General features: G+C 51.5%; 1 protein-coding gene across 2 annotated transcripts; it reads right to left on the bottom strand.

Moving 5' to 3' along the window:
• Nucleotides 1–56,654: 56,654 nt before the first annotated feature.
• On the bottom strand, nt 56,655–65,093 carry LOC140454089 (endogenous retrovirus group 3 member 1 Env polyprotein-like). Of its 2 annotated transcripts, none has more exons than XM_072549029.1 (2): nt 64,751–65,093; nt 56,655–59,675 (listed from the first exon to the last, which is right to left on the bottom strand). In XM_072549029.1, exon 2 carries the CDS (start codon nt 59,432–59,434, stop codon nt 58,040–58,042), a length of 1,395 nt encoding a protein of 464 aa, XP_072405130.1. In that variant the 5' UTR covers nt 59,435–59,675; nt 64,751–65,093; the 3' UTR covers nt 56,655–58,039. The 2 variants fall into 2 exon arrangements, with proteins under 2 accessions (XP_072405130.1, XP_072405131.1); XM_072549030.1 differs by lacking the exon at nt 64,751–65,093 and adding an exon at nt 64,661–64,689.
• Between the last annotated feature and the right edge of the window lie 5,034 nt (nt 65,094–70,127).

The following is a 70,127-nucleotide window of genomic DNA, read 5'->3' as shown; positions in this document are numbered from 1 at the left end:
TTCCCCTCTCTCCTTCTCCCATCTCTCTTTCCCCCTTCCTTCCCCTCTCTCCTTCCCCTCTCTCTCCTTCCCCCCTCTCTTCTTCCCCCCTCCTTCTCAGCTATCTCCTTCTCCCCATCTCCTTCCCGCTTCCTTCCGCTCTCCTTTTCCCTTCCTTCTCCCTGCTCTCCTTCCCCCTTCGTTCCCCTCTCTCCTCTTCCTTCTCCCTGTATCCTTCCCCACTCTCTACTTTCCCCTCTCTCCTTTCCCCATCTCTCCTTCTCCCCTTCACCTTCTCTCGTTCCCCCCTCCTTCCCCACTCTCTCCTTCCCCCCTCTATCCGTCACCCTCTCCTTCTCCCTTCTCTCCTTGTCCCCTCTCTCCTTCCCCTCTCTCCTCTCCCCTCTCTTCTTCCCCCTCTCCTTCCCGCCTCTTTCCTTCCCTCTTCCATTCCCTCTCTCCTACTCTCTTTTCTACTTCCCCCTTCCTTCCCCACTCTCCTTCTCCCCTCTCCTTCCCCCCCTCCGTCTCCCCTCTCTCCTCCCCCTTCCTTCCCCTCTCTCCTTCTCAACTCTCTCCTTTCCCTGTCCGTCACCTCTTTCCTTCACCCCCTTCCCCCTCTTCTCCCCCTCTCCTCCCCCTCTCCTTCTCCGCACACTCCTTCTCCCCCTCTCCTTTCCACTCTCCTCCCCACTATCCTTATCTATTCCTTGCTCATCCTTCCCCCGTTTCTCCTTCCCCCTCTCCCTCACCCCCTCCTTACACTACTCTCTCCTTCTCTCCTCTCTTCTTCCCCCGTCTCTCCTACACCTTCCTTCCACTCTCCCCTTCCCTCACCTCTCCTTCTCCCCTCTCTCCTTACCCCTTCATTCCCCTCTCTCCTTCTCCCCTCTCTGCTTCCCGCCCTCTCCTTCTCCCCTCCTTCCGCCCTCTCCTTCCCCCCCTCTTTCTCCACCTCTCATCCCCACTTACTTCCCCTCTCTCCTTCTCCCCTCTCTCCTTCGCCTCTCTCCTTCCCCCATTCCCCCCTCACCTTCACCACTCTCTCCTTCCCCCCCTCTCCTTCCCTCCTCTCCTTCACCACTCTCTCCTTCTCCCCCTCTCCTTCCCCCTCTCATTGCGCCCTCTCCTTTACCAGTCTCTCCTCCTCCCCCCTTCCCCCCCACCTTCACCACTCTCTCCTTCCCCCCTCTCTCCTTCCCCCTCTCCTTCCTCCCTCTCTTTCCCTCCTGTCCTTCACCACTCTCTCCTTCTCCCCCTCTCCTTCCCCTCTCCTTCCCCCTCTCATTCCACCCTCTCCTTTACCAGTCTCTCCTCCTCCCCCCTTCCCCCCCACCTTCACCACTCTCTCCTTCCCCCCTCTCTCCTTCCCCCTCTCCTTCCCCCTCTCCTTCCCCCCTCTCCTTCTCCCCTCTCTCCTTCTCCCCTCTCTGCTTCCCACATCCTTCCCCTCTCCTTCTCCTCTCTCCATCTCCCCTTTCCCCTTCCCCGTTCTTTCCTCTCTCTCCTTCCCCCTCTCTCCATCTCTCCTCTCTCCTCCCCTCTCTCCTTCCCCGCTCTTCCTTCTCCCCTCTCTCCTTCTCCCCTTCCCCACTCTCGCCTTCTCCCCTCTCTCCTTCTCGCTTCATTCTCCCCTCTATCCTTCTCCCCTCTCTCTTTTCGCCTTCCTTCCCCCTCTCTCCATCCCCCTTTCCCCCTCTTCTCCCCTCTCTCTCCTTCCCCTTTCCTTCCCCTCTCTCCCCTTCCCCCTCTCACCTTCCCTCTCTCCTTCCCCCTCTCTCTTTCTCCACTTCTCCTCCCCACTTCCTTCCCCCCTCTCCCCCATCTCTCCTTCCCCTTTCCTTCCCCTCTCTCCTTCCCCCCTTCCCCCTCTCCTTCTCTCCTCTCTCCTTGCCCCCACTCTCTTTCCCCCTCTCCTTCTTCCCTCTCCTTCACCAGTCTCTCATCCTCACCTCTCTTCTTCTCCCCCTCTCCTTCCCCCTCTCCTTCTCCCCTCTCTCTTTCCCCATTTCTTCCCCTCTCTCCTTTTCCCTCTCTCCTTCCCCCCTCAGCTTCACCACACTCTCCTTCTCCCCACTCTCTTTCCCCATTTCTTCCCCTCTCTCCTTCCCCCTGTCTCCTTCACCACTCTCTCCTTCTCCCCTCTCTCTTGCCCCATTCCTTCCCCTCTCTCCTTTTCCCTCTCTGCTTCCTCCCTCACCTTCACCACACTCTCCTTCTCCCCTCTCCTTCCCCCTCTCTCTTTCCCCATTCCTTCCCCTCTCTCCTTCCCCTCTCTCCTTCCCCCTCTCCTTCCCCCCGTCTCCTTCACCACTCTCTCCTTCTCGCCTCTCTCCTTCCCCCACTCCTCTCTCCTCTCCTTTCCCCCACTCTACTTCTCCCCCCTCTCGTCCCCTCTCTCCTTCCCCCTCTCCTTCTCCACTCCTTCCCCTTCCTTCTCCCCTCACCTTCTCCTCTCTCTCCTCGTCTCTTTCCTTCTCCCCTCTCTCCTTCCCTCTTCCATTCCCTCTCTCCTTCTCCCCTCTTTCCTTTCAATTTTTTTCCATCTCTCCTTCTCCCCTCTCTCCTTCCCCCTCACCTTCCCCCTCTCCTTCACCACTCTCTCCTTTTCTCCTCTCTCCTTCCCACTTCTCTCCTTCACCGCTCTCTCCTTCTCCCCTCTCTCTTTCCCCATTTCTTCTCCCCTCTCCTTCCCCCTCTTATTCCCCCGTCTGCTTCACCACACTCTCCTTCTCCCCTCTCTCTTTCCCCATTCCTTTTCCTCTCTCCTTCTCCCCTCTCTCCTTCCCCCTCACCTTCACCACACTCTCCTTTTCCCCTCTCTCCTACCCACTCTCCTTACCGCCGGCTCCTTCACCACTCTCTCCTTCTCCCCTTTCTCCTTCCCTACTCTCTCCTTCTCCCTCTCCTTCCCCCCTCACCTTCACCACTCTCTCCTTCTCCCCTCTCTCCTTCCCCTTCACCTACCCCCTCTCCTTCTCCCCTCTCTCCTTCACCACTCTCTCCTTCTCCTCTCTCTCCTTCCCATCTCCTTTCCCCCCTCCTTCACCACTCCCTCCTTCTCCCCTCTCTCTTTTCCCATTTCTTCCCCTCTCTCCTTCCCCGTCTCCTTCCCCCGTCTCCTTCACCACTTTCTCCTTCTCCCCTCTCTCTTGCCCCATTCCTTACGCTCTCTCCTTCTCACCTCTCTCCTTCCCCCCTATCCTTCACCACTCTCTCCTTCAGCCCTCTCTCCTTTCCTTTCCTTCTCCTTCCCCTCTCTCCTTCACCACTCTCTCCTTCTCCCCTCTCTCCATCCCCCCTCCATTCCCTATCCTTCCCCCTTCCTTCTCCCCCTCCTTCTCCACTCTCACTTTCCCCCTTCCCTTCTCTCCTTCCCCATTCCCTCCTCCCCCTTCTTCTGTCTCTCCTTCTCTCTCTCCATCCCCCCTTTTTCATTCATCCTCTCCTTCCCCCTCTCCTTCCCCATTACCTTCACCACTCTCTTCTTCTCCCCTCTCTCCTTCCCCTTCACCTTCTCCCTCTCCTTCACCACTCTCTCTTTCTCCCCTTCTCCTTCCCGCTTCTCTCCTTCCCCCTATCCTTCCCCCCTCTCCTTCACAATTCTCTTCTTCTCCCCTTTCTCCTTTCCCCCTTCTATTCCCTCTCATTCCCCCTTCCTTCTCCCCCTCCTTCCCCACTCTCACTTTCTCCCTTCCCTTCTGTCCTTCCCCCACTCCCTCCTTCCCCCTCCCCTCTCCTTCCCCCCTCCTTTCCCCCTTCCCCTCTCTCTCCTTCTCCATCTCCTTCCCCCTCTCTCATTCTCCCTCTCCTTCCACTCTCTCCTTCTCCTCTCTCTCCTCCCCCTTCCTTCCCCAATCCCCTTCTCACATCTCTCTTTCCCAATTCCTTTCCCATTCCTTCCTCTCTCTCTCCTTTCCTCTCTCCATCCCCCATCTCCTTCACCGCGCTTTCTTTCTCCCCTCTCTTTCCCGATTCCTTCCCCTCTCTCCCCTCCCCACTCTCTCCTTCCTCCTCACCATCCCCCTCACTTTCACCACTCTCCTTCTCCCCTCTCTCCTTCCCCTTCACCTTCCCCCTCTCCTTCACCACTCTCTCCTTCAGCCCTCTCTCCTTTCCTTCTCCTTCCCCTCTCTCCTTCACCACTCTCTCCTTCTCCCCTCTCTCCATCCCCCCTCCATTCCCTATCCTTCCCCCTTCCTTCTCCCCCTCCTTCTCCACTCTCACTTTCCCCCTTCCCTTCTCTCCTTCCCCATTCCCTCCTCCCCCTTCTTCTGTCTCTCCTTCTCTCTCTCCATCCCCCCTTTTTCATTCTTCCTCTCCTTCCCCCCTCTCCTTCTCCTCTCTCTCCACCCCCTTCCTTCCCCTCTCTCCTTCTACCCCCTCTCCTTCCCCTCTCTCTCTTTCTCCAACTCTTTCCCCCTTCCCTTCTCTCCTTCCCCCACTCCCTTCTTCCCCCGCCTTCTCCACCCTCTCCTTCCCCCCCTCCTTTCCCCTCTCCTTCTCCTCTCTCTCCTCCACCATCCTTCCCCTCTCTCCTTCCCCCCTCTCTCTTTCTCCACCTCTAATTCCCCCTTTCTTCCCCTCTCCTTATCCCATCTCTCTTTCCACCCTCCTTCTCCTCTCTCTCCTTCCCCCTTCCTTCACCCTATCCTTTCCTCTCTCTCCTTCTCCCCCTCTCCTCCCACTCTCCTTCTCCCCTCTCTCCTACCCCTCTCTCTGCTTCTCCCCTCTCTCCTTTCCCTCCCTTCCCCTCTCTCCTTCCCCACTTCTCTCCTTCTCTCCTCTCTCCTTCTCGCTGTATCCTTCCCCACTCTCTATTTCCCCCTCTCTCCTTCCTCCCTCTCTCCTTTCCCCATCTCTCCTTCTCCCCTCACTCCTTCCCGCCTTCCCACTCTCTCCTTCTCCCCATCTCCTTCTCCCCTCTCTCCTTCTCGCTTCATTCTCCCCTCTCTCCTTTTGCCTTCCTTCCCCCCTCTCTCAATCCCCTTCCCCCCTCTTCTCCCCTCACTCCTACCCCCTTCCTTTACCCCTCTCCTTCCCCCCTCTCCCTTCTCCGGTTCTTCCCCTTTCTCCTTTTCCCCTCCCTACTTCCCCCTCTCTCTTCCCCCTCTCCTTCTCCCCCTCTCCTCCTCTCTCTCCTTCTCCCCTCTCCCCTTCCCTCTCTCCTTCTTCCCCTCTCCTCCCCTCTCTCCTTCTCCCCCCTCTCCGTCTCCCCTCTCTCCTTCCCCCTCTATCCGTCACCCTCTCCTTCCCCCTCTCTTTCTCCCCTTTCTCCTCTCCCCTCCCTCCTTCCCCCCTCACCTTCAGAACTCGTTCCTTCACCCCCCTCTCCTTCTCCCCTCTCTCCTTCTCCCCTCTCCCCTTCCCTCTCTCCTTCTCTCTGTCTCCTCCCCTCTCTCCTTCTCCCCCTCTCCTCCCCTCTCTCCTTCTCCCCCCTCTCCGTCTCCCCTCTCTCTTTCCCCATTCCTTCCCCCCTCTCCTTACCCGCTTCCTTCCCCTCTCTCCTTCTCCACTCCCTCCTTCCCCCTTCCTCCTCCTCTCTCCTTCCCCCTCGCCTTCCCCCCGTCTCCTTCACCACTCTCTCCTTCCCCCTCTCTTCCCCCTCTCCTTCCCCCCCACTCTACTTCTCCCACCTCTCCTCCCTTCTCTGCTTCCTCCTCTCCTTCTCCCCTCTCTCTTTCCCCATTCCTTCCCCTCTCTCTTTCCCCCTCTCCTTCCCCCATCTCCTTCACCACTCTACTTCTCCCCTCTCTTCTACCCCCTCTCCTTCACCACTCTCTCCTTCAGCCCTCTCTCCTTCCCCCTCTCCTTCCCCTCTCTCCTTCTCCGATCTCTCCTTCTCCCCTCTCTCCTTCCCCCCTCTCTCCTTCCCCGTCTCCTTCCCCCGTCTCCTTCACCACTTTCTCCTTCTCCCCTCTCTCTTGCCCCATTCCTTACCCTCTCTCCTTCTCACCTCTCTCCTTCCCCCCTCTCCTTCACCACTCTCTCCTTCTCCCCTCTCTCCTTCCCCCTCTTCTTCTCTCCTCTCTCTTTACTAATTTCTTCTCCTCTCTCCTTCCCCCCCCTCCTTCCCCCTATCCTTCACCACTCTCTCCTTCTCCCCTTCTCTCCTTCCCCCGTCTCCTTCACCACTCTCCTTCTCCCTTCTCTCCTTCCCCCTCTCCTTCCCCCCTCTCCTTCACCACTCTCTCCTTCTCCCCTCTCTCCTTCCCCCTCTTCTTCTCCCCTCTGTCTTTACCCATTTCTTCCCCTCTCTCCTTCTCCCCTCTCTCCTTCCCCACTCTCTCCCTCACCACTCTCTCCTTCTCTCCTTCTCTCCTTCCCCCTCTCCTTCACCACTCTCTCCTTCTCCCCTCTCTCTTTCCCCATTTCTTCCCCTCTCTCCTTCACCCTCTCCTTCACCACTCTCTCCTTCTCCCCTCTCTCCTTCTCCCTCTCCTTCCCCCGTCACCTTCACCACTCTCTTCTTCTCCCCTCTCTCCTTCCCCCTTCTCTCCTTCCCCCTCTCCTTCACCACTCTCTCCTTCTCCCCTCTCTCTTTCCCCTCTCTCTTTCCCCATTTCTTCTCCTCTCTCCTTCCCCCTCTCCTTCCCCCCGTCTCCTTCACCACTCTCTCCTTCTCCCCTCGCACTTGCCCCATTCCTTCCCCTCTCTCCTTTTCCCTCTCTCTTTCCACCCTCACCTTCACCACACTCTCCTTCTCCCCTCTCTCCTTCCCCACTCTCTCCTTTCCCCTCTCCTTCACCCCCCCACGTTCACAAATCTCCCCTTCTCCTCTCGCCTCTTCCCCATCACCTTCCCCTCTCCTTCATCATTCTCTCCTTCTCCCCTCTCTCCTACGCCCCTCTTTCCTTCCCCCTCTTCTTCTCCTCTCTCCTTCACCACTCTTTCCTTCTCCCCTCTCTCCATCCCCCTCTCCTTCACCACTCTCTCCTTCCCCCTTCCTTCTACCCCTTCTTCTCCACTCTCTTTCCCCCTTCCCTTCTCTCCTTACCCCACTCCCTCCTTCCCCATTCTCCTTCACCACTCTTTCCTTCTCCCCTCTCTCCTCCCCCCCTTCAATTCCCTCTCCAACCCCTTCCTTCTCCCCTCCTTCTCTTTCCCCCTTCCCTTGTCTCCGTCCCCCACTCCCTCCTTTCCCCCCTCCTGCTCCTCTCTCTCCTTCTCCCTCTCCTTACCCCCTCTCTCATTCTCCCTCTCCTGCCCCCCTCCTTCTCCTCTCTCTCCTCCCCCTTCCTTCCCCTCTCCTTCTACCCTCTCTCCTTTCCCCATCCTCTCCCCTCCCTCTCTCTTTCTCCACCTCTACATCCCCCTTTCTTCCCCTCTCTCCTTACCCCATCTCTCTTCCCCCTCTCCACCTCTCTCTCCCTCCCCCTTCCTACCCCCCATCCTTTCCTCTCTCTCCTTCTCCCCCATCTCCTTCTCCCCCCTCTCATTCTCCCCTCTCTCATTCCCCATTCCTTCCCCTCTCTCCTTCCCCCCGTCTCCTTCACCACTCTCTCCTTCTCCCCTCTCTCCTTCCCCCTCTCCTCCCCCCTCTCCTTCCCCCCACTCTAATTCTCCCTCCTCTCGTCCTCCTCTCCTTTCTCCTTTCCCCCTTCTATTCGCTCTCCTTCCCCCTTCCTTCTCCCCCTCCTTCTCCACTCTCTCTTTTCCCCTTCCCTTCTGTCCTTCCCCCACTCCCTCCTTCCCCCTCCCCTCCCTCCTTCCCCCCTCCGTCCCCCCTCTACTTCACCACTCTTTCCTTCTTCCCTCTCTCCTTCCCCCCTTCCATTCCCTCTCCTTCTCTACTCTCTCTTTCCCCCTTCCCTTATCTCCTTCCCCCACTCCCTCATTTCCCCCCCTCCTTCTCCTCTCTCACCTTCTCCCTCTCCTTACCCCCTCTCTCATTCTCCCTCTCCTGCCCCCTTCCTTCCCCTCTCTCCTTCTACCCTCTCTCCTTTCCTCCTCCTGCCCCCTCCCTCTCTCTTTCTCCACCTCTACATCCCCCTTTCTTCCCCTCTCTCCTTACCCCATCTCTCTTCCCCCCTCTCCTTCTCCTCTCTCTCCCGCCCCCTTCCTACCCCCTATCCTTTCCTCTCTATCTCCTCCCCTCTCGCCTTCCTCCCCTCTCCTTCCACTATCTCTGCTTCTCCCCTCTCTTCTTCCCCACTTCTCTCCTTCTCCCCTCTCCTTCTCCCCTCTCCTTCCCACTCCCTTCCTCTCTCTCTGTTTCCCCTCTCTCCTTCTCCCCTCTCTCCACCCCCTTCATTCCCCTCTCTCCTTCTCCACACTCTCCTTCCCCCTTCCTCCTCCTCTATCTTTCTCCCCTCTCCTTCCCCCTCTCTCATTCCCCATTCCTTCCCCTCTCAACTTCCCCCTCTCCTTCCCCCTGTCTCCTTCACCACTCTCTCCTTCTCCCCTCTCCTCCCCCATCTCCTTCCCCCCACTCTACTTCTCCCGCCTCCCGTCCCTCCTCTCCTTCCCCCTCTCCTTCTCCCCTCTCTCTTTCCCCATTCCTTCCCCTCTCTCCTTCCCCCGCTCCTTCTCCCCCCTCTCCTTCACCACTCTCTCCTTCTCCCCTCTCTCTTTCCACATTCCTTCCCCCCTCTCCTTCTCCACTCTCTGCTTCTCCCCTCTCTCCTTCCCCACTCTCTCCTTCGCCCTCTCCTTCCACCCTCACCTTCACCACTCTCTCCTTCTCCCCTCTTTCTTTCCACATTCCTTCCCCCCTCTCCTTCTCCACTCTCTGCTTCTCCCCTCTCTCCTTCTCCACTCTCTGCTTCTCCCCTCTCTCCTTCCCCACTCTCTCCTTCGCCCTCTCCTTCCACCCTCACCTTCACCACTCTCTCCTTCTCCCCTCTCTCCCTCCCTTTCACCTTCCCCCATTTCTTCTCCTCTCTCCTTCCCCCTCTCCTTCCCCCTCACCTTCACCACACTCTCCTTCTCCCCTCTCTCCTACCCCCTCTCCTTACCGCCGTCTCCTTCACCACTCTCTCCTTCCCCCTCTCCTTCCCCCTCACATTCACCACACTCTCCTTCTCCCCTCTCTCCTACCCCCTCTCCTTACCGCCGTCTCCTTCACCACTCTCTCCTTCTCCCCTCTCGCCTTCCCCACTCTCTCCTTCCCGCTCTCCTTCCCCGTTACCTTCACCACTCTCTTCTTCTCCCCTCTCTCCTTCCCCTTCACCTTCTCCCTCTCCTTCACCACTCTCTTTCTCCCCTTCTCCTTCCCGCTTCACTCCTTCCCCCTATCCTTCACCACTCACTCCTTCCCCCCTCTCTCCATCCCCCTCTCCTTCCCCCTCTCCTTCACCACACTCTCCTTCTCCTTTCCCCCTTCTATTCCCTCTCATTCCCCCTTCCTTCTCCCCCTCCTTCCCCACTCTCACTTTCTCCCTTCCCTTCTGTCCTTCCCCCACTCCCTCCTTCCCCCCTCCTTTCCCCTTCCCCTCTCTCTCCTTCTCCATCTCCTTCCCCCTCTCTCATTCTCCCTCTCCTTCCACTCTCTCCTTCTCCTCTCTCTCCTCCCCCTTCCTTCCCCACTCCCCTTCTCACATCTCTCTTTCCCAATTCCTTTCCCATTCCTTCCTCTCTCTCTCCTTTCCTCTCTCCATCCCCCATCTCCTTCACCGCGCTTTCTTTCTCCCCTCTCTTTCCCGATTCCTTCCCCTCTCTCCCCTCCCCACTCTCTCCTTCCCCCTCACCTTCCCCCTCACTTTCACCACTCTCCTTCTCCACTCTCTCCTTCCCCTTCACCTTCCCCCTCTCCTTCACCACTCTCTCCTTCCCCCCTCTCTTTCACCACTCTCTCCTTCAGCCCTCACTCCTTTCCTTCTCCTTCCCCTCTCTCCTTCACCACTCTCTCCTTCTCCCCTCTCTCCTTCCCCCCTCCATTCCCTATCCTTCCCCCTTCCTTCTCCCCCTCCTTCTCCACTCTCACTTTCCCCCTTCCCTTCTCTCCTTCCCCATTCCCTCCTCCCCCTACTTCTCTCTCTCCTTCTCTCTCTCCATCCCCCCTTTTTCATTCTTCCTCTCCTTCCCCCCTCTCCTTCTCCTCTCTCTCCACCCCCTTCCTTCCTCTCTCTCCTTCTACCCTCTCTCCTTCCCCCCTCCCTCGTTCTCCAACTCTTTCCCCCTTCCCTTCTCTCCTTCCCCCACTCCCTGCTTCCCCCGCCTTCTCCACCCTCTCCTTACCCCCCTCCTTTCCCCTCTCCTTCTCCTCTATCTCCTCCACCTTCCTTCCCCCTCTCCTTCCCCCCCTCTCCATTTCTCCACCTCTAATTCCCCCTTTCTTCCCCTCTCTCCTGACCCCATCTCTCTTTCCCCCCCCTTCTCCTCTCTCTCCTTCCCCCTTCCTTCACCCTATCCTTTCCTCTCCTTCTCCCCCTCTCCTCCCACTCTCCTTCTCCCCTCTCTCCTACCCCTCTCTCTGCTTCTCCCCTCTCTCCTTTCCCTGCCTTCCCCTCTCTCTCCTTCCCCACTTCTCTCTTTCTCTCCTCTCTCCTTCTCGCTATATCCTTCCCCACTCTCTATTTCCCCCTCTCTCCTTCCTCCCTCTCCCCATCTCTCCTTCTCCCCTCACTCCTTCCCGCCTTCCCCCTCTCTCCTTCTCCCCTCTCACCTTCTTGCTTCATTCTCCCCTCTCTCCTTTCGCCTTCCTTCCCCCCTCGCTCGATCCCCTTCCCCCCTCTTCTCACCTCACTCCTACCCCCTTCCTTCCCCCCTCTCCTTCCCCCCTCTCCCTTCTCCGGTTCTTCCCCTTTCTCCTTTTCCACTCCCTACTTCCCCCTCTCTCTTCCCCCTCTCCTTCTCCCCCTCTCCTCCCCTCTCTCCTTCTCCCCTCTCCTTCTCCCCCCTCTCCGTCTCCCCTCTCTGCTTCCCCCTCTATCCGTCACCCTCTCCTTCCCCCCTCGCTTTCTCCCCTCTCTCCTCTCCCCTCCCTCCTTCCGCACTCGTTCCTTCACCCCCCCTCTTTCTCCCCTCTCCCCTTCCCTCTCTCCTTCTCCCCCCTCTCCTCCTCTCTCTCCTTCTCCCCCCTCTCCGTCTCCACTCTCTGCTTCTCCCCTCTCTCCTTTCCCTCCCTTCCCCTCTCTCCTTCCCCACTTCTCTCCTTCTCTCCTCTCTCCTTCTCGCTGTATCCTTCCCCACTCTCTATTTCCCCCTCTCTCCTTCCTCCCTCTCTCCTTTCCCCATCTCTCCTTCTCCCCTCCCTCCTTCCCGCCTTCCCACTCTCTCCTTCTCCCCATCTCCTTCTCCCCTCTCTCCTTCTCGCTTCATTCTCCCCTCTCTCCTTTCGCCTTCCTTCCCCCCTCTCTCAATCCCCTTCCCCCCTCTTCTCCCCTCACTCCTACCCCCTTCCTTTACCCCTCTCCTTCCCCCCTCTCCCTTCTCCGGTTCTTCCCCTTTCTCCTTTTCTCCTCCCTACTTCCCCCTCTCTCTTCCCCCTCTCCTTCTCCCCCTCTCCTCCTCTCTCTCCTTCTCCCCTCTCCCCTTCCCTCTCTCCTTCTTCCCCTCTCCTCCCCTCTCTCCTTCTCCCCCCTCTCCGTCTCCCCTCTCTCCTTCCCCCTCTATCCGTCACCCTCTCCTTCCCCCCTCTCTTTCTCCCCTCTCTCCTCTCCCCTCCCTCCTTCCCCCCTCACCTTCAGCACTCGTTCCTTCACCCCCCTCTCCGTCTCCCCTCTCTCCTTCCCCCTCTATCCGTCACCCTCTCCTTACCCCCCTCTCTCCTTCTCCCCTCTCTCCTCTCCCCTCCCTCCTTCTCCCCTTCCCCCCTTACCTTCAGCACTCCTTCCTTCACCCCTCTCTCCTTCTCCCCTCTCTCCTTCTCACTTCGTTCCCCTCTCTCCTTCTCCCCTGTCTCCTTCCCCCTTCCTTCAACACTCTCTCCTTCTCCCGTCTCTCTTTCCCCATTCCTTCCCCCCTCTCCTTACCCGCTTCCTTCCCCTCTCTCCTTCTCCACTCCCTCCTTCCCCCTTCCTCCTCCTCTCTCCTTCCCCCTCGCCTTCCCCCCGTCTCCTTCACCACTCTCTCCTTCCCCCTCTCTTCCCCCTCTCCTTCCCCCCCACTCTACTTCTCCCACCTCTCCTCCCTTCTCTGCTTCCTCCTCTCCTTCTCCCCTCTCTCTTTCCCCATTCCTTCCCCTCTCTCTTTCCCCCTCTCCTCCCCCCATCTCCTTCACCACTCTACTTCTCCCCTCTCTTCTACCCCCTCTCCTTCACCACTCTCTCCTTCAGCCCTCTCTCCTTCCCCCCTCTCCTTCCCCTCTCTCCTTCTCCGATCTCTCCTTCTCCCCTCTCTCCTTCCCCCCTCTCTCCTCCCCCCTCTCCTTCCCCCCTCCCCTTCACCACTCTCTCCTTCTCCTCTTTCTCCTTTCCCCCTTCTATTCCCTCTCCTTCCCCCTTCCTTCTCCCCCTCCTTCTTCACTCTCTCTTTCCCCCTTCCCTTCTGTCCTTCCCCCACTCCCTCCTTCTCCCCCTCCCCTCCCCCTTTCTCATTCTCCCTCTCCTTCCCCCCTCCTTCTCTTCTCTCTCAACCCCCTTCCTTCCCCTCTCTCCTTCTACCCTCTCTCCTTCCCCCCTCCGACCCCCTCTCCTTCCCCCCTCTCTCTTTCTCCACCTTTACTTCCCCCTTTCTTCCCCTCTCTCCTTACCCCATCTCTCATTCCCCCTCTCCTTCTCCTCTCTCTCCTTCCCCCTTCCTTCCCCCTATCCTTTCCTCTCTCTTCATCTTCCCCCCTCTCCTCCCCCTCTCCTTCTCCCCTCTCTCCTTCTCCCCTCTTCCCTTCCCTCTCTCCTTCTCACCCTCTCCTCCCCTCTCTCCTTCTCCACTCCCTCCTTCCCCCTTCCTCCTTCTGTTTCTTTCTCCCCTCTCTCCTTCCCCCTCTCCTCCCCCCTCTCCCTTCTCCGGTTCTTCCCCTTTCTCCTTCTCCCCTCCCTACTTACCCCTCTCTTCTTCGCCCTCTCGGTCTCCCCCCTCTCCTCCCCTCTCTCCTTGTCCCCTCTCCCCTTCCCTCTTTCCTTCTCCCCCTCTCCTCCCCTCTCTCCTTTTCCCCCTCTCCTCCCCTCTCTCCTTCTCCCCTCTCCCCTTCCCTCTCTCCTTCTCCCTCTCTCCTTCTCCCCTCTCCCCTTCCCTCTCTCCTTCTCCCTCTCTCCTTCTCCCTCTCTCCTTCCCCCTCCTTCCCCCCTTCTCCGTCTCCCCTCTCTCCTTCCCCTTCTATCCTTCCCCACTCTCTCCTTCGCCCCTCACTCCTTCGTCCCTCTCTCCATTCCCCATCTCTCCTTCTCCCCTCACTCCTTCCCTCCTTCCCCCTCTATCCGTCACCCTCTCCTTCCCCCCTCTCCTGCCCCCCTCTCCTTCTCCCCTCTCTCCTTCTCCCCTTCTCATTTCCCCTCTTCTTCCCCCTCCCTCCTTCTACCTCTATCCTTCCCCCCTCCTTCCCCCCTCTCCTTCTCCCCTCACTCCTTCCCCCCTTCCCCACTCTCTCCTTCCCCCCTCTATTCATCCCCCTCTCCTTTCCCCTCTCTTTCTCCCCTCTCTCCTTTTCTCCTCCCTCCTTCACCCCTCTCCTTCCCCATCCCTCCTTCTCTCTCTTTCCTTCCCCCTTCCTTCCCCCCTCCTTCTCCCCTCTCTCCTTCTCCCCTCTCTTCTTCCCCTTCCTTCCACCCCTCCTTCTCCCCTCTCTCTTTCCCCCTGTCTACTTCCCCCCCTCCTTTCCCCATCTCTCCTTCTCCCCTCACTCCTTCCCCCCTTCCCACCTCTCTCCTTCTTGCTTCATTCTCCCCTCTCTCCTTCTCCCTCTCTCTCTCTCTTTTGCATTCCTTCCCCCCCTCTCCATCCCCTTTTCCCCTTCTTCTCCCCTCTCTCCTACCCCCTTCCTTCCCCCCTCTCCTTCTCCCCCTCTCTCCTTCCCTCCTCTCTGTCTCCACTCTCTCCTTCCACATTCCTTACCCCCTACTCCACTTTCTTCTTCCCCTTTCCTTCCCCTTTCTCCTTCTCCCCTCTCTTTCCCCCCACTTCCCACCCTCCATCTCCCCTCTCTCCTCCCCCTTCCTTCCCCTCTCTCCTTCTCCCCTCTCTCCTCCCCCCTTCCTTCCCCTCTCTCCTTCTCCACTCTCTTCTTCCCCCTTCCTTCTCCTGTCTCCTTCTCCCCTCTCTCCTTCCCCTGTCTGTCCCCTCTTTCCTTCCCTCCCTTCCCCCTCTTCTACCCCCTCTGCTCGCCACACTCCTTCTCCCCTCTCTCCTTCTCACCCTCTCCTTCTCCCCACTCTCCTTCCCCAGTCCTTGCTCCTCCTTCCCCTGTCCCCCGTCTCTCCTTCCCCGCTCCCTCACCCCCTCCTTCACAACTCTCTCCTTCTCCACTCTCTCCTTCCCCATCTCTCCTCCCCCTTCCTTCCCCTCTCTCCTTCCCCCTTCATTCCCCCCCTCCTTCTCCCCTCACTCCTTCCCCTTTCCTTCCCCTCTCTCCTTCCCCCCTCTCTTTCTCCACCTCTCCTCCCCAATTCCTTCCCCCCCTCTCCTTCTCCCATCTCTCCTTCCCCTTTCCTTCCTCTCTCTCCTTCCCCCCTCTCCTTCACCGGTCTCTCCTCCTCACCTCTCTTCTTCTCCCACTCTCCTTCCCCTCTCTCCTTCCCACTCTCTCCATCCCCCCTCTCTCATTCTCCCCTCTTTCCTTCCCATTTCATTTCCCTCTCTCCTTCTCCCGTCTCTCCTTCCCCCTCTCTTTCCCCCCTCTCCTTCTCCCCTCTCTCCTTCCCCATCCTTCTCGTCTCTCGTTCTCCCCTTTCTCCTTCCCCCTTCTTTCCCCTCTCTCCTTCCCCCTTCCTTCCACTCTCCCCTTCACCCCTGTCTCCTTCCACCTTCCTTTCATTCCCCACCTCCTTCTCCCCTCTCTCCTTCCCCCCCTCCCCCATCTCCTTCTCCCCGCTCTCATTCTCCCATCTCTCCTTCCCCCTCTCCTCCCCTCTCCCCTTCTCCACTCTCTCCTCCCCCTCCCTTCCCCTCTCTCCTTCTCCCCTCTCTTCCCCTCTCTCCTTCCCCCTTCTCTCCTTCCCTCCTCTCTCCTTCTCCCTTCTTTCCTACCCTCTCTCCTTCCCCCCTCTCCTTCACCACACTCTCCTTCTTCCCTTTCTCCTTCCCCCTTCCTTCCCCTCTTTCCTTCCCCCCCCACTCTCCTTCTCCCCATCCTTACTCTCTCCTTCTCCCCTCTCTCCTCCCCCCTTCTTTACCCTCTCTCCTTCTCCCCTGACTCCTTCCACCTTCCTTCCTTTCCCCACCTTCTTCTCCGCACTCTCCTTACCCCTCTCCTTCCCCACACTCTCAATCTACCCTATCTCCTTCCCCTTTCCTTCCCCTCTCTCCTTTCCCCCCTTCCCCCCTCTCCTTCTCCTCTCTCTCCTTTCCCCTCTCTTTCCCCCACTCTCCTTCACAACTCTCTCCTTCAGCCCTTTCTCCTTCACCCATCATTCCCCTCGCCTTTCCCCTTCCTCCTCCCCTCCCCTTCTCCCCTCTCTCCTTCCCCCTTCCTTGCTCCTCCTTCCCCCCATCTCCTTCCCCCCTCTCCTTCACCACTCCCTCCTTCTCCCCTTTCTGCTTCACCCTTCCTTCCCCATTATTTCTCCCCTCTCCTTCTCCCCTCTCTCTTTCCCCATTTCTTCCCCTCTCTCCTTCCTCCTCTCCTTCCCGCCGTCTCCTTCACCACTCTCTCCTTCTCCCCTCTCTCCTTCCCCACTCTCTCCTTCCCCCCTCAACTTCACCACTCTCTCCTTCTCCCCTCTCTCCTTCCCCTTCACCTTCCCCCTCTCCTTCCCCTCTCTCCTTCCCCCTCTCCTTCAACACTCTCTCCTTCTCCTGTCTCTTTCCCCATTCCTTCCCCTCTCTCCTTCTCCTCTCTCTCCTTCCCCCCTCACCTTCACCACAATCTCCTTCTCCCGTCTCTTCTTCCCCCTCTCCTTACCGCCGTCTCCTTCACCACTCTATCCTTCTCCCCCTTTTCTTCCCTACTCTCTCCTTCCTCCTCTACTTCCCCCTCACCTTCACCACTCTCCCCTTCTCCCCTCTCTCCTTCCCCCTCTCCTTCCCCTCCTCTCCTTCACCACACTCTCCTTCTCCCCTCTCTCCTTCCCCCCTTTCCTTCACCACTCTCCCCTTCTCCCCTCTCTCCTTCCCCCCTTCTATTCCCTCTCCTTCCTCCTTCCTTCTCCCTCTTCTTCTCCACTCTCACTTTCCGCTTTCCCTTCTCTCCTTCCCCCACTCCCTCCTTCCCCCCTCTACTTCACCACTCTCTTCTTCTCCCCTCTCTCCTTCCCCCTCTCTTTCCCCCACTCTCCTTCATGACTCTCTCCTTCAGCCCTTTCTCCTTCCCCATCATTCCTCTCTCCTTTCCACTTCCTCCTCCCCTCTCCTTCTCCCCACTCTCCTTTCCCCCTCTCCTTTATGACTCTCTCATTCTACCTTTTCTCCATCCCCCCTTTCTCCTTCACCACTCTCTCCTTCCCCCACCTCTCATTCTGCCTCTCATTCCACCCTCTCCTTCACCACACTCTCCTTCTCCCCTCTCTCCTTTCCCCTCTCCTTCCCCATTCTCTCCTTCTCCCCTCTCTCCTTCACCCCTGTCTCCTTCCCCTTCTCCTTCCCCCTCTCCTTCACCACACTCTCCTTCTCCCCTCTCTCCTTCCACCCTTTCCTTCACCACTCTCTCCTTCTCCTCTCTCTCCTTCCCCCCGTCCATTCCCTCTCCTTCCCCCTTCCTTCTCCCCTCTCCTTCCCACTCCCTTCCCCTCTCTCTCTGTTTCTCCTCTCTCCTCCCCCCTTCCTTCCCCCTCTCCTTCTCCACTCTTTCCTTTCCCCTTCCTTCTACTTTCTCCTTATCCCCCTCTCCTTCTCCCCTCTCTCCACCCCATTCCTTCCCCCCTCTCCTTCTCCACTCTCCCCTTCCCCCTTCCTCCTCCTCTCTCTTTCTCCCCTCATTCCTTCCCCCTCTCCTCCCCACTCTCCTTCTCCACCCTCTCGTCCCCTTTCTCCTTCCCCCTCTTCTTCTCCCCTCTCTCCTTCCCCCTCTCTTTCCCCCGTCTCCTTCACCACTCTCTCCTTTTCCCCTCTCTTTTTCCCCATTCCTTCCCCCTCTCCTTCTCCATTCTCTCCTTCTCCACTCTCTCCTTCCCCACTCTGTCCTTCCCCCTCTCCTTCACAACTCTCTCCTTCTCCCCTCTCTCCTTCCCCTTCACCTTCCCCCTCTCCTACACCACTCTCTCCTTCTCCACTCTCTCCTTCCCCCTCTCTCCTTCACCACTCTCTTCTTCTCCCCTTTCTCCTTTCCCCCTTCCATTCCCTCTCCCTTTCCCTTCCTTCTCTCCCTCCTTCTCCACTCTCTATTTCCCCCTTCCCTTCTCTACTTCCCCCACTCCCTCCTTCCCACGTCCTTTCCCCCCTTTTCCTTCTCTCCTTCTCCATCTCGTTCCCCCTCTCTCATTCTCCCTATCGCTCCCCCCTGTCCTCCTCTCTCTCCTCCCCCTTCCTTCCCCTCTCTCCTTCTCCCCTCTCTCTTTCCCCATTCCTTCCCCTCTCTCCTTCCCCACTCTCTCCTTCCCCCTGTCCTTCCCCCCTCACTTTCACCACTCTCTCCTTCTCCCCTCTCCTTCCCCTTCACCTTCCCCCTCTCCTTCACCACTCTCTCCTTCTCCCCTCTCTCCTTCCCCCCGTTCCTTCACCACTCTCTCCTTCCCCCTCTCTCATTCCCCCTCTCATTCCACCCTCTCCTACTCCCCTCTCTCCTTCCCCCCTCTCTCCTTCCCCTCTCTCCTTCATCACTCTATCCTTCTCCCCTCTCTCCTTCCCCCCCTTCCATTGCCTATCCATCCCCCTTCCTTCTCCCTCTCCTTCTCCACTCTCTCTTTCCCCCTTCCCTTCTCTCCTTCCCCCATTCCCTCCTCACCCCTTCTCCTCTCTCTCCTTCTCCCTCTCCTTCCCCCCTTTCTCATTCTCCCTCTCCTTCCCCCCTCTCCTTTTCCTCTCTCTCCTCCCCCTTCCTTCCCCTCTCTCCTTCTACACTCTCTCCTCCCCCCCACCCCCTCTCCTTCCCCACTCTCTCCTTCCCTCTCTCTCTTTCTCCACCTCTTTCCCCCTTCCCTTCTCTCCTTCCCCCACTCCCTTCTTCCCCCTCCTTCTCCCCCCTCTCCTTCCCACCTCCTTTCCCCTCTCCTTCTCCTCTCTCTCCTTCCCCTTCCTTCCCCTCTCTCCTTCCCCCTCCTCCCCCCTCTGCTTCCTCCCTCTCTCCTTCCCCCCTCTTTCTTTCTCCACCTCTACTTCCCTCTTTCTTCCCCTATCTCGTGATTCCATCTCTCATTCCCCCTCTCCTTCTCGTCTCTCTCCTTCTCCCCCTCTCCTACCCCTCTCCCCGTCCCCCTCTCCTTCCCCCCTCCTTCTCCTCTCTCCTACCCCTCTCTCTGCTTCTCCCCTCTCTCCGTTCCCTGCCTTCCCCTCTCTATCCCCACTTCTCTCCTTCTCCCCTCTCTCCTTCCCACCCCCTTCCCCTCTCTCTGTTTCCCCTCTCTCCTCCCCCCTTCCTTCCCCTCTCTCCTTCTCCACTCTTTCCTTTCCCCTTCCTTCCACTTTCTCCTTATCCCCCTTTCCTTCTTCCCTCTCTCCACACCCTTCCTTCCCCTCTCTCCTTCCCCCTTCCTCCTACTCTCTCTTTCTCCCCCCTCTCCTTCTCCCCACTCTCCTTCTACACTATCTCATCCTCTTTTCCTTCCCCCTCTCCTTCTCGCCTCTCTCCTTCCCCCTTCCTTCTTTTCTCTCCTTTCCCCCCTCTCTCCTTCCCCCCTCTCCTTCTCCCCTCTCTCCTTCCCCCTTCCTTCCCCCTCTACTTTTTCCCACTCCTTCCCCTCTTTTCTTCTCCCCTCTCTTCTTCTCCACCTCTCCTTCCCCCTTCCTTCCCCCATCTCTCCTTTCTCATTCTCTCCTTCTCCCCTCTCTCCTTCCCTCTTCCTTCCCCTCTCTCCTTCCCTTGTCCTTACCCACTTCCCTCACCGCCTCTCTCCTTCTCCACCTCTCCTTCCCCCTTCCATCCCCTCTCTCCTTCCCCATCTCTCCTTCCCGCCTCTCTCTCTCCTTCTCCCTTCTCTCCTTCCCCCCTCTCCTTCCACCTCTCCTTCCTCCCCTCTCCTTCACCCCTCTCTCCGTCCCCCTTCCTTCCCCTCTCTCCTTCCCCCACTGTCTCCTTCCCCCCTCTCTCCTTCTCCTCTCTCTCCTTTTCCCCCTCACCTTCCCCCCTCCCCTTCACCACTCTATCCTTCTCCCCTCTCTCCTTCCCCTTTTCTTCCTCTCTCTCCTTCCCGCCTTCTCCCCTCTCTCTCTATCTCCCCACTCTCCTTTCCCCTTCCTTTCCCCCCTCCTTCTCCTCTCTCTCTTCCCCCCTCTCCTTCCCCCTTCCTTCTCATCTCTCCTTTCTCCTTCATACCCCATTTCCTTCCCTCACTCTCTGCTTGCCCCCCTCTTCTTCTCCCCTCTCTCCTTCGCCCCTCTCACCTTCCCCCCTCTCCTTCTCCACTCTCACCTTCCCCCCTCTCCTTCACCACTCTATCTCTCTCCCCCTCTCTCCTTCCCCCTCTCTCCTTCCCCCCTCACTCCTTCCCCCTCTCCTTCCCCCCTCTCCTTCTCCCCTCTCACCTTCCGCCTTCCTTCTCCCCTCTCCTCCCCTCTCTCTTTCCCCATTCATTCCCCTCTCTCCTTCGCCCTTCTCTCCTTCCCCCTCTTCTACCTCACTCTCTCCTTCCCCCCTCACCTACAGCACTCTCTCCTTCTCCCCCCTCTCCTTCCCCCTGACCCCTCACCTTCCCCACTCTCTCTTTCTCCCCTCTCTCCTTCCCCCCCTTCCCCCCTCTTTCCTTCTCCCCTCTCTCCTCCCCCCTTCCTTCCCCTCTCTCCTTCCCCCTTCCTTCCCCTCTCTCCTTCAGCCCTCTCTCCTTCTCCCTTCCTCCTCCCCTCTCCTTCTCCCCTCTCTCCGTCCCCCTTCCTTGCTCTTCCTTCCCCCCTCTCTCCTTCCCCCTCTCCTTCACCACTCTCTCCTTCTCCCCTCTTTCCTTCCCCCTTCCTTCCCCTCTCCTTCCCCCTTCCTTCTCCCCTCTCCTTATCCCCTCTCTCTTTCCCCCGTCCTTCCCCTCTCTCCTTCTCCCCCTCCTTCCCCGTCTCTCTTCCCCCTCTCCTTCTCTCCTCTCTCCTTCCCCGTCTCCTTCCCCCCGTCTCCTTCACCACTCTCTCCTTCCCCACTCTTTCCTTCCCCCTCTCCTGCCCCCCTCACTTTCACCACTCTCTCCTTCTCCCCTCTGTTCTTCCCGTTCACCTTCTCCCTCTCCTTCCCCACCTCTCCTTCCCTCACTCCTTCCCCCCTCTCCTTCACCACTCTCTCATTCTCCGCTCTCTCCTTCCCCCCCCTCCTTCCCCTCTCTCCTGCACCGATCTCTCATTCTCCCCTCTCTCCTTCTCCCCTCTCTCCTTACCCCTTCCTTCCCCTCTTTCCTTCACCACTCTCTCCTTCCCCCCTCACTCTTTCTCCACCTCTCCTTCCCCTTCCTTCCCCTCTCTCCTTCTCCCTTCACTCCTTCCCCCTTCCTTCCCCTCTCCTTCTCCACTCTCTCCTTCTCCCCTCTCTGCTTCCCCTTCCTACCCCTCTTTCCTTCACCACTCTCTCCTTCCCCCCTCTCCTTCTCTCTTCCTTCCCCTCTCTCCTTCTCCACCTCTACTTCCCCCTTCTATCCCCTCTCTCCTTCCCCCATCACTCCTTCCAGCCACTCTCCTTCTCCCTTCTCTCCTTACCCCCTCTCCTTCTCCCTCTTCTTCCCCCCTCTCCCCTTCTCCACTCTCTCCTTCCCCGTTCTTTACCCTCTCTCCTTTTCCCACTCTCTCCTTCCCCCCTCTCCTTCTCCCCTCTCTCCTTCTCACCTCTCTCCTTCCCCGCTCTCCTTCACCAATCTATCCTTCTCCCCTCTCTCCTTCCGCTTTTCTTCCTCTCTCTCCTTCCACCCTTCCCCCCTCTCTCCATCTCCCCTCTCTACTTCCCCCTTCCTTTCCCCCCTCCTTCTCCTCTCTCTCCTGCCCCCTCTCCTTCCCCTTCCTTCTCGTCTCTCCTTTCTCCTTCCTACCCCATTTCCTTCCCCCACTCTCTCCTTCCCCCCTCTCCCCCTTCTCCCATCTCACGTTCCCCCCTCTCCTTCACCACTCAATCCTTCTCCCCTCTCTCCTTCCCCTTTCCTTCCCCCTCTCTCCTTCCCCACCATCCCCCCTCTCCTTCCCCCCTCTCTCCTTCCCCCCTCTCACCTTCTACCCTCTCTCCTTCCGCCTTCCTTCTCCCCTCTCCTCCCCTCTCTCTTTCCCATTCATTCCCCTCTCTCCTTCGCCCTTCTCTCCTTCCCCCTCTCCTACCTCACTCTCTCCTTCCCCCTCTCCTTCCCCCCTCACCTTCAGCACTGTCTCCTTCTCCCCCCTCTGCTTCCCCCCTCCCCCCTCCCCCTCACCTTCCCCACTCTCTCTTTCTCCCCTCTCTCCTTCCCCCCCTCCCCCCTCTTTCCTTCTCCCCTCTCTCCTTCCTCCTTCCTTCCACTCTCCCCTTCTCCCCTTTTCCTTCCCCCTTCCTTCCCGTCTCCTGTCGTTCCTTCTTGCCCCCTCTCCTTCTCCCCTCTCTCCTCTCCCCTTCCTTCCCCTCTCTCCTTCTCCCCTCTCTCCTCCCCCCTTCCTTCCCCTCTCTCCTTCCCCCTTCCTTCCCCTCTCTCCTTCAGCCCTCTCTCCTTCTCCTTTCCTCCTCCCCTCTCCTTCTCCCCTCTCTCCGTCCCCTTCTTGCTCTTCCTTCCCCCCTCTCTCCTTCCCCCTCTCCTTCGCCACTCTCTCCTTCCCCCCTCTCTCCTTCCCCCTTCCTTCCCCTCTCCTTCCCCCTTCCTTCTCCCCTCTCCTTATCCCTCTCTCATTCCCCCTTCCTTCCCCTCTCTCCTTCTCCCCCTCCTTCCCCGTCTCCTTCCACCCTCCCCTTCACCACTCTCTCCTTCTCCCCTCTGTCTTTCCACCGTCTCTCTTCCCCCTCTCCTCTCTCCTCTCTCCTTCCCCCCGTCTCCTTCACCACTCTCTCCTTCCCCACACTTTCCTTCCCCCTCTCCTGCCCCCCTCACCTTCACCACTCTCTCCTTCTCCCCTCTGTTCTTCCCCTTCACCTTCTCCCTCTCCTTCACCACTCTTTCCTTCTCCCCTCAAACCTTCCCCACCTCACCATCCCTCACACCATCCCCCCTCTCCTTCACCACTCTCTCATTCTCCGCTCTCTCCTTCCCCCCTCCTTCCCCTCTCTCCTGCACCAATCTCTCATTCTCCCCTCTCTCCTTCTCCCCTCTCTCCTTACCCCTTCCTTCCCCTCTTTCCGTCACCACTCTCTCCTTCCCCCCTCCCTCTTTCTCCACCTCTCCTTCTCCTTCCTTCCCCTCTCCTTCTCCACTCTCTCCTTCTCCCTCTCTGCTTTCCCCATCCTTCCCCTCTTTCCTCACCACTCTCTCCTTCCCCCCTCTCCTTCTCTCTTCCTTCCCCTCTCTCCTTGTCCACCTCTCCTTCCCCCTTCTATCCCCTCTCTCCTTCCCCCATCACTCCTTCCCGCCGCTCTCCTTCTCCCTTCTCTCCTTCCCCCCTCTCCTTCTCCCCTCTCTCCTTCCCCCCTCTCCTTCTCCCCTCTCTCCTTCTCCCCTCTCTCCTTCCCCGCTCTCCTTCACCACTCTATCCTTCTCCCCTCTCTCCTTCCCCTTTTCATCCTCTCTCTCCTTCCACCCTTCCCCCCTCTCTCCATCTCCCCTCTCTACTTCCCCCTTCCTTTCCCCCTTCCTTCTCCTCTCTCCCTGCCCCCCCTCCTTCCCCTTCCTTCTCGTCTCTCCTTTCTCCTTCCTACCCCGTTCCTTCCCCCACTCTCTCCTTCCCCCCCTCCCCTTCTCCCATCTCACGTTCCCCCCTCTCCTTCACCACTCTATCCTTCTCCCCTCTCTCCTTCCCCTTTCCATCCCCCTCTCTCCTTTCCCACCATCCCCCCTCTCCTTCCCCCCCCCTCCTTCCCCCTCTCTCCTTCCACCTCTCCTTGCCCCCTCTCTCCTTCCCCCCTCTCTCCTTCCCCCCTCTCTCCTTCCGCCTTCTTTCTCCCTCTCCATCTCCCCTCTCTCTTTCCCCATTCATTCCCCCTCTCACCTTCGCCCCTCTCTCCTTCCCCCACTCCTTCCGCCCTCCTTCACCACTCTCTCCTTCTCCCCTTACTTCTTCCCCCCTCACCTTCCCCACTCTCTCCTTCCCCACTCTCTCCTTCCCCCTCTCCTTCAGCACTCTCTCCTTCTCCCCTCTCTCCTTCCCCGTCTCCTTCCCCCCGTCTCCTTCACCCCTCTCTCCTTCACCACTCTCTCCTTCACCACTCTCTCCTTCCCAACACTCTCCTTCCCCCTCACCTTCACCACTCTCTCCTTCCCCTTCCCCCTCTCCATCACCACTCTCTCCTTCCCCATCTCCTTCCCCCCACTCCTTCACCACTCTCTCATTCTCCCCTCTCCCCTTCCTCCCCTCCTTCCCGCTCTGCTTCCCCCCTCTCCTGCACCACTCTCTTATTCTCCCCTCTCTTCTTCCCCCTTCTTTCCCCTCTCTCCTTCCCCACTCTCTCCTTCCCCCTCTCCTTCCCCCCTCACCTTCACCACTCTCTCCTTCTCCCCTCTCTCCTTCCCCTTCACCTTCTCCCTCTCCCCTCTCTCCTTCCACCTTTCCTTCCCCCTCTCCTTCCCCACTCTCTCCTTCTCCCCTCTCTCCTTCCACCCTTTCCTTCCCCCTCTCCTTCACCACTCTCTCATTCTCCCCTCTCTCCTTCCCCCTTCTTTACCCTCCTCTCCTTCTACCCTCTCTCCTTCCTACTTCCTTCTCCCTTCTCCTTCTACCCTCCCTCCTTCCCCTCTCCTTCTACTTCCATCTACCTCTCCATCTCCCCTCGCTCCTTCCCCTTTCCTTCCCCTCTCTCCTTCTCCCCTCGCTCCTTCCCCCTTCCTTCCCCTCTCCTTCTCCCCTCTCTGCTTCCCCCTTCCTTCCCCTCTTTCCTTCACCACTCTCTCCTTCCCCCCTGTCCATCTCCCCTCTCTCCTTCCCTCTTCCTTCCCCTCTCTCCATCTCCACCTCTCCTTCCCCTTTCCTTGCCCTCTTTCCTCCCCGCCTCTCTCCTCCTCTACCTCTCTTTCCCCCTTCCATCTCCTCTCTCCTTCCCCCATCTCTCCTTCCCGCCTCTTATGTTCTCCCTTCTCTCCTTCCCCTCTCTCCTTCCCCCTCTCCTTCCCAACTCTCTCCTTCTCCCCTCTCACCTTCCCTCTTCCTTCCCCTCTCATCTCCCCCACTCTCTCCTTCCCCCCTCTCTCCTTCTCTCCCCTCTCTCCTTCTCTCCTCTCACCTTCCCCTCTCTCCTTCGCCCCTTTCTCCTTCTCTCCTCTCACCTTCCCCTTTTCTTCCTCTCTCTCCTTCCCCCTTCCCCCCTCTCTCTTTCTCCCCTCTCTACTTTCCCCTTCTTTTCCCCCTCCTTCTCCTCTCTCTCCCTTCCCCCGACTCCTTCCCCCTTCCTTCTCATCTCTCCTTTCTCCTTCGTGCCTCATTTCCTTCCCCACCTCTCTCCTCCCATCTCTCCTTCTCATTTCCTTCCCCTCTCTCCTTCTTCACTCTCTCCTTCTCCCCCTCTCTCCTTCCCCCCCTTCCATTCCCTATCCTTCCCCCTTCCTTCTCCCCCTCCTTCTCCACTCTCTCTTTCCCCCTTCCCTTCTCTCCTTCCCCCATTCCCTCCTCCCCTCCTTCTCCTCTCTCTCCTTCTCCCTCTCCCTTACCCCCTCTCCTTCTCCTCTCTCTCCTCCCTCTTCCTTCCCCTCTCTCCTTCTACCCTCTCTCCTACCCCACTCCTACCCCCTCTCCTTCCCCACTCTCTCCTTCCCCCCTCTCTCTTTCTCCACCTCTTTCCCCCTTCCCTTCTCTCCTTCCCCCATTCCCACCTCCCCTCCTTCTCCTCTCTCTCCTTCTCCCTCTCCTTACCCCCTCTCGTTCTCCTCTCTCTCCTCCCCCTTCCTTCCCCTCTCTCCTTCTACCCTCTCTCCTTCCCCCCTCCTACCCCTCTCCTTCCCCACTCTCTCTTCTCCACCTCTTTCCCCCTTCCCTTCTCTCCTTCCCCCACTCCCTTCTTCCCCCTCCTTCTCCCCCTTCTCCTTCTCCTCTCTCTGCTCCCCCTCCCTCCCCACTCTCCTTCCCCCCTCCTCCCCCATTCCCTTCCTCTCTCTCTCTCCTCCCGCCCTCTCTCTCTTTCTCCACCTCTACTTCCTCCTTTCTTCCCCCTCTCCTTACCCCATCTCTCTCCCCCCCTCCTTCTCTCTCCTCCTTCCCCCTTCTATCCCCCTTTCCTTCCTCTCTCTCCTTCTCCCCCCTCCTCCCCCTCTCCATCTCCCCTCTCTCCTTCCCCCACTCACCTTCGCCCCTCTCTCCTTCCCCCTTCCTTCTTCTCTCTCCTACCCCTCTCTCTGCTTCTCCCCTCTCCTTTCCCTGTCTTCCCCTCTCTCCTTCCCCTCTCTCTCCTTCTCCCCTGTCTCCTTCAACCTCCTCCCTCCTCCCTCTCCTTCTCCTCTCTCTCCTCCCCCCTTCCTTCCACTCTCTTCTTCTCCCCTCGCTCCTTCCCCTTCCTTCCCCTCTCTCCTTCTCCCCTCTCTCCTTCCCCCTTCCTCCTCCCCTCTCCTTCTCCCCTCTCTCCGTCCCCTTCCTTGCTCCTCCTTCCCCCCTCTCTCCTTCCCCTCTCATTCCCCCTCTCCTTCACCACTCTGTCCTTCTCCCCTCTCTCTTCCCCCTTCCTTCCCCTCTTTCCTTCACCACACTCTCCTCCCCCCCTTTCTCCACCTCTCCTTCCCCTTCCTTCCCCTCTCCTCCCATCACCTCCTTCCCCCTTCCTTCCCCCCTCCTTCTCGCCTCTTTCCTTCCAAATTCCGTTCCCTCTCTCCTTCTCCCTTCCTTCCCCTCTTTCCTTCACCACCCTCTCCTTCCCCCTCTCTCCTTCTCTCTTCCTTCCCCTCTCACCATCTCCACCTCTCCTTCCCCTGTCCTTACCCTCTTTCCTCCCCGCCTCTCTCCTTCTCCAACTCTCCTTCCCCCTTCCAACCCCTCTCTCCTACCCCACTCTCACCTTCCCCCCACACTCCAACCCCCCTCCTCCTTCCCCCCTCTCTCCTTCTCCTTTTCTTCCTCTCTCCTTCCCCCTTCCCCTCTCTCTCCTTTCCCTTCCTTCCCCTCTATCCATCCACCCCCTCTCCTTCCCCCTCTCCTTCCCCCGTCCTTTACCACTCTCTCCTTCTCCCCTCTCTCCTTCCCCTTTCCTTCCCCCAATCTCTCCTTCCCCCTTCCTTCCCCTCTCTCCTTCTCCCCTCTCTCCAACCCCCTTCCTTGCTCCTCCTTCCCCCCTCTCTCCTTCCCCTCTCCTTCCCCTCTCCTTCCCCCTTCTTTCTCCCCTCTCCTTACCACTCTCACTTTCTCCCTTTCTTCCCCTCTCTCCTTCTCCGCCTCCTTCCCCCCTTCTCCTTCCCCCCTCTCCTTCACCACTCTCTCCTTCCCCCTTCTCCTTCCCCCTCTCCTTCACCACTCTCTCCTTCCCCCTTCTCCTTCCCCCCTCTCCTTCACCACTCTCTCCTTCCCCCCTTCTCCTTCCCCCCTCTCCTTCACCACTCTCTCCTTCTCCCCTCTCTCCTTCCCCTCTCCTTCCCTTCCTTCTCACCTCTCCTTCTTCCCTCGCTCCTTCCCCCTTCCTTACCCTTTCTCCTTCTCCCCTGTCTCCTGCCCCCTTCCTTCCACTCTCCCCTTCTCCCCGTTTCCTTCCCCCTTCCTTTCCCCCCTCCTTCTTCCCTCTCACCTTCCCATCTCCTTCCCCCCTCTCCTTCTCCCCTCTCTCCTTGTCCCTTCCTTATCCTCTTTCCTTCACCACTCTCTCCTTCCCCCCTCCCTCTTTCTCCACCTCTCCTTCCCCTTCTTTCCCCTCTCTCCTTCTCCCATCACTCCTTCCCCCTTCCTTCCCCATTCCTTCTCGCCTCTTTCCTTCTCCCCATCTCTCCTTCCAAATTCCATTCCCTCTCTCTTTCTCCCCTCTCTGCTTCTCCCTTCCTTCCCCTCTTTCCTTCACCACTCTCTCCTTCCCCCTCTCCTTCTCCCCTCTCTCCTTCCCTCTTCCTTCCCCTCTCTCCATCTCCACCTCTCCTTCCCCTGTCCTTAACCTCTTTCCTCCCCGCCTCTCTCCTTCTCCAACTCTCCTTCCCCCTTCCATCCCCTCTCTCCTTCCCCCATCACTCCTTCCCGCCTCTCTCCTTCTCCCTTCTCTCCTTCCCCCTTCCTTCCCCTCTCTCCTTACCCCACTCTCTCCTTCCCCCCCTCTCCTTCCCCCACTCTCCTTCCCCCCTCTCTCCTTCCCCCCTCTCTCCTTCTCCTTTTCTTCCTCTCTCCTTCCCCCTTCCCCTCTCTCTCCTTCCCCCTTCCTTCCCCTCTATCCTTCCACCCCCTCTCCTTCCCCCGTCTCCTTTACCACTCTCACCTTCTCCCCTCTCTCCTTCCCTCTTCCTTCTCCCCTCTCCCCTTCCCTCTTCCTTCTCCCCTCTCCTTCCCCTCTCTCTTTCCCCACCTCTCCTTCCCCCTCTCCTTCCACCCTCTCCTTCACCACTGTCTCCTTCTCCCCCCTCTCCTTCCCCCCCCTCTGCTTTTCCCTCTCCTTCCCCCCTCACCTTCATCACTTTCTCCTTCTCCTCTCTCTCCTTCTCCCACTTCTTCTCCCCCTCTCCTTCTCCCCTCTCTGCTTCTCCCCTCTCCTTTCCCCTGCCTTCTCCTCTCTCCTTCTCCTGTTCTCTCCTTCCCCCCCTCTCTTTCTCCGCTCTCTCCTCCCCCCTTCCTTCCCCCCTCACCTTCTCCACTCTTTCGTTTCCCCTTCCTTCCACTTTCTCCTTATCCCCCACTGCTTCTCCCCTCTGTCCACCCTCTTCCTTGTTGTGCCCTCTCTTTCACCCCCCTTCACTCTATCTCCTTCTGACAACCCTCCTCCCCCTCTCTTTCACTCCCTGTCCATCCCCCCTTCCCCCTCTCCTTCCACCCCACTGCTTCACCCCCTCTCCTTCCACCCTTCCCCTCTCTCCTTCCCACACTCTTTCCCTCACTCTTTCCTTCCCCCCCAACATCCCCTCCCCCCCTTCCCACTCCATTCCCCTCTCTCCTTCCCCCAACTCCTTCTGACATCTCTCCTCTCCACTCTCTGCGTCCGTCTCCTTGCCCCTCTCCTTCCCCCCCTTCTCCCTCTACTCCACCTTTTCCCCCAATCACCTTTGCCCCCTTCCCCCTCTTCTTCCCCACTCTCCTTACCCCCGCTCTCCTTCCCCCCACTCTCACCCCCCACTCTCTCCTTCCCCCCCTCCCCCTCTCCTTCCCATCTCTCCTTCCCCCTCTCCTTACCCCGTCTCTACTTTCATCCTCTCTCTGTCCCCCCTCCTTTCCCCCTCTCCTTCCCCTTTCCCTCCCTCTCCTTCCCTCCTCTGCTTCCCCTCACCTTATCCCATCTCTACTTTCATCGCCTCTCCTTCCCCCTTTCCTTCCTCCTCTCTCCTCATACCCCCTCTCCTTTCCCACCTCTCATTACACCCCTTCCCCCTGCTTTCCACCCTCCCTCCTCCCCCTCCTTCCCCCGTTTCTCTTCCCCCCCCTTCCCCCACTCTCCATCTTATCCCTCTATCCCTCCCTCCTTCCCCCACTCTCTCTCTCTCTGTGGACCTTGTGTTCTTTTACCCCTTTGTCTCAAAAATATTCACCTTGTGCTACAAAATATTTCCATCTCCCCTACTTCAAATACCCACGAGTCACATTGCTGTGTGTGGGACGGTTTTATTTGTTTAAAATATCAACAAAAGAAGCTGGAGAGGGTGTGAGAGAGGGGACAGAGAGAGAGAGAGAGAGAGAGAGAGAGAGACATACGGACAGACAGAGAGATCCCCTCCCAGATACTCAGGGAATTGAATTGAACCGGCCAACCTGTGTCTTATTTATGTGATTATCACATTTGATCACCCAGGTCTGTACACATCCCACATTACTCTGACACTAGAACAAGTCTTTGGGGAGAGTTTCTCATTTAAGGTTTTAATTCCCTTCTTGGGGAGTCTGGTCTGTCAGACATTTTCTGCGGATTCATATATTTGTATTAAATCGCAAGTCCCCAATTACTTTAATCCCAGGCTTCAAGTCTGTTTGAAAAATTACAGGGCCGCAATCTGACAGGAACCAGTTACCCAGAGGCCCCTAAAACCCAGGGTCCTCCAGAGGAGATTAAACCTCGGGGTAAATAAACACACAACTCACTCTGGGTCCCCACGGGGTGCAGCCTGTCGACCAGGCCTCAGGCCTCAGACCCATGTTCCCCCTCTGGAGGTTGTTCTTTCCTGGCCTTGAACATTTTGGATCTTCATGTTGCAGATTTCCAAACAAAGGTTCCTCGGGATAAAAGATCACGTGAAAGGGGGAGCGAGAGCATTTTGAAGGCAAGCTTAAAATCCCAGGTTTAAAATCACCCCTGCCCATCCCCAATGTATCAAAATATCTAACACAGTCAACAGTGGAACATGGTGTGGGAGCAGATCTTCCCAGGGATTGGAGGAGGATAGTGAGGGAAAGGCATCAGATTCTTACACTCTGCAGTGACCTGGGATCAATTGCCTTTTACTGAAAACAGTTTCCAACTTGTATGTGCCTGTAGATCCCTCCAGTCTGAAACCCCCATTACCCTCTATCCTGTCTCCTCTCTCTCAGCCAATGGTGTATTCATTCTGTTACTGACCCTTCAGTCCCTTCAGACACAGCAAGATCCCACAAGTAGCAGTGGGACCACAGACAGGTTGTGTATTTCACTGATGCTGGTTAAGGGTTCAATTCTGGCTTCAGGATGACAAAGATCCTGCTGTTTGACAAATTCAAACCAGTTCCCACATTGTTTCTTCTCTACGCACTCGCTTGCGCTTGCTCTCTCTCTCTCTCCACCCTCCCCTTCTCCATCTCTAACCTTTTTCCCTTTCTCTGATTTAATCTTGTACATGGTAATCTTTATCTTACCTTTTAAAAGTTTGCAACATTTATATTTGACAATATTCCCTTTGATAAACAGTTTCCCAGCAGTCTCTGTGCCAGCAATGCTGTGGGCCATTGACGCACAGGGAGATCCCACAGGGTACTCCCTTCCTGCTCCAGAATGTGCTCCAATCCCACTTTCTGTCCAACAAGAGACTGTGGATATCTTTGAGACTCCTGTTTTGTTTTTTTTAAAATCAGCCCCTCCATCCCAGGATTTAATTTTGTGGATGGTACTTTCTAGAAGGAAGTGATTGGAGCTGGGCGGTGATGGGATATTGGAGAGCCCCGTTCTCTCCCCCCTCTCCCAGATCCTGTCTCCCCTTCCCAGCCCAGCTACAAAGACACATCTTATCCCTCTATCACTCCCTCCTTCCCACAAACACTCTCTCTGTGCATCTTGTGTTCTTTTACCCCTTTTTCTCAAAACATTCACGTTGTGCTGCAAAATACCCACGAGTCACATTGCTGTGTGTGGGATGGTTTTATTTGTTTAAAATATTAACAAAAGAAGCTGGAGAGGGTGTGAGAGAGGGGACAGAGAGAGAGAGAGAGAGAGAGATCCCCTCCCAGATACTCAGGGATTGGGCCAACCTGGGTCTTATTTATGTGATTATCACATTTGGTCACCCTTCTTGCAATGTAGGCGACTCTGCAGGTGGTTTGAGACACAGCAAGATCCCACAAGTAGTATTACTCTGATGTTACAACAAGTCTTTGGATAGAGTTTCTCATTCAAAATTTTACTTTCCTCTTTGGGGGAGTCCTGTCTGTCAGACACTCACTGGGGATTGATGTGTTGGTGTCAAATCCCAGGGTTTAAAAATGTGTTGCTGGAAAAGCGCAGCAGGTCAGGCAGTATCAAAGGAGAAGGAGAATCGGCGTTTCGGGCATAAGCCCTTCTTCAGGAATGATAAGGGTGTTCCAAGTGGGCTAAGATAAAACGTAGGAAGGAGGGACTTGGGGGAGGGGCGTTGGGAATGCGATAGGTGGAAGGAGGTTACGGTGAGGGTGATAGGCCGGAGAAGGGGTGGGAGTGGAGAGGTCAGGAAGAAGATTGTAGGTTAGGAAGGTGATGCTGAGTTCGAGGGTTGGGACTGAGACAAGGTGGGGGGGGAGGTAAATGAAGAAGCTGGAGAAATCTGTATTCATCCCTTGTGGTTGGAGGGTTCCTAGGCGGAAGATGAGGCGCTCTTCCTCCAGGCGTCGTGTTACCATGGTCTGGCGATGGAGGAGGCCCCGTTACTTTAACCCCAGACTCAGTCTCCAGGATATGAATGGAACAAGACAGGTTTGATCAAAGATCAACGATTCCCACTGGGTGGAGATTCCAGAAAGAGGGAGAACATGTCACATCCAACAGCTGGAATAGATAGAGAGGAAAGCTGCTTGCTGCTTCTGGGGCGAGGATTAGGATCATCTTCGAAAACCCGAACAATACTCTGAAACACTTTCAGGACTAAAATGAAGGAACACAGCCTTCCATTTCACACCAGGATGTTGTACAGACTTTTCTTACTCACTCACTGAACCTGTCCAACCCCCTTTCCCAGCCTCTCTCTGTCCTCTTGGTATTTTCCTATCCCACATCACTTGGTGTTATCAGCAAATGGAACCGAGGGTCCCATCATCTCAGTCATTCATACAGATTATGGCCAGTGTTCAGTGGGGAACAGAGAATGATCCACTCCCATCTGCTGCTGTACAGCTCATGTCTGTCTTCGAGTCAGCTCTGAAACATCTCCAGGACACTCCCATCCTGTCTCTGGGGGGTCTCTGGATTCCTTGGGACCAGCTGAGTTAGTTTTCGAGTTAACATCATCAGACTAGTCACCTATACAAAGCATTGGTCAGATCACATTTGGAATATTGTGTTCAGTTCTGGGCAACTCAGTGAAGGAAGGGTGTTAAAGCCCTGGACAGAGTTCAAAAGGACATTTACAAGACTGACATTAGGAATGAAGGATTTTAGATACAAGGAAAGATTAAAGAGATTGGGTTTGTTCTCCTTGGAGCAGAGAGATTAAGAGGTGACCTTATGGAGGAGTTCAAAATGTGAAACAATTTTGAAAGGGGAAAGAATGATATTCTATTTCCACTAACTAGTATGTAAGACACGGGGGATCCAACAAAGGGACCCTGGAGTTGCAGGTTCATAGTTCCTTCAAAGGTACGCAGGATAGTCTTTGTCTTAAAATGACACAGTTACTCTGTTTCCTGGTTTGCAACTGATTTCACAACTTCCTATATTCGACTTTCAATGCTCCCTCTGTCCCCTCACCTTATATTGGCTGGTATCCCTTTTAGACTGTCCTTCAGCCCCTCAGTGCCATCCCAGCCTCTGGAACCAGGGAGGCAGTGTACTACCTGGTGTCACATCCCCACCCTCACATCTGCCTAGTTCCCTTACAATGCAATACCCCAATCAATGTCAATCTCCCTCTTCAGTCATTTTCTGCATGAATTAAAGTGGGTTAGATGAGCGGAAGGTTCCTTTAGACTGAGGAAATAACTAATCTAACTCCTTTATTTAAAAAGGGAGGGAGGCAGAAAGCAGGAAATGACAGGACCAGTTCAATTAACTTCTGACCAAGTAATGATGTGAAACGTTTTCATCTTTCTGTGGTTCCTAACAGTTACACATGTCCTGTATTATAATATTGCAGTAATTCATGTTGGTATTTCAGGGGGAGGGTGTGCTGCCTTGTTACTGGATGGTGAAAGAAGAATAAAGGACCCAGTCGGACATTTCTCTATAAAACAAATCAGTTTCGTTCATTCAGACAGTGGCTGCCATTCCTCCTCCTGGCCGCTAGAGGGAGCCACTCCAGTCTTCAGGGATCTCACCCATGGCGACTGATGATGGAAATCTATCAGACAGGGCCCCCTCCAATTTCTCCTCTAGCCTCTTGCAGGAAGGTGTCCCAAACATTTGAGGAACAGCTCAATCCAGCCATCTCCCCCCCCCCCCCCCCCATCACTATCCAGTAAATCAATGAGTGTCTTTCTCCACTAAGTAGAATGCTGCCTACCTACTGCTGGCTACGCCCGATGGGGGTGAAGAAGGTGTTAGTTGAACATTAATCTTCCAAGGATCTCAGTTTGGGGTGGGCAGGAAGAGTGTCCACAGACCTCCCACAATGCAATGCATCTTGTGGAGGTGGGAACATGTCAGAGACTTTACCTGCTACTCTCCTGCCTGATCATTCCTCAGTGTCCCCCAGCCTCTGTCCCCCCACCCCCCCCCATCCCCAAATCCAAACCAATTCCACACTGAGTTTTCAGAGAGGTTTCAGAATTTGCCTTCATTGGCGTTGAGGTGACTGTATTAGGTGCAGTTGATGGCAATCCGGAGAGTGGCTGGAGATTGATCCATATCCGATGTGATATATCATTCTTCCCTTTGTACATTGTTCATGTTCCTGTTGGAAACTGGTCACTGATACCACAGATTGGTTGCTGGAATGCAGATGCCCCTTGGCCTGCTTTGTTCGCTCCCCTACCATTTGGCATTCTTTAAGAAACACAGAAAGATGATGATAAAAAGAAAATGTGATGTTGAACAAATTTCTGGCTGCCTAAAAACCATAATGTTCTCAGTTATATTACTGCAGCATTATGGGAACTTAAAAGTACAGAGGAGGACCCTTAGCCTTTTGTGCTTTGAAAGAGCAGACATGTTGGGTCCCCCATCTCCAATTGAAACCCGCAAGTTCCTTATCCTGAACAAGTTCTCCAACTCTCTTCCATTTATTCCTGGAACCAGGTCCCACTACCTTTTTCTGTCAAATATTCCTAGATGCTGGGAACTCAAAATAAGTAAACAGTTCTCCTCATCTGCCCTTTTCATGATATCGCAATGATATTGAATCTCTGGTTATACACTACTGAGATTCCTTCACGTTGGGAATAACCTCCATTGTGTAGAGTGGCACGATCACTGTGTTAAATAGACTCCGAACAGACCCAGGAACACAAGAGTAGGCTGTGGGCGATCAACAGCAGCAGAGTTGTAGTTCAACACAATCTGTCACCTCATGGTCTGGCATATCCCCCACTCAAGCATTTCATTCATGAAGTTGCCAACAAGATAAGTCTTGTGGGACTGTAGGAACCTGAACATGTCTGCTGTCTATTGTCGAGAATGAGCAGTCCCTGTCTATATTTGAGAGAACAGCAGTCCCTGTGTATAATACAGGGAACAGCAGTCCCTGTCTAATATACAGGGAACAGCGGTCCCTGTCTATAATACAGGGAACAGCGGTCCCTGTCTATAATACAGGGAACAGCAGTCCCTGTCTATAATACAGAGAACAGCAGTCCCTGTCGATAATACAGGGAACAGCAGTCCCTGTCTATGATACAGGGAACAGCAGTCCCTGTCTATAATACAGGGAACAGCATACCCTGTCGATAATACAGGGAACAGCATTCCCTGTCTATGATACAGGGAACAGCATTCCCTGTCTATAATACAGGGAACAGCAGTCCCTGTCTATAATACAGGGAACAGCAGTCCCTGTCTATAATACAGGGAACAGCAGTCCCTGTCTATAATACAGGGAACAGCAGTCCCTGTCTATAATACAGGGAACAGCAGTCCCTGTCGATAATACAGGGAACAGCAGTCCCTGTCTATAATACAGGGAACAGCAGTCCCTGTCTATAATACAGGGAACAGCAGTCCCTGTCTATGATACAGGGAACAGCAGTCCCTGTCTGTAATACAGGGAACAGCAGTCCCTGTCTATGATACAGGGAACAGCAGTCCCTGTCTGTGATACAGGGAACAGCAGTCGCTGTCTATAATACAGGGAACAGCAGTCCCTGTCTATAATAGAGGGAACAGCAGTCCCTGTCTATAATACAGGGAACAGCAGTCCCTGTCGATAATACAGGGAACAGCAGTCCCTGTCTATAATACAGGGAACAGCAGTCCCTGTCTATAATACAGGGAACAGCAGTCCCAGTCTATAATACAGGGAACAGCAGTCCCTGTCTATAATACAGGGAACAGCAGTCCCTGTCTATAATACAGGGAACAGCAGTCCCTGTCGATAATACAGGGAACAGCAGTCCCTGTCTATGATACAGGGAACAGCAGTCCCTGTCTATGATACAGGGAACAGCAGTCCCAGTCTATAATACAGGGAACAGCAGTCCCTGTCTATAATACAGGGAACAGCAGTCCCTGTCTATAATACAGGGAACAGCAGTCCCTGTCGATAATACAGGGAACAGCAGTCCCTGTCTATAATACAGGGAACAGCAGTCCCTGTCTATAATACAGGGAACAGCAGTCCCTGTCTATAATACAGGGAACAGCAGTCCCTGTCTATAATACAGGGAACAGCAGTCCCTGTCTATGATACAGGGAACAGCAGTCCCTGTCTGTGATACAGGGAACAGCAGTCGCTGTCTATAATACAGGGAACAGCAGTCCCTGTCTATAATACAGGGAACAGCAGTCCCTGTCTATAATACAGGGAACAGCAGTCCCTGTCGATAATACAGGGAACAGCAGTCCCTGTCGATAATACAGGGAACAGCAGTCCCTGTCGATAATACAGGGAACAGCAGTCCCTGTCTATAATACAGGGAACAGCAATCCCTGTCTATGATACAGGGAACAGCATTCCCTGTCTATGATACAGGGAACAGCATTCCCTGTCTATGATACAGGGAACAGCAGTCCCTGTCTGTGATACAGGGAACAGCAGTCCCAGTCTATAATACAGGGAACAGCAGTCCCTGTCTATAATACAGGGAACAGCAGTCCCTGTCGATAATACAGGGAACAGCAGTCCCTGTCTATGATACAGGGAACAGCAGTCCCTGTCTATAATACAGGGAACAGCAGTCCCTGTCTATAATACAGGGAACAGCAGTCCCTGTCTATAATACAGGGAACAGCAGTCCCTGTCTATGATACAGGGAACAGCAGTCCCTGTCTGTGATACAGGGAACAGCAGTCGCTGTCTATAATACAGGGAACAGCAGTCCCTGTCTATAATACAGGGAACAGCAGTCCCTGTCTATAATACAGGGAACAGCAGTCCCTGTCGATAATACAGGGAACAGCAGTCCCTGTCGATAATACAGGGAACAGCAGTCCCTGTCGATAATACAGGGAACAGCAGTCCCTGTCTATAATACAGGGAACAGCAATCCCTGTCTATGATACAGGGAACAGCAGTCCCTGTCTGTGATACAGGGAACAGCAGTCGCTGTCTATAATACAGGGAATAGCAGTCCCTGTCTGTGATATAGGGAACAGCAGTCCCTGTCTATAATACAGGGAACAGCAGTCCCTGTCTATAATACAGGGAACAGCAGTCCCTGTCTATAATACAGAGAACAGCAGTCCCTGTCTATAATACAGGGAACAGCAGTCCATGTCTATAATACAGGGAACAGCAGTCCCTGTCTATAATACAGGGAACAGCAGTTCCTGTGTGTGATACAGGGAACAGCAGTCCCTCTCTATAATACAGGGAACAGCAGTCCCTGTCTATAATACAGAGAACAGCAGTCCCTGTCTATAATACAGGGAACAGCAGTCCCTGTCTATAATACAGGGAACAGCAGTCCCTGTCTATAATACAGGGAACAGCAGTCCCTGTCTGTGATACAGGGAACAGCAGTCCCTGTCTATAATACAGGGAACAGCAGTCCCCGTCTATAATACAGGGAACAGCAGTCCCTGTCTGTGATACAGGGAACAGCAGTCCCTGTCTGTGATACAGGGAACAGCAGTCCCTGTCTATAATACAGGGAACAGCAGTCCCTGTCTGTGATACAGGGAACAGCAGTCCCTGAATGTGATACAGGGAACAGCAGTCCCTGTCTATAATACAGGGAATAGCAGTCCCTGTCTGTGATACAGGGAACAGCAGTCCCTGTCTATGATACAGGGAACAGCAGTCCCTGTCTGTGATACAGGGAACAGCAGTCCCTGTCTGTGATACAGGGAACAGCAGTCCCTGTCTATAATACAGGGAACAGCAGTCCCTGTCTATAATACAGGGAACTGCAGTCCCTGTCGATAATACAGGGAACAGCAGTCCCTGTCTGTGATACAGAGAACCGCAGTTCATGTCTGTGATACAGGGAACAGCAGTCCCTGTCGATAATACAGGGAACAGCAGTCCCTGTCTATGATACAGGGAACAGCAGTCCCTGTCTATAATACAGGGAACAGCAGTCCCTGTCTGTGATACAGAGAACAGCAGTCCCTGTCTGTGATACAGGGAACAGCAGTTCCTGTCTGTGATACAGGGAACAGCAGTCCCTGTCTGTGATACAGGGAACAGCAGTCCCTGTCTGTGATACAGGGAACAGCAGTCCCTGTCTGTGAAACAGGGAACAGCAGTCCTTGTCTGTGATACAGGGAACAGCAGTCCCTGTCTGTGATACAGGGAACAGCAGTCCCTGTCTGTGATACAGGGAACAGCAGTCCCTGTCTGTGATACAGGGAACAGCAGTCCCTGTCTGTGATACAGGGAACAGCAGTCCCTGTCTATAATACAGGGAACAGCAGTCCCTGTCTGTGATACAGGGAACAGCAGTCCCCGTCTATAATACAGGGAACAGCAGTCCCCGTCTATGATACAGGGAACAGCAGTCCCTGTCTATGATACAGGGAACAGCAGTCCCTGTCTGTGATACAGGGAACAGCAGTCCCTGTCTATAATACAGGGAACAGCAGTCCCTGTCTATGATACAGGGAACAGCAGTCCCTGTGTGTGATACAGGGAACAGCAGTCCCTGCCTGTGATACAGGGAACAGCAGTCCCTGTCTATAATACAGGGAACAGCAGTCCCTGTCTATAATACAGGGAACAGCAGTCCCTGTCTGTGATACAGGGAATAGCAGTCCCTGTGTATGATACAGGGAACAGCTGTCCCTGTCTATAATACAGGGAATAGCAGTCCCTGTCTGTGATACAGGGAACAGCAGTCCCTGTCTATGATACAGGGAACAGCATTCCCTGTCTATAATACAGGGAACAGCAGTCCCTGTCTGTGATACAGGGAACAGCAGTCCCTGTCTATAATACAGGGAACAGCAGTCCCTGTCTATAATACAGGGAACTGCAGTCCCTGTCGATAATACAGGGAACAGCAGTCCCTGTCTGTGATACAGAGAACCGCAGTTCATGTCTGTGATACAGGGAACAGCAGTCCCTGTCGATAATACAGGGAACAGCAGTCCCTGTCTGTGATACAGGGAACAGCAGTCCCTGTCTGTGATACAGGGAACAGCAGTCCCTGTCTGTGATACAGAGAACAGCAGTCCCTGTCTGTGATACAGGGAACAGCAGTCCCTGTCTGTGATACAGGGAACAGCAGTCCCTGTCTGTGATACAGGGAACAGCAGTCCCTGTCTGTGATACAGGGAACAGCAGTCCCTGTCTGTGATACAGGGAACAGCAGTCCCTGTCTGTGATACAGGGAACAGCAGTCCCTGTCTGTGATACAGGGAACAGCATTCCCTGTCTGTGATACAGGGAACAGCATTCCCTGTCTGTGATACAGGGAACAGAAGTCCCTGTCTGTGATACAGGGAACAGCAGTCCCTGTCTGTGATACAGGGAACAGCAGTCCCTGTCTGTGATAGAGGGAACAGCAGTCCCTGTCTGTGATACAGGGAACAGCAGTCCCTGTCTGTGATACAGGGAACAGCAGTCCCTGTCTGTGATACAGGGAACAGCAGTCCCTGTCTGTGATACAGGGAACAGCAGTCCCTGTCTGTGATACAGGGAACAGCAGTCCCTGTCTGTGATACAGGGAACAGCAGTCCCTGTCTGTGATACAGGGAACAGCAGTCCCTGTCTGTGATACAGGGAACAGCAGTCCCTGTCTGTGATACAGGGAACAGCAGTCCCTGTCTGTGATACAGGGAACAACAGTCCCTGTCTGTGATACAGGGAACAGCAGTCCCTGTCTATGATACAGGGAACAGCAGTCCCTGTCTGTGATACAGGGAACAGCAGTCCCTGTCTATAATACCGGGAACAGCAGTCCCTGTCTATGATACAGGGAACAGCAGTCCCTGTCTCTCATACAGGGAACAGCAGTCCCTGTCTATAATACAGGGAACAGCAGTCCCTGTCTATAATACAGGGAACAGCAGTCCCTGTCTATAATACAGAGAACAGCAGCCCCTGTGTATGATACAGGGAACAGCAGTCCCTGTCTATAATACAGGGAACAGCAGTCCCTGTCTATAATACAGAGAACAGCAGTCCCTGTCTCTAATACAGGGAACAGCGGTCCCTGTCTATAATACATGGAACAGCAGACCCTGTCTATAATACAGAGAACAGCAGTCCCTGTCTATAATACAGGGAACAGCGGTCCCTGTCTGTATTACAGAGAACGAGGAGTCCCTGTGTATCTGGTAGCAAACAACGGTCCCTGTTTGTATTGTGGAGAACAGCTGCCTGAGTGTAGATTTTAGAAAACAGCCATCCTTATTTTTATTGCAATTGTACCAGCCTCCACCACATCCTCTGGCAGCTCATTCCATAAACGTACCACCCTCTGTGTGAAAACGTTGCCCCTTAGGTCCCTCTTATATCTTTCCCCTCTCATCCTAAACCTATGCCCTCCAGTTCTGGACTCCCCCACCTAATGGAAAAGATTTTGTCTATTTACTCTATCCATTTCTGGACTTCCCCACCCCAGGGAAAAGACTTTGTCTATTTACCCTATCCATGCCCCTCATAATTTTGTAAACCTCTATAAAGTCACCCCTCAGCCTCTGATGCTCTAGGGAAAACAGCCCTCGCCTATTCAACCTCTGCCTATAGCGCAAATCCTCCAACCCTGGCAATATCCTTGTAAATCTTTTCCGAACTTTTTCAAGTTTCACAACATCTTTCCGAGACCAGAATTGCACTCAATATTCCAACAGTGTCCTGTACAACCGCAACATGACCTCCCAACTCCTGTACTCAATACTCTGACCAATAAAGGAAAGCATACCAAACAGCTTCTTCACTATTCTTCCTACCTGTGACTCCACTTTCAGGGAGCTATGAACCTGCACTCCAAGGTCTCTTTATTCAGCAACACTCCCCAGGACCTTATCATTAAGTGTATAAGTCCTGCTAAGATTTGCTTTCCCAAAATGAAGCTCCTCGCATTTATCTAAATTAAACTCCATCTGCCACGTCTAAGCCCATTGGCCCATCTGATCAAGATCCTGTTGTAATCTGAGGTAAACTTCTTCGCTGTCCATTACACTTCCAACTTTGGTGTCAGCTGCAAACTTACTAACTACACCTCTTATGCTCACATCCAAATCATTTATATAAATGATGAAAAGTAGTGTACCCAGAACTGATCCTTGTGGCTCTCCACTGGTCACAGGCCTCCAGTCTGAAAAACACCCCTCCATCATCACCCTATGACTTCTACCTTTGAGCCAGTTCTGTATCCAAATGGCTAGTTCTCCCTGTATTCCATGAGATCTAACCTTGCTAATCAGTCTCCCATTGGGAACCTTGTCGAATGTCTCACTGAAGTCCATGTAGATCACATCTACCACTCTGCCCTCATTAATCCTCTTTGTTACTTCTTTAAAAAACTCAATCAGTTTTGTGAGACATGATTCCCCACGCACAAAGCCATGTTGCCTATCCCGAATCAGTCCCTGCCTTTCCAAATACATGTACATCCTGTCCCTCAGGATTCCCTCCAACAACTTGCCCACCACCAATGTTAGGCTGACCGGTCTATAGTTCCCTGGCTTGTCCTTACCGCCCTTCTTAAACAGTGGCACCACGTTTGCCAACCTCCAGTCTTCCAGCGCCTCACCTGTGACTATCGATGATACAAATATCTCAGCAAGAGGTCCAGCAATCACTTCTCTAGCTTCCCACAGAGTTCTTGGGTATACCTGATCAGGTCCTGGGGATTTATCCACCTTTAACCATTTCAAGGCATCCTGCACTTCCTCCTCTGTAATCTGGACATTTTGCAAGATGTCACCATCTATTTCCCAACATTCTATATCTTCCATATCCTTTTCCACAGTAAATACTGATGGAAAATATTCATTTAGTATCTCCCCCATTTTCTGTGGCTCCACATAAAGGCCGCCTTGCTGATCTTTGAGGGGCCCTATTCTCTCCCTAGTTACCCTTTTGTCCTTAATGTATTTAATAAAACCCTTTGGATTCTTCTTCATTCTATTTGCCAAAGCTATCTCATGTTCCCATTTTGCCCTCCTGATTTCCCTCTTAAGTATACTCCTACTTCCTCTATTCTCTAAGGATTTACTCGATCTATCCTGTCTATTCCTGACATATGCTTCCTTTTTTTTCTTTACCAAACCCTCAATTTCTTTAGTCATCCAGCATTCCCTATTCCTACCAGCCTTCCCTTTCACCCTGACAGGAATATACTTTCTCTGGATTCTTGTTATCTCATTTCTGAAGGCTTCCCATTTTCCAGCCATTCTTTTACCTGCGAACATCTGCCTCCAATCAGCTTTCGAAAGTTCCTGCCTAATACCGTCAAAATTTGCCTTTCTACAATTTCGAACTTCAACTTTTAGATCTGGTTTATCCTTTTCTCATTACTATTTTAAATCTAATAGAATTATGGTCGCTGGCCCCAAAGTGCTCCCCCACTGACACCTCAGTCACCTGCCCTGCCTTATTTCCCAAGAGTAGGTCAAGTTTTGCATCTTCTCTAGTTGGTACATCTACATACTGAATCAGAAAGTTGTCTTGTACGCACTTAACAGATTTCTCTCCATCTAAACCTTTAACACTCTGGCAGTCCCAGTCTATATTTGGAAAGTTAAAATCCCCGACCATAACTACCCTATTATTCTTACAGATAGCTGAGATCTCCTAACAAATTTGTTTCTTAATTTCCCTCTGACTACTGGGGGATCGATAATCCAATCCCAATAAGGTGATCATCCCTTTCTTATTTCTCAGTTCCACCCAAATAACTTCCCTGGATGTAGTTCTGGGAATATCCTCCCTTCGCACAGCTGTCATGCTATCCCTTATCAAAAATGTCACTTCCCCTCCTCTCTTGCCTCCCTTTGTATCCTTCCTAAAGCATTTGTATCCTGGAACATTAAGCTGCCAGTCCTGCCCATCCCTGAGCCATGTTTCCGTAATTGCTCTGATATCCCAGTCCCATGTTCCTAACCATGTCCTGAGTTCATCTGCCTTCCCTGTTCGGCCCCTTGCATTGAAATAAATGCAGTTTCATTTATTAGTCCTACCTTGTCCCTGCCTGCCCTGATTGTTTGACTCACTTCTGTTCTCAGCTGTACCCATCTCAGATTGATCTCTTTCCTCACTATCTCCCTGGGTTCCCCCCCCCCCACCTTACTAGTTTAAATCCTCCCGAGCAGTTCGAGCAAATTTCCCTGCCAGTATATTAGTCCCCTTCCAATTTAGGTGCAATCCGTCCTTCTTATACAGGTCACTTCTACCCCAAAAGAGATTCCAATGATCCAAAAATGTGAATCCTTCTCCCATACACCAGCTCCTCAGCCATGAATTCATCTGCTCTATCCTCCTATTCCTGCCCTCACTAGCTCGTAGCACCGGGAATAATCCGGATATTACTACCCTTGAGGACCTCCTTTTTAAATTTCTGCCTAACTCTCTGTAATCTCCCTTCAGAATCTCAACCTTTTCCCTTCCTATATCATTGGTTCCAATGTGAACAATGACCTCCTACTGGCCCCTCTCCCACTTGAGAACATTCTGCACCCTCTCTGAGACATCCTTGATCCTGGCACCAGGGAAACAGCACACCATTCTGCTTTTTCACTGCTGGCCACAGAAATGTCTGTCTGTACCTCTGACTACAGAATCCCCGAACACAATTGATCTCTTGGAAGCCGACGTATCCCTCGTTGCATTAGAGCCAGTCTCAATACCAGAAACTTGGCTGTTCATGCTACATTCCCCTGAGAATCCATCACCCCCTACATTTTCCAAAAGAGCATACCTGTTTGAAATGGGTATATCCACAAAAGACTCCTGCACTAGCTGCCTACATCTCTTACCCTTCCTGGAGTTAACCCATCATTGTGACTGTATCTGAGACTTTCCCCCTTCCTATAACTGTCATCCATCACATACTGTTGCTGTTGCAAATTCCTCATCGCTTCTATCTGTCTCTCGAACCAATCCACTCAATCTGATAAGATTCGCATCCAACAGCATTTATGGCAGATATAATCCGCAGTAACCTTTAAAATCTCTTTAAACTCCCACATCTGACATGAAGTACATATCACTGCAAAGGCCATTTTTGCTCCTTCACAATCTACAGGCCCAGAAAATAACACCGTCTTATTCCTCTACAAACACTACCCCAGGTTAAATTAATCGTTATGGCTTATATTTTAAGTTTAATCAAGAGACTTATCTCCAAAACCATATAATCAAGAAAGAATCCACTATACTCACTACTGCAGCCTCTCTCTTGGACAGACTTAAAACAATTAACTTATCTGATTCTGTGCTGTGAACTTCACCCAACAGTTCCTCCAAGATCAGTTGTGAATTTCATTGTTTGTTAATTTTCCCAGATGCACTCCGATGTCCAGCGATACATGAATTCAAACAGCAAAGGCAGTAACTGTGCAGATTCTCGTTCTCTCTCTCTTCAGGGTTCATTCCAGAGAATTTTGCATTAAGACTCTTAATCTGCGACTTTGGAACTGCCTCTCTTATTCCTTTTAGAATCAGGTCTTTCAATTCCCTCATTGTTTCTCTATGATCCGGGTTTTGATTGTCCCACTGGGGGTCTCTGAGGGGAAACTTCACCTCTCCCTGTCCAGCATCCCCATCCCCAATGGGATATTCTCTGTCCCATATTTTAATGGATGCTCCTCGAATAAGTCCCCTTTCTTCTCCAGCAAATAGTATATTCAAAATAGACATTAACTCAGTCCATGTATACAGACTGGGCCCCAAGAATTGATCAATTTGTTCAGACAACCCTACCGGATCCTCAACCAGGACTTCATCTCCTTTTTAAATGTTCTGACCTCCCCACTGGTGAAGGGGGCACTTACAAACCCAATCTCTTTGTCCCCTACTGGTACCTCCCGAAGGGGATAACTCTTTACATTCTTCCCCTTTTTTTGTTTTCCTCCCCTAGGCTTTGGTTTAGATCCTCCAGAGGTCTCCTCAACATCTACTTTATCTTCCTTTTCTTTCGTTGAGGATTGAGGGTCTGGGACAACAACATCCCCGTCCACCACCCCTTCTTCCTCCTCTTGTGGGTCATCCGTTCCCTGTCCCCGTCTATCTGTCTCTCCTCCTCCTCCTCCACTTCCACCTAATTTGATTTTATGGTACGGGGGGGGGGGGGGGGCAGGGGGAAGCAGCCAAGAGGATCCCAGAGACTGGGTGGGGCAGAGTGGGAATCCTTTGTCTTTACTACCATCATTCCCAAACTGCCCTTCCAACAAGACACATAGTCTGCCTCCTCTAGAATAAAAGATTGTTTTTCATTCACATACAGATCTAAATACTGACAGACCCAATCCTCGTCCGAACTGTACTTTGGCCAGAAGACAGCCAGACGAAGGATTGGTTCTTTGGTCCATAATAAACAACAATATTTCATCATTTTCTTTTTATCTTTTTCCCTTGTACAAGTCTTACTTGTCCATTTCCTTAACATCCTCCTCAACGGACTTTCTGGAGGAATGTTAGCAGGGACCTTTCCTTCCTTTACTTCGTCGCAGTTTGACTTGCTCTGCCTACCCCCATTTCTCAGGGCCCTCGCCAGTCCCTCAGCGATTAAATACCCCTTTTCCCGGCCACCAAGGCAATACTTAAAAGTCAGTTCTCTTACCTTGGTCTGTGCACAGAGTTGCCTGGCCCCTTTTTTCTGTATTTTCTATCGACCTCCTTTCACTGTCTGATTCAGATGTCTCTCTTGTGGGATTCGTACCAGTTGCCCAAGGGAGCGGACCAAACTGGGACAGCCACTACCCCCGGCGATGGAAGAATATCCCGGACAGGCCCCCAATTGTGGGAAATAGAACCCACTCACTTCAATAATTTCAGTCTGAGACAAGATCTGAAGCAGCAGTATCGTTTATTATAGCGTGGCGCCTATAAGATAGGCACACCGAGCTTAACGAGTACACAACTTATATACAAATCATTTCTCTTTCCCTCCTCCCACTATTCTAAACCTGGCGCCCATTACTGTTGTTTATCTCTTGCCTTATCCGACCTCGTACATAACAAAGTATAAGTCTTGTTTGGCCATTTCACCACATCCTGCTGTGGTCCATCGTTAGTGTATCCTCTTCCACTACCATCTCCTTCCTTACATTGTTAAAGTAACATTTCCTCCCATTCTTTATCCACACTGAACCTTATAGCCTCTTGATTGTGGTTTTATTATGTTTTTGCAGAAGTGGTAAACAGATGTTTATAACTGTTTGTCCAATATTAACCTACACCCCCCTCACCTTCCTCTCGCATGATACAACCTTGTGATTTTTTACAGATAACAACATTTATAATGACTCCTCACACTCTGATCCACCAGACACCACATGAAATGGTGTCAGACCCAAACAGGTGAATGGTCACATTGACGGGACTGAGTCCCAATGGAACAGGGATCACCATAAGATGGAACATCATGATGAAGGGATTCCCTCCCAAAGTCTGCTCCACCTTTCAGTCAGACCATGTCTGATCTGATCATTCTCAACACAACTTTCCTTCCCCGATCCCCCATAAGACCCTGTTTCTCCAGGGATCCACCTCCTGGGGGCGGGGCCCAGGCGGGACCGCGGTCCCTATTGGCCGGCACCATTTGATCGACAGAGCCCTTACCCAATCGGAGCCGGGGTCTGAGTTGTGTCCCGCCCTGAGGTATCTCGAGGCGCCGCCGTTGAACCGACACTGCGCGAGGGAAGGGAAGGGAGGGGCGGGTCTTGCGCATGCGTACCATTTCAAACCGGGAGGGGCGGGAAGGCGGTTGGTTCGTCTTCTCTTCTCCGGGGGTTTCGGCTGCGCTGGACTCAGGAGGTTGGGTTTAAACCAACATCTTCCCCCCCCGACGGCGTGAAGATCAACAAACTGTTAATGTTGAGTTATAGAGTCTGGGGGAGGTAACACCAAACAGCTGGAAACACACAGCAGCATCCTGCGAGGAGCAGAGACATCCTGAGGGAGGCCTTTTGCCCGAAATGTTCCTTTCCGTTATCCGCGGATGGAGCCTGAGCTGCTGGGCGTTTCCAGCGCCATCCTGATCCTTCCTCACACCTGCGTTTGGCCCCACCCCTCTCTGCTGTCCGGACTCCCGATTGGCCGACACCACGGCGATCGACAGTCTAAGTGACCAATCGGAACCGAGGAGAGTGTTAACTCCGCCCTGAAGAGTCGTGCGGAGGCTCGAGGTGTCGCCGTTGAACTGAGTCTGCGCGGAGGTGAACTGCACACGCGCAGTTTGAACCCGGAAGTGGCGGTGTCTTTTCGTCTGTGTGGATTAACCCACAATGGACAGTTAGACTGCAGCGGTTCAAGAAGCTCATCCACACCTTTTGAATCACCATCCACACCAGCGATGCCCGATTCCCATGACTGGGAAAAACAGAGACAAACTCAATTGGGAATAGTAATTTATTGCTCTTGATGTCATGGAAGGCACTGCTTGAGTTCTGATGGGATGCTCCGAGGCTTCTCATTGTCATCTATGTCATTCAGGGCCTGGGAACATTCCACCTGCTTCATGTCGTCAGTTCAGTTTACTGGAACAGAAAATCCCTTATTTTATAGTTATATCTGTGTCAGAAATACTGTTATTAATAAACTGTGGTTCTTGTTCTTTCTCTGTGCCCCCCCCCCCCCCCCCAGGCTATGTACTGCTTCCTTCTCAGAACTTTGTGCTGAGAAACTTGCCCTCCCTCTCAGTACAAACCAGTCACTGATGGAGTTGTCCATCTCACTCAACCAACAATCCTGTCCCCTCATTGCTCCCCCGTGGACAAACTGCAGCGTCTGCAGTGGATCAAGTGAGTGCATATGAGCTGCTTCAGTATTAGAAATACAATACAGATTAGTTTCTATATTTATTATTGAACACTAACCCCACTCTGCCCGTTATTTACACAGTGTTTCCACCTCTTTCGTTTCTGTTTAATCTTCAATGTGATTCAGATTGTGGGGAAATGAATTCATTCCAAACGGGGAAAGAAGAGAGTCTTGAAGTCGCTCCGATCCAGACTGAGGGGACTGTGTGTACCTTGGAAGTTATAAGCATCACTGCTGTCATCATTTTTTGCTGATTCTGCACCCACCCCGACTTCTTTCAACCGTCTGTGCTGAAGGTTGAAATTCTATTGAAGATTTTCCAGTCTCCACTCGAGCTAAGTGAGGGTCATCTCTCATTGTAAGATTAGAGGCCCAGACACTCAGAGACATGGCCTCACAGTGTGGTTTTATCAGGATATCTCTGACTCAATGTTTCCTGCTGGGGACATGCACGGCATGAAGGAGCTAGAATGGGACTCTGTCTCGGCTGCAATGGAACATTAACAATTACACTCAACATTCGTAGGCCTGTGGGGTATGTTACTCCAGGTTCCTGCTCACTACTGTACCCAGTCTGCGTACTGGAAGGTGAATCTGTGTCGAAGTGAAAGGGGACTGTGCCTCTCAGCTGAGAGGGAATCCTCTGCCAATAACATCCACCCTCTGGATTCACTCAGTGACAGCTCTGTTTTGGATATTCCTGGGTTTGTTTTTTCCTGGAGCCACAATCAAGCATCTCCAGGGAGAGAGGAATAAAGGACAAGCTTATGAATGGAACAGTGAGCACAAAACCCCGGGTTCCTGGGTAACTGCACAAACCAATGTGTCCACAGGAGTAAGTTGCAGGACTCTGCTGGGAGCTATTTCTCACTGAGTGACAGAACTTTCCTACACTTTGTTAGAATGATCTCCTCACTCTTTTGCATTATATTGAATTATTTCCAGTATTGCTTTTTCTTTTGAAGAGAATAATCTATCAGTGATAGTATAGTGACTGGAAATGGCAGAATAGAAGCATGTATGAGAACCACATATTAAAACAAAACCTTCCGATCGCACATTTTGTAGAAAGATTGTCCCATTTCTTTCTCTGTCACGCCATGTGCTGATCCTGATAGTGGAACTGGTGTAAAAGACAGCATGCCAGTGACACTCCGACAACAATGCAGAATAAAAACTGAAAGAACTGTGGATGCTGTAAATCAGAACGATAAAATAGAAATTGCTGGAAAAGCACAGCAGGTCTGGCAGCATCTGTGGAGGGAAATCCCTTCTGACGATGGATCACTCTACCCGAAACGTTATCGCTGATTTCTATCAACAAATGCTGCCAGACCTGCTGAGCTTTCCAGCAATTTTTAGTTTTGTTTCTGAAAACGATGCAGGCTCACTGAGCCTTCACTGGTGATGATGGCTTTTCCTGGAGCATTGTTTTATTTTCAGGGGTTCAGAGATTGTTCGACATTTGCTGTCTTGACTCATTCACAGATGCAACAGATGTCGGGTTGGCTGGCCAGGCTCGAATTTTTGTCCAACCCTAATTGCTTAGAGGGCAGTTAAGAGAGAACCGCATTGCTGTGGGTCTGAAATCACATGCAGGTTAGATGAGGTAAGGATGATAATTTCCTTCCCTGAATATCAGTGAAACTGATGTGTGTGTTTTTTTCCCTAATAAGTAATAATGGTTTCATGGTCATCATTAAACTCTTCATTCCAGGATTTTACTGAATTCCGATTCCACCATCTGCCATGTCAGGATCTGAACCCAGTTTCCAGAACATTCCCTGGGTCACTGGATTCCTGGCCAGTCATGTCCATATCCGTGAATAAAAACAAATCACCTTGTACATGGTGATCCATGTAGGTATCAAGAATACAGGAGAGACAATGAAAGGGATTCTGCTGAGGGAACCTGGCCATCTGAGGATTACATTAAAACACAAGTATACAATTTGAACAGACTCTGCACTGCTCCAATGAAATTGTCAATGTGGAAATTGGACCATAGTTTGGCATCTGAAGCTGAATAATAGATGTAGGACAAATGAGTTTTGATTCATGGAATACGGACACCAGCCCTGGGTGAAAGAGACTGATGAACTGTTGGACAGTCACTGAGCACAACTAAGTTTGTAATTCTCTTCCACAGAGAGCAGCAGATGCTGAGTCATTATCGAGAATCAAGGTTGAGTTTGACAGAATTTGGATCTACAAGGGAATTAATGTTTGTGGGAGTGGAGATGGAGTCAGCTGGAATGTGGAGAAGATCAATCTGCTTTCATGGGGAGGTTTAATTGTCCCCCATGATGCCCTGCTGCTTGTGGTTAGGTGACATGGGAGGCTATGAGCTGGCTCAGTGCTATTGGGACAATTGACATTTTGATACATGATTGTTGCAAGACTGGTTATGACATCCCCTGAAATTAAGCTTGTTAGATACTCCCTTCAATAATAGTAATTATACGAGAGGCCTTTTTCCCACTCCAAGCACTCCCACTACAGTCCAAACTTCCAACCATAGTTTGTTTAAGGGAGTAGACCACAGAGTACTCACCCCACCCTCCTCTAAATGCTTTTTAACTTTGAGCTTTTAAAGATGCACTTAACCAGCACAATCTTACAAAATGTACTGCTCTCCTCTCAACCTGCTTTAAGCAGAAATCAATGCTATCCTCATGTACCACATCCTCACAATCTGTTTCAGTGATACTGACCTGCAGAACACTCCTTCCAGTTTGCTCAGTGATACCGACTTGCTGCACACTCAGAAACATAGAAAATAGCTGCAGATGTTGGCCATTCGAGGGAGCACCATCATTCAATAAGATGATGGCTGATCATTCAATTTCATTATCCCACTCCTGCTTCCTCTCCATACCCCTTGATCCCTTTAGCCTGAAGACCCATTTCCAGCTCCCTGAATATACATCTACTGACCTGGTCCCAACAGCTCTCTGTGGTAAACAATTCCATAGGTTCAATGGCTGTCCCCATTCTTCTAAATTCCAGTGAGTACAAACCCAATTGATCCAGTCTTTCTTCATATGTCAGTCCAGCCATCCTTGGAATCAGTCTGTTGAAGCTTTGTGAGATTCCCTTAAAAGGAAGAATGTCCTTCCTCAGATTAGGAGACCACAATACTGCACGGAGTACTCAAGGTGTGGCCTCCCAACGGCCCTGTACAACTGCAAGAAGACATCCGTTGTCCTGTATCAAATCCTCTCACTCTGAAGACCAACATGCCATGAGCTTTCCCCCATTTCCTACACCTGCATGCCAACCTTCAGTGACCGTTCCACCATAAAACCCAGGTCTGGTTAGACTTCACCTTTTCCTAAACTGCCACCATTCAAATCATAATCTGCCTTCCTGTTTTTGCCATGAAGTGGATAACTTCTCCTTTATCCACATTATGATGCGTTTGCAAGTATTTACCCTTTCAGCCAGCCTATTCAAGTCACACTGCAACTTCTGAGCATCCTCCTCACAACACACACTACCACACAGCTGTCTGCACATTTGGAGATGTTGCATTCAATTCCTTCATCCAAACCATTAACATGTATTGTGTATTGTGAACAACTAGTGTCCCTATGGTACCCCACCCATCACTGCCTGCCACTCTGAGAAGCAACAGTTTATTACAACTCTGCATCCTGTCTGCCAACCTGTTCTCTATCCACATCAAATCACGAGCTCCGATACCATGAGCCATAACTTTCCTTACTAATCTGTTGTGTGGAATCTTATCAAAAGCCTTTTGAAAGCCCAAAGTCTCAACATCAACTGATTCACCCTTGTGTACTGGACACATCATCAAAAGTGCCAGACGGTTTGTCAAGCATGGTTTCCTTTGGTGAATCCATGCTGATTAAGACCAATCGTGCTACTGCTTTCCAAATGCTTAGTTATTATGTCCTTAACATTTAATCCAACATTTTCCCTTCCTTTGGTTTCAGTCTAACCAGCCTATCATTCCCCATTTTCTTTGTCCATCCTTTTTAAAAAAAAAAGTGCAGTCACATTAGCTCCCCTCCAGTCATAGAATCACGACAGTGTAGAAATAAGCCATTTGGCCCAACAAGTCCACACTGACCCTCTGAAGACTATCCCACCCAGACCCATTCCCCTACCCTAGTACTCTCCATTTTCCTGACTAATTCAGCTCGCCCACAGATCCCTGAACACTTTAGTATTGCCAATTCAACTAACCTGCACGTCTTTGGACTGTGGGAGGGAACCAGAGCACCCAGGAGAAACCCAAAAAGACAATGTGCAAACTCCACAGAGACAGTCTCCTAAGGCTAGAATTGAAATCCAGGTTCCAGATGCTGTGAAACAGCAGGGCTAACCCCATGCTGCCAAGTCTTTTAGAGCTCTTCCAGAGTCTACAGAAAGCTGGAAAATGATCAGAATGCATCCACTATTTCTCGGGTGACTTCATTAAGGACATCCTTATAGATGGAGAGCACAAGGCCCTGGGGATTTATTAGGTTTTATTTCCATCGATTTCCCCAATAGCCATGGAGTCCTCCAGCATGGAGATGTGCCCTTTGGGCCCAAACTGATCCATGATGACCAACATGTCCTCCACATTAACCCCATTTCCCTGAGCTTGGCCCATATCCTTCTAAGGTAAAAACAATGACTGCAGATGCTGAAAATCAAATACTGGATTAGTGGTGCTGGAAGAGCACAGCAGTTCAGGCAGCATCCAACGAGCAGCGAAATCGACGTTTCGGGAAAAAGCCCTTCATCAGGAATAAAGGCAGTGAGCCTGAAGCGTGAAGAGATAAGCTAGAGGAGGGTGGGGGTGGGGAGAGGGTAGCATAGAGTACAATGGGTGAGTGGGGGAGGAGATGAAGGTGATAGGTCAAGGAGGAGAGGGTGGAGTGGATAGGTGGAAAAGAGGATAGGCAGGTCGGAGCTTCAGAGCAGAGGAAATGACCTGGGAGTTGCAGTAGGAGAGGGACTCACTGCCTTTATTCCTGATGAAGGGCTTTTTCCCGAAACGTCGATTTCGCTGCTCGTTGGATGCTGCCTGAACTGCTGTGCTCTTCCAGCACCACTAATCCAGTATTTGGTTTTCAGCATCTGCAGTCATTGTTTTTACCTTAAAGATTGAGTGAATTCACCCTTTCCATGCCTCTCACGATCTCGTTCACTTCTATAAGATCCAGCCTCAGTTTCCTGCATTCTGAAGAAAAAAAAAGTCCTAAGCTTATCCAACCTCTCCTTAGAACTAAGACATTTGACTCCTACCAACATCCTCATAAATTTCTTCTGCACTCTTTCCAGTTTAGTAACATCCTTCCTGTAGCAAAGTCACCACAACTGAACTCAATACTCCGAAGTGCAGCCACATCAATGTCCTGTATAACTGGAACACAACTTCCCAACTTCTATATTCAGTGCCAAAACTGATGAAGGTCAGTGTGCCAAATGTTTTCTTCACTGCCCTGTCTACCTGAGACTCCACTTTCAGAGAACTATGCACCTGAAATGCAAGGTCCCTCTGTTCCAGTACACTCCTTAAAGCCCAAACATTCGGCATGAAACTCCTGTCTTGATTTAACTTTCTAAAACCCAAGACCTCACCCTTTGAGTCATAGAGATGTACAGCATGGAAACAGACCCAACTCGTCCGTGCCGACCAGATAGCCCAATCCAATCTAGTTTCACTTGCCAGCACTGAGCCCATATTCTTCTAAATCGTTCCTATTTATATACTCATCCAGATGCCTTTTAAATGTTTGAATTGTACAGCCTCCATCACTTCTTCTGGCAGCTCATTCTATACACGTACCACCCTCTGCATGAAAACGTTGCCCCTTAGGTCTCTTTTATATCTTTCTCCTCTCAACCTAAACATTGAGTGCATTCACCCTTTCCATGCCTCTCACGATCTCGTTCACTTCTATAAGATCCAGCCTCAGTTTCCTGCATTCTGAAGAAAAAAAAAGTCCTATGCTTAGTATAGAAGCAAAGATTGAGTATAGAAGCAAAGAGGTGCTTCTGCAGCTGTACAGGGCCCTGGTGAGACCATACCTGGAGTACTGTGTACAGTTCTGGTCTCCAAATTTGAGGAAAGACATTCTGGCTATTGAGGGAGTGCAGCGTAGGTTCACGAGGTCAATTCCTGGAATGGCAGGATTGCCTTACACGGAAAGACTGAAGCGACTGGGCTTGTATACCCTTGAGTTTAGAAGACTGAGAGGGGATCTGATTGAAACGTATAGGATTATGAAAGGATTGGACACTCTGGCAGGAGGAAACATATTTCCGCTGATGGAGGAGTGCTGAACCAGAGGACACAACTTAAAAATATGGGGTAGACCATTTAGGACAGAGATGAGGAGAAACTACTTCACCCAGAGAGTGGTGGCTGTGTGGAATGCTCTGCCCCAGAGGGCAGTGGAGGCCCAGTCTCTGGATTCATTTAAGAAAGAATTGGATAGAGCTCTTAAAGATAGTGGAGTCAAGGGTTATGGAGATAAGGCTGGAACAGGATACTGATTGGGAATGATCAGCCATGATCATATTGAATGGCGGTGCAGGTTCGAAGGGCTGAATGGCCTACTCCTGCATCTATTGTCTATTGTCTATTGTCTAAACATATGCCCTCTAGGTTTGGACTCCCCCACCCCAGGGAAAATACCTTGTCTCTTTTCCATATCCATGCCCTCATGATTTTACAAACCTCTATAAGGTCACCCCTCAGCCTTCAACGTTCCAGGGAGACAGCCCCATCCTATTCAACCTCTTCCTACAGCTCAAATCTTCCAACCCTGACAACATCCTTGTAAATTCTTTCTGAATCCTTTCAACTTTCACAATATCCTTCTGTTAGGAAGAGACCAGAATTGCATGCAATATTCCAACAGTGGCCTGACTAACATCCCGTACATCGGTAAAATGACCTCCCAACTCCGATACTCAATATTCTGACCAATAAAGGAAAGCTTATCATGTGCCTTCTTCACTATCCTATCTACCTGCGACTCTATTTTCAAGGAGCTACGAACCTGCACTCCAAGGTTTCTTTGTTCAGCAACACTTCCTTGGACCTTACCATTAATTATATAAGTCCTGCTCAGATTTGCTTTCCCAAAATGCAACAATTCACTTTTTTCTAAATTAAACTCCATCTGCCACTCCTCAGCCCATTGGCCCATCTGATCAAGATCCCATTGTAATCTGAGGTAACTTTCTTCGCTGTCCACAACACCTCCAATTTTGGTATCATCTGCAAACTTATGAAATATACATGCTATGTTCACATCCAAATTATTCATATAAATGATGAAAAGTAGTGGACCCAGCACCAATCCTTGTGGCACTCCAATGGTCACAGGCCTCTAGTGTGAAAAACAACCCTCCACCACCACTATCTGTCTTCTACCTTCAAGCCAGTTTTGTACCTAAATGGCGGGTCCACCATGTATTCCATGAGATCAAACCTTGCTAACCAATCTTCCATGGGGAACCTTGTCGAACGCTTTACTGAAGTCCATACAGATCATGTCCACCGCTTTGCCCTCGTTATTCCTCTTTGTGACGTCTTCAAGAACCTCAAACAAGTTTGTAAGACATAATTTCCCATGCAAAAAGATATGTTGACTATCACTAATCAATTCTTGCCTTTCCAAAAACATGTAAATCCTGTCCCTCAGTATTCCCTCCAACAACGTGCCTACCACTGAAGTGAAGTTCACTGGTTTATAGTTCCCTGGCGTGTTCTTACCACCTTTCTTAAATAGTGGTACCATGTTACCCAACTCTTGTCTTCCTGCACCTCACCTGTGACTATCGTTAATACAAATATTTCAGCAAGGGCCCCACCAATCAGTTCCCTAGCTTTCCATAGAGTTCTAGGTTACAGCTGATCGGGTCCTGTGAATTTACTTAGGTATGTTAAACTCCATTTGCCATTTCTCCGCTCACTTCCCCAGCTGATCAAGGTCCTGCTGCATTTTCTGATAATCTTCCTCACTGTCCACAACACCACCTATTTTCTTGTCATCAGCAAACTGACGAATCATACCTTGTACACTCTCATCCAAATCACTGATATAGATAAACAGCAATGAGCCCAGCACCAACCCCTGTGGGACAGTCACAGGCCTGCAGTCCGACCAACATTCTTCAACTATGACCCTCTGCTTCCTACTGTCAAGCCAATTGTGTATCCAATTTACCGCCTTGCCCCGGATTCCATGGGAGCTAACCTTCCAGAGCAGCCTACCATGTGGAATCTTATCAAAGGCTGGAAGGCTTTAGACTACATCCATCCAGACTATGTCTGTCCCTCTGCCCTTGTCAACAAAGAACTCTAACAAATTTGTGAGGCATGATCTCCGATCCACAAAGCCATGCTGACTGTTCCTAATCAAACCCTGTCTTTCCAAATGCATGTCCACCTTGTCCCTCTCAATCCTACCAAGTGACTCACCCACCACAGATATTAGGTTTACTATAGTTCTCAGGCTCTTTGTGCCCTATAATTGGGAAATGTTTTTTATATCCCACTGTAATATCTGTGCCATTTCCCTATTCTCCCATGTCCCCAGGTTTGGAGGGAGGTCTCTGGGTCTATAAACCCCGCCCCTCCCCCCAATTCCAGCCGCACCACGTGACCTCCGCTCTGGGCCTCCCGCGCGCTCACGTTCGAACTCCCCGCCGTTGGCCACCAGCTGCAGCGGATCGCGTGCGCGATTGTAAGAACTACAACTCCCATTAGGCTCCGCGGACCGATCCTCACCGGCTCTTACTGCGCAGGCGCTATCTCCCAGGGCAGCATGGGTAATGTAGTCAGATTAATGTCTATAATCTGATCTCCCTCTTGTTCAGAAATGGAAGGAGCTGCTGGAAAATGTGTTGTAGACCGAGGGGAACAGATGGTGGGTGGGCTCAGAGCTAAAGAATGTGCCTTTTTGTTGAATATTTGAGCCCGTTCCTTGCCATGTTTGTCCCTGATCAGTTGCAGTCAGACATTTCACTGTTTCCCTGTTTATCTGGGGCAGTGCTCCCTCTCAGATTCAACTCATGACACTCTGCTTCTGGTCCCCAGTTATTGTTTGTCCTTTATAGGGATCACTTTAAAACTTCATCATCACTCTGAATTCCATCTGTTTCCCAATTTCCTGAAGGATCTCTTACTGTGAGATGACTCACTTACTCAGCTTCATGATGCAATGTTGGATCTGAAATAGGTCCATCCCCAGTCAGTGAACAATGTTGTTGTTCAAACAAACACTGACAAAAACATTCTACAAACTCTGCTTCAGGGTGTGGGATATAGGTAAATTAATGTTACTTCTGCAATTCTGCAATTATAATTTCTGAGACAAGGTGAATGAACTCACACCAGTGTGTAATTGTTTCAGCCAAGAGCTGAGTCAATAAGAATGGAAACTATGTGGAGGAAATATATAATTGTTTTTTGTTAGAAACGAAAATTGCTTCTCAATAATCGCTCTAGACAAATTCAGGAAAACAAAGCTTTATTAGCAAGTCTGCAGAGATGGGCAGCCTTCTGAGTAAAAGGCGCGCTGAGGCTTACAAAGTTTCTCATTATATACAGTACAAGTCCCTCCCCTCCTTGGTTCTAACGAGCCATGAGGTTCACATTCTTAAAAACATCATTATTCTCCAACTTGCATCCTTATCATAAAGTCTGCAACAAATGTCTCCAGACCCTCCCCTTCCTGGCTCTTAACGAGCCATGAGGTTCACATTCTTAAAAACATCATTATTCTCCAACTTGCATCCTTATCATAAAGTCTGCAACAAATGTCTCCAGACCCTCCCCTTCCTGGCTCTTAACGAGTCATGAGGTTCACATTTTTAAAAACATCATTATTCTCCAACTTGCATCCTTATCACAAAGTCTGCAACAAATGTCTTCAGACCCTCCCCTTCATGCCTCCAGACCCTAGAGGTGTTATTTTTCTCTCCCTGTAGTCTTATCAGTCAAAGACTTATTCTTCTCTGTCTGTGCTGTAGCAGATGTCTCTGTATCAATCTGTAGCAGATGTCTCTCGAGTCGTTTCCCTGTCCTGCAGTCTTTATCAGTCAAGGACTCATCCTTCCATGCCTGTGTTTATGGTTTCATCAATCAAGGGCCTGCTTGTTTTACTCTGCTCACAAACTGCATGCACTATTTTAAACTATTCTACTTTTGAGTATACAAAATGTTTTAAGAAAGCAAAAGTCTAATGTTTTAGAAAAAAAGCAAAAGTTTTATCTTTTATTATAGATCAGTCTGTGGTCTAGGCACATCTTAAAGTTGCAAACCGAAATTACCTCTCACAATTCCACCCTTTTCTCTTTTTAAGATGTGCCTAGACCAAGATAAGCCCCCCCCCTCTTTAAGGGCCCGGGAAATCTTTGGACTTTCGCAGCAACATCACCTTAAGTTCCCGTGTCCCATGTTGTGGAACCTCCTGGAGTCGGGAAATATTTTTCTGAATTAGAAGCTGAATACAGGGGATTAGGCAGGGTAATACGAGAAGAAGAATCACAACCCCCCCAACCATCAGTAGCGCCGTGCGCCACCAACTACCATCTAGGAGACCATCCCACCATCCGATGCCACTAAGAGGACGCCAAGATTGTACTGGCACATGGGCCAATTTCCGAATTTCACCGGAAATTTCCAAAACCGCTTTACCATTATCGTCAATTTCTAGGCAGCAGTTAGTCAGATTAAACTTCCCGCACACGCCCCCCTCCGAGGCCAACAGATAATCCAAGGCAAGTCGGTTTTGATATATAGCAGCCCTCATCTGATCCTGCTGCTTAGCCAGCAGCTCCAGGGCCAGGGCAGTCCAGTTAGTAATAACCTCTACGACTGCTTGGAGCCTGATAATTCAATTTAACATATAGATAGGAGTACGGTATCCCCATGATCCTACCTGTGCCCATGTAGCTGGCCCATAGTATTCAATAATCCGGGCCGGTGGCCACTCATCCCCCCAATCACCGACTTGGATATCCCTTGGCGACCTACGGAGGGAGTCAAAGAGTTTAACTCCCAAATCATCGCCTTCCTTCCGGGGTAATAGGAAGAACGCAGGTCGTATTAGACCCAGGAAGCATACCCCAGCCCATCCCATGGGCAGTGTGGAGTATGCCTGATTACCGCATATCCAAAATAGGCCATCTGGAGCAGGCCCTCCCTGCCTCACTACGTCATCCCACAGCTCCTTTACTCCAGGGACGCCCTCATAAGGACCAGGACCACTACAATTCCAATATTCGGGCTCGTGGCCCCGTGCCAGAGTCTGGACAGGAGTATCCCAGCATCGACTCCCCTGACAACCACCACCCCAGGCTCTCATCATGTCATCGGAAGAATCAGCACCTAGTTCGTCAGAGGAGGAATCAGAACGTAATGGAACGGAATTTTGATGACCTCGGTTTGCAATGTACCAAGTAATATCCTCAGGCCACCATACTCGTGTGGTCGCATCCAATACACTCTGACAGGGACTAATTCCTACCTCCACGGTCCCCTTTCCTTCAACACATAACTGGCCCTCAGGGCTATTTGTCAGTCTCCACCCCTGGCTTTTCCTTTCGTTGACATGTGTCCAAGTGGTTTGAAGCAATTCCCATATGTCTAAGCTGTGACCAGTCCATGGCCATTGTTCTGACATATGCGGCCCCCCACAAACCCAGCAATTGCTAACATTTAAAACAGTGGCTATCCTAGAGGTAAGATCAATAAACAGGTTTTGTGTTACATCAGGGAGCTCAATCCTTTCTTCTACCTCTTCGTATACAGATGGCACTTTAGAGACCGCGACCATTCTTTGACGGTCTTGCCCTTTCCCCAACCCCCGATCAGTGTTCTGTACCCTGGTCTCCTTGACTCTGTCAACCTGCTCTCTGAGCAACACGGAGGATAGGCCCCACTTCCCAGTTTTGCTAACACACACCCAGTGGTCATTTTTAGGGCATCCACGGACTTTGCCACCGTATCCTTTATTATACACCTGATAATAGGGTCTTCCACCCTCCCGACATTCTTGCCGTGCATTCACATCGTAACACCGATCCTCCACATGGGAGTGAGAAACAAATGATCCCGAGTAGATCCGACTCCCAAGCCTCACCGTAGTCCGACATTTGTCACATCTCCCCTCACCCTCCCCCACATACAGGAGTAAACTGATCAATATCCCCACCAATACAGTCCAAGTAGAGTTCATTATTGCTGTCTTTTCAGTTTTACCACCAACGGCTTGTCCCCTTGCTCGCATGTCCAAGTGCTTTCTTCTTCAGGCGGAACAGGCCCCTTTATCCTTGATGCGTGGACCCACCCTTTTTCTTTCGTCCGAACAGCTGCTTCAGTTGTTAACAGAACCAGGAACAGTCCTTCCCACCGCGGCTGGAGCTTTTCGGCCTTCCAGGTCTTAACAAGTACCCAATCTCCGGGCTCCACCTTATGCAGGAGGAAGTCGAGCGGTGGAGTCTGAGCCAGGAGACCTTTCCTCCGGAGTTCTGCAAAAGAACGGGATAAGGCCAGTAAATAGTTTCTGATAAATACATCTCCCCCTTGTAACGTGGGACATCCGTCAACCTTACTCCAATATGGTAATCCGAACAGCATTTCATAGGGGGAAACCCCGACATCCCGGCGAGGTGCCGTACGTATCCTCAATAGGGCAATGGGCAGGCACTTCGGCCACGGTAACTTAGTTTCTAACACCAGTTTAGTCAATTGGGTCTTGAGTGTGCCATTCATTCTCTCAACCCGACCCGAACTCTGAGGATGCCAGGGTGCATGGAATTTCCGTTGGATACCCAGGGCAGTACAGATCAAATGGTGTAGTTTAGAAATAAAATGTGTCCCGCAGTCTGAGTCGATAGATTCCATTATGCCATATCTCGGGATTATATTCTCTAACAACAGTCGGGCCACGGTTGGTGCATCGTCTTTGTCAGTTGGGAAAGCCTCTATCCAGTGAGTGAAATGGTCTACTATTACTAGCAGATATTTCCATCGCTGCACTGGGGGTAATTCTGTAAAGTCGACTTGGATCCTCTGAAATGGCCTAATTGCGAGGGGCTGACCACCGGCTGGCATAGAACGCATGGCTTTCTGGTTAATACGCCGGCAAGTGGGGCATCCGACTACCTCTTGTTGGGCTAATGTGTATATCCCCCTGCATACATAGTCTCTCAGGATCGTGTCACACATGGCTTGCACCCCCCAGTGGGTCTGATGGTGTAATCGGTGCAGAATACCCCGGGTGATCTGTTTGTTCAGTACTTGTCTCCCATCAGGAACCGTCCACTTCCCGTTAGTATCTAGTCGGGCACCTAATTGATCCATTTTATCAATCTCCCCCTGGGTGAAGACGGGTTGTTTAGCGAGCCCTTCCCTCAACGGTATTAATGTTAAAAATTGGATGGATTTTTCGACCGCTGCCCGCTTGGCTTCCTCATCTGCCAGCCGGTTTCCCACCACTTCTGGTGTCGACCCCTTCTGGTGACCGGGTACATGGACTACTGCGAGTTCCGTAGGTAACGCCAGGGCCTCCAACGTTAGGCTGATCATTTGTTCGTGAGCCAATTCTTTTCCCCGGGAAGTTATCAATCCTCTCTCTTTCCAGATTTTTCCGAAAGTATGAACGATTCCGTATGCATACTTTGAGTCAGTATATATGGTCCCCACTTTCCCTTCCAACAACTTCAGGGCCCTCTGGAGGGCGTACAACTCACAGGATTGGGCTGACCACTTCCCAGGCAGTCGTCCGGACTCAATCGTCTGTTTTGTTGCGCCATCTACGACAGCATAGCCACTGTACCGGATCCTACTGACGCACCGGGAGGATCCGTCGATGTACAGTTCCTGTCCCTCACCCAGCGGGGCCTCTTGCAGGTCCTCTCGGCTTTTGGTCTGCAGGGCTACAAATTCCACACAATCATGCTCCTGTCCTCCATCTGCAGGACATCCGTACAGAAACTGGGCAGGGTTGCAACTGAGATCTTTTGCAAAAGTAAGATCGTCTCCGGTCATCAAAATTGTCTCATACTTGAGGATACGAGAGTCTGTTAACCAGCGGTGAGCCTTCTGATCCAGTATGGTGCTAACTGAATGTGGGGAGTATACTATGATTCTTCCTCCAAAGGTAAGTTTCCGGGCCTCTTCTACTAACATTGCCGTAGCTGCCATTGCCTGTATACAGGTCGGCCATCCACAGGACACAGGGTCTAACATTTATGACAAAAATGCAACCGGATGACGCTTCCCTGCACGCAGCTGGGAAAGCACACCCTGGGCAATTCCGCCGGCGCTATTGACATATAACTGGAACGGTTCCTTCAGGGTGGGTAAGGCCAATACCGGAGCTCGGATCAGTTTATTTTTAATAATATTAAATCGCTGCTCCTCTTCATCTGACCAGTCCACCTGTGGTCCTTCTTGTCCGAGTTTGTCGTACAAAAATTTTACTAGAGTGGTGTAACTTTCAATCCATATCTGGCAATACCCCACCAGCCCCAGGAATTGTCTGATCTCCTTCTTGGTCCTGGGTATTGGCATACCCGTAATCCCCGATATTCGTTCCGGCGTGATACGGCGATGCCCCTTACTGACTCGATGGCCCAGATATCTTACCTCTTGCTCCACAAACTGGAGTTTCGTCCTGGAGACACGTAGGCCCTGTTTCCCCAGGAAGTTCAGCAGGGCAACGGTGTCTGCTCGTACTTCCTCCTCTCTTAGTCCTGAGAGTAGGAGATCATCGACATATTGGAGCAATTGATTCCCCGCGTTACACTGAAATCCTCCTAAGATCTGCTCCAGTATTTGTCCAAACAAGTTGAGTGATTCCGTGAATCCCTGCGGCAAGACCGTCCATCTTAACTGTCGCTTTCATCCTGTGAAGGGATTCTCCCATTCAAATGCGAAAAGGTTCCGACTTTCTTCGTCAAGGGGGCAACTCCAGAAGGCATCCTTCAGATCTAATACACTGAACCATTCATGTTCGGGGGGAATTTTACTCATTAACGTGTAGGGATTGGGTACCACCAGGTATCGAGCCTGGACTACTTCATTCAACCCCCGCAAGTCTTGTACCAACCTATACGTCTCATCCGGCTTCCTCACAGGAAGTATTGGAGTATTGAAAGGGGACATACATTCCTCCAGCAGTCCATCTGTGATTAATCTTTCTATCACAGGTTGTAACCCTTCCCGTCCTTCCATAGCAATCGGGTACTGTTTCCTTCTTACCGGGCCTTTTCCTGGTAACATGGTGATTTGGAGAGGTTTGATGTTTAGACCCCCTCTGTTCCCCTCTCGGTACCATACGTCCGGGTCTATTTGTTGATCATCTTCTTCGGTGAGGGTGAACAACCTTACCACCATTTCCCCGTTACTTGGTACCGTTCCAATCCCTAGTTTGACCTGCAAGTCTCTTCCTAACAAATTAAACCCCGCCGATGGCAGTAGAAGGAGGTCTCGTTTAGTAGTTCTGTTTTCATACCCTATTTCCACGTCCTCCACTACTGGGACTTGCAATTTCTGTTCTCCAATTCCAGATACTCCCATAACTGTTCCTCCTGCTCGGGCGCCGGGGGGTATTTGGATTATACTTGATCTTTCGGCTCCCGAGTCCACCATAAATGTGATCTCCGACCGTTGGGGCCCTACTTTCAAGTTTACCAGGGGTTCCTGTCGATAGTCCTTTTGCCCCAAGGGTAGGAACCCCCGACCTCCCTAATCTTCCTCCATCAGGGCGTACGACCGCACCTCCCGCTTGTAGCGGGGGCACTCTCGCTTAAAATGTCCCTTTTCATTACAGTAGTAACATCTGAGTATCCTCCTCGTTTCCCTGTCGCGGTCTCGTGTTCCTCCACTCTTCCTTTGTTCAGGCCATGGTCCTCTTTTCCGCTGCTCTTGCCATGACTTTCCCCTTACCTGTTTCTGCCACGGCTCTCCCTTTTCCCTTCTTCCAGCTGTCACTTATTGCACAGTCTGCATCATTATCTTTGTCGCCTTCTTTTGCTTCTCATCGTCCCTTCTCACAAACACCTTTTGCGCCTCCCGTAGTAGTTCACTTAGAGGTTTACTATCCCAATCATCCATTTTCTCTAACTTCTTTCGTATGTCCGGCCAGGCTTTTGATACAAACTCTACCCGTATGAGTTATTGTCCCACATCCGTCTCAGGGTCCACCCCAGCGAACTGCTGCAAGTTCTTCCTAATTCTGTCTAGGAAGTCCGTAGGGGTTTCTTCCGGGTTTTGATGATTACCAAAGGCCTTGGTAAAATTGTGCCCCTTCGGGGCTGCCTGCCTTATTCCTTTTATCCAATAATCCCGCATGTCTCTCATGTTGCGCCATCCTTCTTCTGTTTTCTTATCCCACTCGGGGTCGGTGAGGGGAAACTTCTGCTCCCCTCCTTCTCTCCCCTCTCTCTCCCAGATCAAGAGTGCAGCTTGTCGTATCATCTGTCGTTCCTGGCTAGAGAACAATGTTTTCATGATGGAACACATCTCTTCCCACGTGTAAGTATTCGGACCCAGGAACTGATCCAATTGTTCAGCTAGGCCCATGGGGTCCTCTAGTAGACCCGTCATCTCCCTCCTGAAATTCCGTACTTCAGTACTCGTCAAGGGAACGTTCACATATCCCATCCCTCCTTCCTCGCCCCCCCAATGGGCACTTCCCGGAGTGGATTCATTCTTGCAATCGAGACAGGGTTTTGTCTGTGACTCCTTCCAGCTTGAGATCTAGTCTGTACCCCTGAGGCAGCCTGTGATTCCTCCCCATTTTCTTCCCCTTCCCCTGACTCGTCGTCACCCGAAGGAACATTTTGTGGGGCAGACGGGGTCACGTAGGGTGGCGGTAAGTGATCTAAAGGTTCCCATTCTTTCTGCCCTTTCGAGTCTTCATTAGTTACCTTCATTTTGCAAGATATTGTGACCGGTAGCCAACAAAGGGCATAATCACTTTCTTCCAGAATAACATTAGGTTTCGAATTGACATATAAAATGAGAGCTTGCCGGACCCAGTCTTCGTCAGTGCCGAATCTAGGCCACCACACTGAGTCGCCCTGAATAGGTTTCTGGGACCACTTTTGACAGTATTTTACCATCTTCCTTCTAGATTTTCCTTTTCTCCTACCCTGATTCCAATTATTTAACATTCTTCCTAACGGACTATCGTCAGGTACCCCGAGGTATGTGTCATTGTCCCTGTTTAAGCCCACCCTTCCCTTATTTGCCTTGGATCCCTTATTTCCCATTGCCGAGCACTTCGTATTTCTTGTATTATCCTGTGATAATCTATCACAATTTAGCCAATTCCCAGACCTTCAGTCCCGTGATCGCCCAGGTTCCTTTGCAGGCACCCCCGGTCTTTGGATTCCTGTGTCCTACGTCTCTGTGACACAGATCACAGGCACCCCGTAGGTACACGTTCCTCCTCAAACACGGTCTCTGCAAAATCCCTCACAGGCGAGCCCCGGTCTCTAGATACCTGAGTCCCACGTCTCTGTAGAAAAATCCACAGGCACCCCGTAGGTCCCCAGGCCTCCGGAAACACGGTCCCCACAAGTTTTTTTCTTACCTGGGTTCGGTGCACCGAAATTACTCGATCGTTAACTGTCCACACTGCCTCGGCCACACCCCTCCTTTGTTTTCCTGAGCCTCCCGGATATCACTCGCTCAAGCCGCGCGGGGCGACAAGCAAGGAATCAGGGACTGCCGAACTCGGCAGGGTGCACCTTCTCCGATATCCTTCCTCAGCTCCCCTTGCGGCCGGAGTGTTGATCGGACGAACCCCCAAGTTTGTTAGAAACGAAAATCGCTTCTTAATAATCGCTCTAGACAAATTCAGGAAAACAAAGGTTTATTTACAAGTCTGCAGAGTTGGGCACCCTTCTGAGAAAAAGGCGCGCCGAGGCTTACAAAGTTTCTTATTATATACAGCACAAGTCCCTCCCCTCCTTGGCTCTAACGAGCCACGAGTTTCACATTCTTCAACCGTCATTATTCTCCATTTTGCACCCTTATCACAAAGTCTGCAACAAATGTCTCCAGAGTTGTTGTTTTTTTTACCCTGTAGTCTTATCAGTCAAAGACTTATTCTTCTCTGTCTGTGCTAGCGGTCTTATCAATCTGTAGCAGATGTCTCTATATCAATCTGTAGCAGATGTCTCTCGAGTTGTTTTTCTATCCTGCAGTCTTATCAGTCAAGGACTCATTCTTCCCTGTCTGTGTTAATGGTTTCATCAATCAAGGACTTGTTTTTACTCTGCTCACAAAATGTCAGCATTTGCACAATTTAAATTATCCTACTTTTGAGTATAGAAAATGTTTTAGAAAAGAAGCAAAAGTCTTGTCTTTTATTATATAGCAGCCTGTTGGGTCAGGCACATCTCAATTGTTTGAACCGAAATTGCATCTCACATACCTCAATCATCATTTCAAGTGCATTCTCTGAATAAATTCTCCTTTTCCTCCTCGAAGTATTCAACTTCTTGAATAATTGAGAGAATGAAGTCACAGTTGTACAACACAAAATCAGACCCTTCAGTCCAACTTGCCCATGCTGACCAGATATCCAAAATTGATCTAGTCCCATTTGCCAGCATTTGTTCCATATCCATCTTAAACCCTTTCTACTGATTCAGTTTATTTTACTTTATCAGCACTTGAAATACTGACATTTTCTTTCTCCCGACATTGATTAAAGAAGTTATAAGTTCATTCATCCAAGTTAATTTTGTAATCTTTCACAAAGAAAAAAGTGAGAACAACATATCGCTCAGTGCAAAACAAAATACTGCAGCTGTGCGATATCTGGGAACACTGTAAAGGTGAGGCACTGATACTGCACAAGTTTGTCAGCATGGTTTCAATTACTGACAATAATTTAGTCATGACTTAGCCTTCCCATACTTAAGGTAAATGTGAGATATCTGAATTTCATGAATTGGTTCCTATTGCACTTTGATCAATAAAAATTATTCTTGGTTTAAACTTCTCAAAAGAGAAAGTGACGACCAAAGAAGCTGGATATCAGAGTCGAAAAGTGTCATGCTGGAAAAGCACAGCAAGTCAGGCAGCATCCAAGAAGCAGGAGCGTTGATATTTCAGGCGTAAGCCCTTCATCAGGAATCACAGGCTTCAGAAAAATAACTGGCATAGACTTATGCCAATACATTTGTAGAAGGGTCAGATTAGAGACTAATTTCAGATTTGGTACCATTCAGTGCAACATTTCAGTATGATATTTACATATGTACCTAAAAGAGAAGTTGTCTAAAATTACAAGCTCTAGGATGATTATAGGATTAAACCTGGAAATAAAGCTGGTGACCCAGAATGGCAAAGTGAAGTCCCATCAGTATCGCCTTGGGCAGTGTCACGTAAGAATTTGATTGTAGAGTTACCACCTTGGTGTAACGTGCAGTCTGGCCAAAATGCAGCAAAAATCTGTTCAATTTTATCTGCAAACTATTGAATGCAAAATCCTCCTTGCACAATAATGAGGCAGCATTTTGGGATGTCATTTTTAAAATATATTATTTTCAAAGTTACTCACAATTAAGAGTGATCACTTGGTGCTGTCTGCATAACACAGTACGAAAAGGAATTAATAGAAAAAACATTATAACCCAAATTCAGAGTCACTAATTCATTGATATTGCATGGGTCCAGCATTTAGAAGTAATCAATTTTTAAAAATAAATACAGATACATTTACTAAGTATATTGGAGTACAGTCAAGTTTCTTACTGAACAGTGACAGGATTGGACAGAGTCCACATGGATTTAAGAGAGGGGAATCATACTTAGCAAATCTACTGAAAGAATCTACAGAGGTCAAATATTCAAGTAAGAAATTGCAGGATATTTAGAAAAGCTTATTATTAAACATGGTAGACTGGGTTTTGTGAAAGCAAAACTATATTTGACAGATTTGCGACAGTTCATTGAGGAGATAACAAGCAGGGTGATAAAGGGCAATCCAATGATGTTCTGTGTTTGGATTTTAAAAATGCAAATGATAATGTGCTACATAAAAGTTAATTGCACAATTTAGGAGCTCATGGTATCGGCGAAATGTATTAGCATGGACTGAGGATTGGTTAACCACACTGGCTGTTGCTGAGTCCTCACTTGCAGTGCTGTATACAGCTCCCATATTTAATAAAGGATAAACTAACATCGGAGACCATTCAAAAAAGATTTACTTAGCTGCTTTGAGGGCAAAAGGGTTGACCTATCAAGAATAGATAAGTAGGGGTGATCTAATGGAAACAAGATTCTGAGGAGCTTGACAGAGTAGATGTTGACTAGATCTTCTAGCACCAGTGATGTCTCAAACCAGGGGATATTACATAAGGGAACATTCATTTTAGAAGAAGTAAAGAATTTTTTTCTCTCAGTGAATGGCTCGAATTTTCTCGCCCAAACAATTGTGAAAGTTAAATGTGGGAGGGGAATCGTTGGGTTACTCTTTGGAGGGTTGTTCTGGCTTGTTGGGGTGAAGGGCCTGTTTCCACATAGTAGGGAATCTGTGATTCTGTCTCAAATTATTTTAAAAGTGGGCAGGTAGATTTTTGAAATATTGAGCAGTTGAGGGCTATGCGGATCAAGCATAAAAGAGGTGTTGAGGTCTGGGTTGGCCAAGCCATGATCTGATAGAATGGGGGAACAAGCTGAAGGCGATGAGTGCCCTACTCCTGCTCCAATTCCTTGAGGCTCCGTTTCATGTTTTTTTGTTGTCTCCAAAGAAGAGCGTGATACAATGTGCTAAAGATCTCAGATGTTGTGAAAATGGGGTGTTTATGTACCGATTCAGATGGCATTGATTCATAAATCACAGCTGTGAGAGGTAATTTCGGTTTGCAATTTTAAGAATACTTGGGGGCTCATCCGGTCAACACTCCGGCCGCAAGGGGAGCTGAGGAAGGACATCGGAGAAGGTGCACCCTGCCGAGTTTGGCAGTCCCTGATTCCTTGCTTGTCGCCCCGCGCGGCTTGAGCGAGTGATATCCGGGAGGCTCAGGAAAACAAAGGAGGGGTGTGGCCGAGGCAGTGTGGACAGTTAACAATCGAGTAATTTCGGTGCACCGAATCCAGGTAAGAAAAAAACTTGCGGGGACCGTGTTTCCGGAGGCCTGGGGACCTACGGGGTGCCTGTGGATTTTTCTACAGAGACGTGGGACTCAGGTATCTAGAGACCGGGGCTCGCCTGTGAGGGATTTTGCAGAGACCGTGTTTGAGGAGGAACGTGTACCTACGGGGTGCCTGTGATCTGTGTCACAGAGACATCGGACACAGGAATCCAAAGACCGGGGGTGCCTGCAAAGGAACCTGGGCGATCACGGGACTGAAGGTCCGGGAATTGGCTAAATTGTGATAGATTATCACGGGATAATACGAGAAATACGACGTCCTCGGCAATGGGAAATAGGGGATCCAAGGCGATTAAGGGAAGGGTAGGCTTAAACAGGGACAATGACACATACCCCGGGGTACCTGACGATAGTCCGTTAGGAAGAATGTTAAATAATTGGAATCAGGGCGGGAGTAAAGGAAAATCTAAAAAGAAGATGGTAGAATACTGTGAAAAGTGGTCCCAGAAACCTATTCAGGGCGACTCAGTGTGGTGGCCTAGATTCGGCACTGACGAAGACTGGGTCCGGCAAGCTCTCATTTTATATGTCAATTCAAAACCGGGTGATAATCTGGAAGAAAGTGATTATGCCTTTTGTTGGCTACCGGTTGCGATATCTTGCCAAATGCAGGCAACTAATGAAGACTCGAGAAGACAGAAAGAATGGGAACCTTTAGATCACTTACCGCCGCCATACGTGACCCCGTCTGCCCCACAAAATGTTCCTCCAGGTGACGACGAATCAGGGGAAGGGAAAGAAAAAGGGGAGGAATCACAGGCTACCTCAGGGGTGCAGACCAGATCTCGAGCTGGAAGGGGTCACGGACAAAACCCTAGCTCAATTGCATTAATGAATCCACTCCGGGAAGTGCCCATGGGGTGCGAGGAAGGAGGGACGGGATATGTGAACATTACCTTGACGAGTACTGAAGTACGGAATTTCAGGAGGGAGATGAAGGGTCTACTAGAGGACCCCATGGGCCTGGCTGAACAATTAGCTCAGTTCCTGGGTCCGAATACTTACACGTGGGAAGAGATGTGTTCCATCATGAAAACATTGTTCTCTAGCCAGGAACGACAGATGATACGACAAGCTGCGCTGTTGGTCTGGGAGAAAGAGGGGCGAGAAGGAGGGGAGCAGAAATTTCCCCTCACCGACCCTGAGTGGGATAAGAACACGGAGGAAGGACGGCGCAACATGGGAGACATGCGGGAATATTGGATAAAATGAATAAGACAGGCAGCCCCGAAGGGGCACAATTTTACCAAGGCCTTTGGTAATCATCAAAACCCGGAGGAAACCCCTACGGACTTCCTAGACAGGATTAGGAAGAACTTGCAGCAGTTTGCTGGGGTGGACCCTGAGACGGACGTGGGGCAACAACTCATACGGGTAGAGTTTGTATCAAAAGCCTGGCCGGACATACGAAAGAAGTTAGAGAAAATGGATGATTGGGATAGTAAATCTCTAAGTGAACTACTACGGGAGGCGCAAAAGGTATTTCTGAGAAGGGACGATGAGAAGCAAAAGAAGGCGATAAAGATAATGATGCAAACGGTGCAACAAATGACAGCTGGAAGAAGGGAAAAGGGAGAGCCGTGGCAGAAACAGGAAAGGGGAGAGTCGTGGCAAGAGCAGAGGAAAAGAGAACCATGGCCGGAACAAAGGAAGAGTGGAGGAACTCGAGGCCGCGACAGGGAAACGAGGAGGATACTCAGATGTTACTACTGTAATGAAGAGGGACATTTTAAACGGGAGTGCCCCCGCTACAAGCGGGAGGTGTGGTCGTACGCACTAATGGAGGAAGATTAGGGA

This window comes from Chiloscyllium punctatum, chromosome 28, assembly GCF_047496795.1.
Source record: "Chiloscyllium punctatum isolate Juve2018m chromosome 28, sChiPun1.3, whole genome shotgun sequence".
NCBI lineage: Eukaryota > Metazoa > Chordata > Chondrichthyes > Orectolobiformes > Hemiscylliidae > Chiloscyllium > Chiloscyllium punctatum.
This window is presented reverse-complemented; position numbering and strand designations above follow the sequence as displayed.

Bases quoted from the DNA above. Each gene is read 5' to 3' on its own strand.
- LOC140454089 (XM_072549029.1), bottom strand. From the start codon at position 59,434: ATGCGAGCAAGGGGACAAGCCGTTGGTGGTAAAACTGAAAAGACAGCA.